This window comes from Tauraco erythrolophus, chromosome 3 (genome assembly GCF_009769465.1).
Source record: "Tauraco erythrolophus isolate bTauEry1 chromosome 3, bTauEry1.pri, whole genome shotgun sequence".
Taxonomy (NCBI): domain Eukaryota; kingdom Metazoa; phylum Chordata; class Aves; order Musophagiformes; family Musophagidae; genus Tauraco; species Tauraco erythrolophus.
Window position 1 is genome coordinate 63,733,956 of NC_141467.1, and position 72,089 is coordinate 63,806,044.

General features: G+C 41.7%; 1 protein-coding gene across 1 annotated transcript; it reads right to left on the reverse strand.

Annotated features, from left to right (window-relative positions):
* Positions 1 to 6,168: 6,168 nt before the first annotated feature.
* CA8 (carbonic anhydrase 8 (inactive)) lies at positions 6,169 to 52,600 on the reverse strand. The gene is made up of 8 exons (XM_086609347.1): positions 52,522 to 52,600; positions 51,931 to 52,122; positions 47,917 to 48,041; positions 20,010 to 20,105; positions 17,530 to 17,592; positions 16,104 to 16,152; positions 13,479 to 13,591; positions 6,169 to 6,303 (listed from the first exon to the last, which is right to left on the reverse strand). The coding sequence occupies exons 1-8, from the start codon at positions 52,598 to 52,600 to the stop codon at positions 6,169 to 6,171; spliced, it is 852 nt and encodes a 283-aa protein (XP_086465473.1).
* Positions 52,601 to 72,089: the final 19,489 nt, after the last annotated feature.

The window sequence follows — 72,089 nt, forward strand, 5'->3', positions numbered from 1 at the left end:
CTAAACGTACCAGATACAGTCACCACATTGCTCTCTCTTCTTACTGTGAAACTAATGCTGTGTCAATTTCTGCTTGTCTGCTCAGACCTCTCAATATAATGGAGTCTCTGCAGTATCAGGCATGCAGTCTCTGTTCCTCCCACCCTAAATTACTCTTTCCTGTTCCTCAGGCCTAGCACAATCTTGGTATTTTAATGATGTAATTTATTTTTTTTCCTCTAATCTTCAATGTACAACTAGGAAAATGGTAATTATATTAAGAATGGGTTTTAATCCAAATTAATTTCTGCTATCATAATTTATAGGACATTGGATAAACTTGCAGCTACTTACAATCAGAGGTCTACCAAAGATATGTGTGTACGTATGAATGTGTACATGCAATTGTGTATGTAAAAATTGATGCTTTTTCAGGAGTTTCTGAATCAGGAACCAAAAAAAGATTCTGGACAACTGGAGCAATGTAAATAGATAGATGGAGTAGATATAAGCCATTATCACACTTAGAGGACAATTCTTTATTTACAGATACAAAATAAATTGTGTCTGAGGTGTGTGCTTTTGAGACAACACAATGGACATCAAATTCTTTAGTTTATTAATTATACCCAGTGGAACGTAAATTAAAGTTTATCACTTTCAAATGAAAATATTCTTTCAATATTATCTTAGCAAGCTATTTTTAGAACTAGGTCTTACTGCCTTCTATGATAAGAATCTCATTGATTTCAATGACTTCTGTACCAGGCACTTATTTGACCTCCTCTTCATAAATGGGAGCAATGCCATTTAACTATCCTATGCATGAAATCATGCTTATACACCCTGACTTATAAAGGGACGAAGACAAGCAGGCATGCCGTACTGAATTCAGTATCATTGTCAATTCAAATTGATATTCAAATGTCTGAAATCAGACATGTTGCTCATTCACAGATAAAGCTGTTCTACTGATGTAGTAGAGGAGAAAGGCATGTCTATCAAATCAGCTACACGTAAAGCAACAAGAATTACAGAGAGGGTAATAAATCCATTGGAAACCACAAATGATGCTGTCTTCAGTGAAGAATACACTACAGAAAAAGTACTTATCCATTAGGTAAGGTGGCAAACCCCAAAATAAAATATCCTGCTGGAATACTCGCAATTCACATGTTTAAAAATAGCGAGTCAGGGCTCAAATTGCCAAAAAATTTAGCTTTTAATAAAGTGGAAGATTTAAGGTTTTCTTATTCGATTTCTTGGAGCTGTAGCGTTTGTCGTCCCCACTGTTAAGCTTTGCTATACAAGCATAAAAATTACAAATCTTTTTCCAAGATCACCTGACATTGTCAAGAAACAACCTGACGCCCATAGCAAGGGCTCTGATCAAGTATGAAGTATCAAAAAAACAACACTGAGAAAGTCACAACGTTATCCTGTCTCTCTTTTTTTTTCAGAAAAGGATCTGGGAGTGCTGGTAAACAACAAGTTGAACACGAGCCAGTGATGCACCCACACAACAAAGGCGACCAACAGCCTCCTGGTCTGCACTAGGAAGAGCATTGCCAGCAGGTGGAGGGAGATGATCCTTCACTGCTACTCAGTACTCATGAAACATCTAGAGTACTGGGTCCAGTTCTGGGTTCCGCAATTCAAAAGAAACATGGACATACTGGAGTGAGACCAGCCATGGGCCACAAAGATGATTAAGGGATTGGAGCACCTGTCATAGAAGGATAGGCTGAGAGAGCTGGGACTGTTTAGCTTCAAGAAGAGACATTTCAAGAGGGATTTTATCAATGTGTGAAAATACTTTATGAGAACAAGTATAGCAGATGGCAACAGACTCTTCAGTGGTATCCAGTGAAAGGAGGAGAGGCAACGGGTACAAATTGAAATGTAAGAGATTTCATTTAAAATTAAGAAAAATCTTTTTCCCTGCAAGGGTGGTCAAACACAGGTACAAGGTTGCTCAAGAGACTCAAGGAGTCTTCATCCTTATGACATTAAAAACCTAGCCAGACACGGTCCTGAGTAACCTGCTGCAGTTAACGCTGCTTTGAGCAGAGGATTGGACTAGTAGATCTCCAGAGGCACTTACCAATCGCCACTATTCTGTGATTCTATTGTTCTTTACTGTCTAAAACTGAACTCAAATTTTTCACCTTCCATGTCTGAAAGTAAATCTCTACTTAGCTTTCCCTTCAAATTCCTTAACACGTGACTGGTTCTATCACTACCAGATATGATTCAAAGAGGTTAGAAACAAAAAAAAAAAAAGGCTTTTTCGAAAGAAGCGTATGTGAAAACTTTGTCAACTGCAGGAGAGAAAGGGTGTAAAGGCTTTTATATGAGGGATGTATTTCAAAAACACCCAGACAACAGAGTCCAAAGACTCACGAAGCCCAATCTATAGGAGAGAGTTGCATTTTTAGCAGAAAAGCAGAGCCAAAAGAGGCCAACCAGACAGCAACAAATTTATTCTAAATCACATTGGGTTAAAAAGAGCAGTGAAGCTACAAAGTTCTATCTGTTTGTCCTCCTGAAGGCTCCCTTTAGAGTCTCGCCAAACTTTGTTCTAGAGCTGGAGGGAGATATTTTGAGATCTGGACTTTCCCATGATAAAGTAACATTTAATAAAAAAAAAATATAATCAGTTCTTTATCTGACACACACCATGATATATCATGTTCACATCAATTCTGCCTTCAATTAGACAAACTAGCACAAATTGCACCTAAGTTCAACATATGTCATTTGATCATAAGCCACAAAGGGTTCAGCTCTGTCAACGTTTAAATCAAGGCTGAAGAGCAGATGTTCTGAAGATCTGTGAGCATGGCACGCATAAAGCCTGCATTCTGATTCAGTCAAAACTAATTTGACCTTTCAAGCAACCTCTTTCTACTCCTGTGTATACAGCACTTTTGGAAACATCTGTCTCCTTCTTTTCCTGATCGAGTGATGAGGTCATGGAAAACTGATGTTCCTCAAGTTCTTCAATCGGCTGTACCACACTGTCTTAGAATAAAAGAAATATTGAAAATTTTACTGACAGGAGTTCCAGGAGCCTTGGCAGAGAGGCAAGGTGTCAGAAAAGAAATCTATGGCTATTGCAACTGTGGCTATTGCCCAGATTGCCCAGCTGGATTGAATTGCCTAATTAAGGTTTAGACCCTGCCTACAAAAGGCGGGCCATTTCCTCCTGGCTGTGGGAGATGCAACTACATCCTTGGAGCTGCAGCCTGGGCTGGTGAGCAACAGAAGTCCACCACTGTGTTTGTAATTGTAAAATTCAAGATGTACCAGAACTTTAAAATCAAAGGTAGTCTCCTCTCTCCCTCTTGGATGACTAAGTAGATGCCATCCTCCCCATCTGCTACTGAGTCTTCATAGCAATATTCAGCCAATGTCAGCAGTACCAGCTTAAAGACCATTATCCATTCCTATGCACAAGACAGGTGTCTTTTCTGAGGATGTCTGAGGTCTGTGTGAGGAGCTACAATTCCTCAACACCTTCCTCCTGGAGAGAACTATGCGAGGAAATCACTACAAACTAGGTAGGATTGCTTTCTTCCCTTTCTCCCTCTTTGCATAGAAGAAAGGTGATCAAAGCCATATGATTTCTTTTTACACTTCGTATATCTAGTTTCCACCTCCCAAAGACAAACTCAATAGCAAGGATATATTGTTAACCCTTGGTTGGTTCGGTGCTATTTGGTTTGATGCATCCAAAACTAAAAAGAGGACCTGGCCAAATGAATTTCTGATAAATAATTCAATCAGGTGTAGAGAGTTAAGTGCCATTTCTTCTGTGGCCTACACAATGCCAGGAGTCACAGTTCTTTCTCAGTGCTTGAGAGTCCATAATTAGCATAGCCCTACAGTGAGGACTAGCATTTTACATTAAAAATTTCATCATTTGGGAATTAAAACTGCAGATTATTTTGTGAAGCATGGCCAAGATACATCTTATTATTTAAAACAAATCTTTATAAGTATTGACAAATGTAATAAAATTTCAAACATGAAAGCAAAAGGGAAATTTTTACATTTCAATTCCAGTATTGTAAAGGAAACTCTTCCATGCTTAAAATTCAAACTCAGCATGTCAAGTAATTTCACTGTTACAGACTTGAATTACCTGAACCGGCCTGAGGGCATTATTCACTCTCTGAGAAAAATTGTACTTTAATATTGCTATGATTTTCCCAAGTAACTTTTATGCAGAAGCTGGGATGAATTTGAAACATCCATTTCAAGATTAAAGTGATGACATTTGGTGACTGCACAGAACCATGTAATTGAGAATTGGGCTTAGGGATGTGCCCAAAATTAAATATGGGAAAGAGACAACAATGTTAATAAAAGGACCAATGTTTTGCTTTCTTTGCTTAACTTCTGGGATGCAGATATTAAATAGGGTTATAAAATACAAATAAACCTTTACTTCAAAAATGTTCAGATGCATATTGAATGCTTATGCTATATGGAAAGACCATGAAATTGCTGGCCACTGTCCCAGCCCATTTAATAATTTCTGTCACTTGCAGGAGGAAAGATAATCTTCCCACTCGGTCTTAATGGATCCATTTTTGGAAGCACTGAATTATTAATCTCTTTTAGGGGTTATCTGCTGCCTTATCATTTGTTAACTTTATACAAAGTTGGGGGCTGGACCAGGGCATACTCTGAAGAGCCTTAACTCCACAACAGAGCCTGACATGAACTAAGGAGTTCCATCATTGACCTAGATAAGGCAAGAATTTAATGTACAAATAAATGTCCTTACTCAAAAGTGTATATCAGAAACCTTTCAGCATCATGCTTCCAGGTGAAACTCTGGATGAATTGGTTCTCTTGTGAGCATATGGTTTTGAAGAAATACGTAGATAGAAAACTTGACACTTTTATATAATGGATTCTACCAGTAAAATAGGGTAACTGGGAATAGCTTATGTTTTTATTATTTAAATAAAGTTTCTTGTAGGATAGTAGATGATATGTCAAAAAGTAGTGGGACTTATTAAAGAAAGCAAGTGAACAGATTCATTCCTTTCTTGGAGACTTCCCAGATCAGCTGTCTTACTCTTGTATCAAGGTGCGGCCACTTCATTACAAAATCAACCACAAATGTTTGTATCTTGAGTCATTACTTTCAAGGTAACTAGTTGTCTTGATAGCAAATTTTCTTTAACTCTCTAAGAATCTCATAGTCAGGTTTTTCATGATAGTAAAACATTGATTAACTGATTATAAGGAGGTTAAGGAGAAACTGTTGAGCATTGAAGGAATTTATCTTGTAACTGATGGAAGCTAGGGGAACATGACATGGGAGTTTTAATAACTGAAGCGGGGATAATGCAGATTCACATGTGTATTAGTCCTTACGCAGCGAATCCAATGCAATCCTTAAATTCTTGCTCTGTGAGCCAATGAAGGCTGAAAACATCACTGAGGACAAGAAGGAGCAACTACTTTGAATTAAATTTGAAAAAATAGCCATGAAAGAAGTTAACTAGTTTCCTTTTTTATCTGCATTGGTTCTTTCCAAGATTCAGTCTGGTTAGGAAAGAATAGCACTGTAGAGCAGGGAGAGGGATTAAAAAAAAAAAAAAAAAAAAAGACCTCTTTAGACAATTAAAGGCCTCCTTCCAGAATTACTACCCTGGTTTTTAACAGACAACACTAGAAAGATTCACCAATGACTGGGGTCTTCTAAAAACATGGTAGGAAATCAACCAGTGAACTTCAGTAAATGGGGAAATCTGTCACATAACCTAGGCATGCTGTGCTGTTGCTCACTGCAGTAAGAGAAATTTAAAGTTACAAGAAGTAACTGTGATCAATCTGTGCGTGATCCACTGCCTACTGAAGTCAGTATAAATATTTTAATTCACTAAATCATGTATTAGATTCCAGACACTGAAGAACCTAACAGTAACCAGCCTATTCCAGCCACTAAAGAACCAACAGTAACCCAACTATTATACCACAGGATAAAACAAAACAGTACACTGTCAAAATTTACAATTGCGACAATATATCATAAGCTGAAACTTACTCAGCGCATTTCCTCCTTTAGCTGTACCTCTCCTATGAAAATTATTTCAATGTTTTGATTTTTCTGCTAAGCTTTTCTACTTACCTGAACAAAGATATATTTCTGTTGTTCTTCCTCTTCTGCTACTGAAATGCAGCCCTGATGACTCTGTCGCTAAGTGGCTGAGTTGGTCTGAAGTTATCTCCTAGGATTCCATCACAGCCCTCTAAAAGTTCTGCACCTTTCACATGTGTCCTCAGCCTACGAAATTCCTCTATCTGAAAGGCAGAAAAACAGACACAAAGAAGCTGAGATACACTCTTCACCATGGGACTAATGATCAAAACCAGCCTTGCCCAGCCACTTCCGCAGCTTTGAAATTTCGAATGTTCACATACCATATACTAAGGTCAATATACATCATTAACAACATTTTCAAATAATTGTCAGCACTGTCAAAACATTTAATATATAGGGAAAAATAAGAACTTTTATGCACATGGTTTGACAAATGTATCCATTGCTTTTTCATAACTTCTTTTGAGATCTATAACTTTCTTAGCCATTGTAGATGGCTCAACCTCACAGTTGTGACATGCGAGTAATCATTCTGGTCTTCTTCAAAGAAGTACATTTCAGGAATAACTTGATTGAATATAAACTGTTTTGAATTTCCTCCAGTGATTTGTTTATTGCTTGAAATTCACAATTGCTTGCTTCACTTAAATAAAAATTATTATCTAAACCAGGAGAATTCTGAACAGATTCTCAGCTTTAGAGGAAGTATGATGACATTTTATACGGAAAAATAAGGTTTTTCCAATCAAAACAAAATATAATTTCAAAATTTCTATAGATATAGGTTCTAAGGGTACTTCGAAAATCAAATACAGTCAAAAATAAATATAACACATTTCAATTGGTCCAAAAGAAGTATGTTTCTGGTTTATAGGCTCTTTTTAGATTTTTCTAAAACTAAACTGGTGTAGGGAAGAATGTGAGCAGCTTCCATCTCCATTCCTGGTTTCAGCATCAAGCTCTGTGTGATAAAAAACTAAGAAAATCAAGGCATACCTCAGCAACATTAGACCTTATTGTTCAACAGTGCTGTTTTTAAGACTCTGGTATTTTAAATAAGTAGTCACTGCTCCTAAAAAAATCGTGTTTGTTTTTGCTTTGGCATATTGACAAGCTATCTTAGCTGGATACAGCAAACCTACTTGAAGGCCGACTCCCCCAGTCTGAGCCTTTATACTTGTATTGACCCTGTGATGCCTCATTATCAGCTCAGCTGTAACTTGAAACTGAAGCTACACAAAAAGCAAAATGGAGCCTGAAGTATTTAATCATTTTATCATCGAAGAAATTACAGTGAGTTAATTTCTCCATGAAAAACACCCTATGAAGGATTACAGGGAGAATCGAAGTAGGATTGCAGAATTAAAATAAATGAGGTACTAAACAGCCGGTAATGGCATTTTTATTCTTATATTGCCTGCAGAGGATACTTTCTTACTTCAACCTGGAAGACAACTGCCTTCATTGTTGTTTTCCCCTCTAGAGCAGAATTGATACAGACTTATTTACTTGACTTCGAGGCTAGCTATGCTCTGCTGTATTTTCCTCAAAAACCAATGTGCTTAGAAATCAACACTCAGCTTCCTGCAGCTGAGATATAAAGCAGCAGCTTAGACTCAAAAGATGAAAAGCAGAACAAACTGTAAAGCTCCTTGAAGGTGCTTTTAGAGGTAGATCTCTATTTTGGAAGATTTTTTTTTTAACGTTTATTTAAAACCAACTGAAAACAAACCCACTCAGACTTGGAGCTGAAAAAGTCTTCAGGAGTCAAGCACTGGTAAATCGCTGAATGGGTTTTGTAAAGGTACCCTATTTCAGCATCTGAATCAACTCTGGAAAGTCTGAAATAATTGTAGTTTAGGAAGGAGCATTTTACAGGAACGTGGCTTTTGTTTGATCTTTTGAGAATGAGAGACTTCAAACACACATACACACACCGATGAAGGAGAGGGAAAACCAGACTCTGCAAAGCTGGCATTTTTGAGCTGTCTCCTGCTATACTATAAATGCTCTGCCTCAATCCCCACAGTGAAATCCTTTTCCCAGAGGTACTCCTCACAAAGCAGCTTCCAGTTTCTTCAGTCAGGAAAGTAGGATTGACCTGATTCCTGTGCCTGCTCTTTAGTCTTCAGGGAAGTCAAGAATTGCAGCCCTACTCTGAGAATTGCTTCTGAGATCATCAGCCTCTTTGTTTAGTCCTTCATATCACGGTTCAGACCCCCATGACCGGGACTCCCTATACACTTGGTGGTCTGCCTCACTCTTGAGAAGTGGTTCTGTCAGAAAAGGACACTGACTGTACTGACACTACTTTTCCCATTAAATTTCCATGTGATAAGGCGATATGTGTGTCCCACTCATCCTTCATCTTATATGGAACCACTTACTATCTCCTCCCAACCACACACAAGTCAATGCTGTGAAGTAAACCCTGTAGAATTGCTGAGGAAATAGGTATTTAAGAGGCACACGGCTAAGCACCCTTGGATACTCACACACTTTCAACAGGAACAGCCATTTATAAAAGTTCTTCTCATGCCCAGAAGACACTAAGCATGACCTAGGCCTGTTCACATTGAAATTCAAGATCAAATTCTAACCAGTGAAGGGATAAGTCCACAATATTAACAGTCACATTTCTACTGAGTAAAAGCATTTAGTTTATATTTTGTAGAATTTTGCAAGAATGTTTTTACCACTTCCCTCTTCAGATCCTGAACACTGATTTTTCTGTTTCACTTAAATATTTGATGAAGAACAGAACACACAAAACAAAGAATTTGCATTGTTCCTCTACAAACATTTATCCTATACGAGGAATAGAAGCATTATTCTTCTGCTTGAAAATTTCACATGCCTCCATGACACCTTCTAAGAACACAGACCTGCTTCCCAGTGAACAGAATACCATGAACCTCTCAGAGTGCTTTATTTCACAGACTACATAAATTTTGCACAACTGCCACTCCAGCTCCATATGCTAGTTACTATTTCTGTCCTTTAGGAGGTCTTGATTTTGAATGAGGTAGACAAAAGGACTAGAGACCTCACCATTCAATACAAAACCAGTTAACTCTGACAATGAGCACAGCAGAATGACAGGTCCTTGCTGCATCATTGTTTAAAATCCCTACTCTGAGTGGCTTAGACAATGTACTTGTTCTGGGCTTCAGTGAACCACAAAGCACATTATTCACAACTGTCCAATTTAAAAAAAATATAGTGGAGAGAAGCACGAGCAAGTCTTTTTCACTTATTTCCTGCTCTTTACTGGCCTAATAGGAGGGAGTTTTCTATTTTGTCCCTTTGCATTTCAGCGGTGTATGTGCATGGGTGAGGTGTCTCACAAAAGCAGTCAACACAGCTCTTTCTGGGCTGTATACTACAACATTAAAGCAAGTGAGGATGATAAAAACCACAAAAGGAGGGCAGTGTTGTAGTAGTCATTTTCTAGCTCAAACGGAATCCATTGTTTAGCATTAGTAGCAAGACTTGCTGAAGCCTTAGGCTGCAAGCTGTGAACTTTCACCGAGACGTGCTTTCAGCTGGGATAGAGTTAATTTTTTTCCTAGTAGCTGGTAAAGTGCTGTGGTATGAGAATAATGTTGATAAGACAATGATGTTTTAGGTGCTGCTAAGTCGTGTTTATCCTAAGTCTAGGACTTTTCAGTTTCCCATGCTCTGCCAGCAAGCAGGTGCACAAGAAGCACAAACCAGAAGATAAGGAGGCTGCAACCGTCAGCAGAGGCTGTAACTCAGCAAGGTGAGAACGGTTAACGGCCTGCCTGGAGACAGAGAAAGGACCCAGCACGGTGTCAGAAGACTAGAAGACTAGAAATTGCCATTGGACCAAAAAGGCACGTGAAGAGTGCATGAGGAGTGGGTGCACAGATTGTAAGTGTATAATTGTCCAGGGATTTCATTGTCCGCAGTCCTTCTCTGGAGGCACCCAACTCAAGCTGTTTGGGTTTTTTTCTAGCTGTACCATCTGAATATTTTTTTTTTAAATTTGATGTCTTAAGACTCTGCTACAGGAAACCTCGGGTTGAGCCCAAAGGAAGAGGAAGAGCCCGAGAGCGAGTGCGTGTGTCAAACGGGGCACCCGTTGCACTGGAGTCGCCCGCTGCGAAGGGACTCCAATCCCAGCAGTTAAAGTCTCAGGTGGTGTGTGCGTGACTCCTGGAATGGTGTGTGAATGCTCAGGCAGCCTGAGCGGCCTCTCCTTTAACAGCAGGCATATGCAAAAAGAGCATGGCAGGGTGCAGCTTTCCAGACAAGCTCCATTCCACCAAGGTCAGTAATAAAACTCCAAGAACCAGATTTGCAAAGCCCTTATTTTCCAGGGGAGAAGTGTCGCCTGCATACTTTATCCAGACCTCACAGAAAGATGCGTGAAAAAAACAGCTCTCTGACGAAAGTGAAGCCTCATGTCAAAGAAAATGACCTCCAGCGAGGAAACAGCATTGGATTCCAGGAAAGCACATCTGACACCCCAGTTTTGGCTTGCTCTTTTGGTACTCATATAACCAACTCACTCAGATCCCAGCTGCTGAAGTGAGGTGCATATGGAGATGAATCTCCTTTCACTCAACATTGACTTAGATCAGTAGCAAATCAACTCATCAGTTGAACTTTACGAGAAACAGAAAAAGGTTCTCTGCTTCACAGTGGTTGGCCTATCATGCTATGCCAAAATAGTTACTTCTCCCTTGTTTCAAAATAAGCAAATGTGAAAATATATAGATGTGACCATGAACTAGAATTGCAATTTTATTAATTTTTTCCCCTTATGACTCACAGTTGTTAAGTTAATCAATATTGCTATGTTAATTACAGAAAATGGGAATGCGAACGAGTATCTTGTCTCCAATATATTAATTAGCTTCATCAGAGGAAGGCAATAAAACCTATTCCATTTCAGACTGTGTCGTTCTTTATTGTTACTTATTATTGACACTCAGAAGTTGATTAGTTTATGGCCTGAAAAATGAAAATAGAAAGTCTTGCATTTGTCTCTTATTGGCTGTACCCACAGATGCTACTAGTATTTATACAAATCACTTGAAGATTCATAAGCTGTGTTCATCAGCATCCCACAGAAGAAAGTTCTACAAGTTAATGACAAATGTAAAAATAATGTATTTAAATCCATTAGAAATGCATTTGCACTGAAATCTATGCTTTAATACTACAAGCAGGCTTAACAAAATTAAATGCCTTTACCGGCCTTCCATGGATGATTCAGAATGGTATACACTACGCAACATTCTCTTATTTTCCATAGACAAAAGCCCTTGCATTCCTAATCTCTCCTTAAATGGAATCTCTCATAGGCATTCATGTCCACATGCACGAAAGAGGCCAGATACTTAATTGCAGTCAAAATGTACTAACTACAAGTTAAAATCTTAGATGTCTAGGGTAAAGCAAAATATTCTGGCACCCTCAAAATCTTATTTTGAGCATCCTGGAGAACTCTCAGTCCTTTTTGACTTCAGAATCCTAGAATCACCATCTCTCACTTACTTGTCCCCATATTTATTTTCAGTTGACAGCTGAAAGCGATATCTGATGCAAATAAAATTTTTATCCCACCTTGGCAAAAGTCCTTCACGTTCTTAGTAAGTTTTTTCTGCACAACCTTGACTTTAATGCTCCTGTATTCGTAACTAGTAGTGAGGATTTTTTATCTAATTGATGCTGATCTACAACAAAGTATTGTGGATCATATTGGCATAGGTCTGCTTCAACCTCTCACTCTACTCCAATGCCATGTCTCACCTGCATACTGTGTCAGTGGCAGGGAAAAGCCCCTCCATGACTTGTGCACCCTTCATCACTGCAATGTTCTTGTTGGCTTCAGTTTATGCCAATTAAAGTAATGCAGCAATGCAAACCAGCTACCCCTCACCTAAAAGGAGGCCATGGTTATGAATCACACTCTTCTCCACAGGCACAATATTCTCTTCTGGAGACTTATTGGCTTCACACCACGTTACAACATCTTGTTTTCTCGTGGTAAATGAGTACATAATAGTTTTAACTAAAGTTGCATCTCTCTGCTTAATTCCTCTTTCATTCACCCTCTCGCCAACTCCCACCACTTACAGATGGCTTGAACTGTGCTCTCTGCATGTTTACTGGATTAAAAGGGAATAGAGACTACAAAATCTGCAACTAGGAAGAAATATGATACAATGTCTTAGTGTAAAGCTATGGTCTTTATACTTCTGATTAAGTTCTCTTATTTACCCATATCACATCTGGACAATTAGCTGCCAAGTTACAAACTGCACTCTGTCTTTAAAAGTTATTCTGAATCTCATAATGCCAACAAGAATTCTGTTTCCATTTATTCAGTAGTAAGCAGCCATAAGACTTATCCTTTCATAAGCAAATAAATACCAGATCCATGATGGGATGCATTTAAGTTGCAGCTATAATATAAATAATCTTCCTGGGAGCTGTTGCTTTTATCCTATAATTGGATCTAGAATTCAGTTTTCATATGAAAAGAAACACTGTCAATTTCAAATTGTTAAAATTTTTAAAATATTGTGCTGAGATTACTAGCAAAATTTTAAATTATTAAAGCCGAAATAATTTAAATCTGAATTTATGACCTTTCATATTTTTTTCCCTTCTGTTTGCACTTGCTTCAGAGCAGGCAATGAAAATTAACACATTCAGCTTCAGGGATTCTAGATAGTTTCACTTAAATCAAACTCCCATTCCTCCAGGTGGGATTCACAGACTGTAGGAGAATATTCAAGAGTTTTCATTGGTTTTACTGGGATTATTTGTAGATGGATTTGAAATATTTTCTATAGAAAGGTTCACATGACTCTCAGATATAATTAAAAAAATAAACACTTTAAAATACATACGTGTGAAATCAAATTTAAACAGGTAGTTTCCATTTGACATTTATTATAAAACAGAATTAAAAAAGAGAAAGATAAGTTAAAAATAGTTCAATGCAATATAGCTAGCCTGTACTATGTTAACATTTTTCATTCTCCAGGACAGTGTCTCCCTGTGCTTTTTTGTTCCTTTAACATCAAAAAGCAGTGATATTTGAAAGCTTACAATTACAAAGAATTGAATTTCTTTTGCCCATTGACTCCTTTCTTTTCCTTTCACTTAAATAAAGAATTATTTTAAATGAAGATGATAAATGATAACAAGGTTTTTCATCTCTGACCTTTGCATTGCTTTCAGTGACTCAAAAGGCTTAACCTTTACTAGAAAAGTCATGTACTGATCTAATGGGATCTTCAAGGAGAACAGATATAATGTCCTGATATATAGATTTGCACGCTATAACCTTTCGCTCATAACCATATTCCAAGGTCACTTTAAGCACAGCTGTTACCTGCACTTGGGACACAGTCAAAGGATAGCGAAATAATATCCAGGTGACACCTTCACTGCAGGGTGGAATGGTTAGAGAGCCCTCATACACCCAGTAGTCACGCAGAAGAGGATCTGAAATTAAAAGAAATGTGGAATTTTAATGGCATTAAGGAAGATTATTGTGTCTTTCGATTATGACAGCTTGTGATAGCCACGGGCTTGCTCATACGATGAAGTTAGTACGCGCAGTAAGCTACGGTGTGAATTTATAACCCGCTAAGTGCTGTCCACTACTTTCTCATGTGAATGTACATGAGCTTGTGGTCAGTAACCAGTCCCTGCAGACGAGTATTTTAAAGATGAAAACGACACTTTCTAGATGTGAAAACTTACATGTGCACAACTTCAACTAACACAGCAAATAAAAAATATGGTGGGAAAGACCTCCTGTCAGGGTCAAAAGCTACAAGAGACATCTCATTCTGAAGGCAGAGAGGCTGTGGCGATCAAATTTTAACTTACTTCTCCATTTAGGATATCTCAAGGATAAATTTATTTCATTTTTTAGAAAAAAACAGTGAAAACAGCTCAAGCCAAACTTTTTAGTTTGCAATTCAGGTGATCTATTTTTCGAGATGCACTGGTGCCTCCTTGCTGTGGAAGAGTGAGTGGAATTTCACGGGGGAAAAAATCAAGGTTTATTTAAGAATAAACTTACTGTAATAAGTTTATAAATAGCTGTTTGAATAAATAGTTATCTGTCAAGAAAACGTACAATGGTTTGTCCAAGCACAGTTTTAACCCTACACGCAACTCATTTGATTTTAATTATTTTAGTTTTAATTCCTCAAAGATTCCAGTCACACCACACTTTGTAAGCGTACACAGGGTTCTCCTTTGCTGCTGAGGGCCATACTCACAACTGAATCCCTGACACAGCTTAAGAAGTACAGAGAGGAAACTGCCTGACTGTAAAAGAAGGAACAAGAAACAAACCTAGAGAGGAACTGGAGACAAAGAGTGGTTAATCACAGCTAGCTCAGAGGAATATCAGTAGAATTAAATCTTGCTAATGAAGCCTGTGATGGTCAGTGAATGGATTTTGTTTTGTTGGTGCAATTTTCTTTCTCAGTTAGGGACTTACATAGCAAATCCAGTGAAAGCAAGTTCATTATCAAACACTCAAAAGTTAAGAACTGCAAGAATTAATTCAGCCCATCCTGTGCATGCATTGTGACATCGTCTCGTTACATGATCACGTATGTCTTTTCTAGAGAACGCTTCATCATTTACTTGCAAAGATGGATGATTTTCATTTGAAAAGCATCTAATAACATTTGGATTTCTCAGTACAATATGTGGTCCTTGGTCTTCTTTTTCCTATGCTATTCAAATCCTGCTTGTTAGAAGGACCACATTTTCTAATTTTTCATATTTCCAATGCACTCACTCCTTCAGTGTCTGAGTGCTTCACAAATACGAATTAATTTATCCTTCCAGCACCCCAGTGTGATGAGAAAAGACAGATTACCCCCATACTTTAAAACTGGGGAACTGAGGCACGGAGAAGTTAAGGTCAAACGCATCTATTCATTCGAGGTGTTCAATATGAGATGCTTAGAACCTGATTTCTCAGAGTAGTTAACTTTCTATAGCACTTAATGCAGTCAGAGCACTGCTCCCATTGACTTCAGTTGGAGGTGTAAGCACTCAGCACTTCTGCAAATCAGACCCCATGATCTCAAGTCGGGCACCTAGAAAATGAGGAACACATAGTTAGAGATGACTTATGAAAATTTTGATTTATGTGACTTGATCAGCATCAAACAGAAACTGTAAGGCAGGGGTCCTGTAAAAAATAACTTATAGTCACGTAATTAAAAGGTGTTTTATAATGCATATGCATGAAGCAGCACAGGCAGCCTTAATTCCTGCAATTCCTAATTGCTGAGCCCTTGACTTTGCAACCTAAGCAATGCTCTTTTGATATAATTAATACAGCTTAATGTAGACCTGGATTACTTTGGAATATTAAAGATCTTGCCACTATGACACAGAATTTAGATCTGAAGGATTCCTTGCAGAAACATTTGTCTTGTAGAAATGCAATTTTTTAAAAAGTCACATTTTTTTTCAAGGCAAGGTAGAGGAAGTGGTTGTTTCCTACTGTTACTCTTTAACTTTTAGCTATGTGAATTTGAATTTGCTTCACATTGTCACTGCTCCTTGTATGCTACACAACTGTCACTGCATTATGGCATTGTCTTTTGGTGCTGCCAAAAAGCTACCGTGGCAAGTGGGAAACCTTACACTTCCTATTTTATGCCAAAGTAGAGAAAGGAATACATGCAGCTCCCTCTCTAGGTGGGATGATAAATCCTCAAGAAAGGTAGCCACAGCATTGCCAGCAATGCACGGACTATCCAGTATCACATCCCACTCGCACGACAAAGGTGCGGATTGATCATAAATTCTAAAGGGACTTCATCCCTATTCTTCTTAGCACCACTAGGTGTAAAATGCATTACCACCTTATGGGACACATAGTCAGATTTGCAATTAGGCTTGGCTTTAGATCAAGATTGTCTCAGCCTCTGCGATTAGCTAGTCATCCACCCACACAAAAGTAAGCAAAGGCACCTACCTGGCAATAAAGAGTTGGGATTAAAACAGGGTATTGTTTTGGACTTTCCCTGAAAAAAATGAATACAAATCAACCTCATCTGTAGTTTCTTATTAAAATGATGACGAATGGAGAGGTAAAACACACTGCGTGTTCTTATAACATCAATAAGCCTTGAATTCCTGTGCAAAGCAACTTCATTAATAGCCCCCATTTAATCATCATTGCTTTTGTCCTTGCAGCTACACAAACACATTTTTTTATCCTATTTTATATTTTACTTCTAAGGTTATCTCAGCAATTTGTTAACTTTCTGTCTTTAGTACCTGGGCTTCTTCCAGGTCCCAGCCTTGAAATTCTCTACATGAAATTCAGTGGTTCCATACAAAATGAGTTTAAAAAACAAGGGCCAAAATGAGCTTTTCCTTGACTGACATGGATAACAATAAAATGAAGCTGGTCCTGCATATTTCATGCAAGAAAATTTTATGTATACCAAAACTATGTTTGATGCTGACCCTCTGAACGTCACCAGTACGACACGCTCACAATGACAAGGCCTTTCATGACCTTCCTCTACTTGGCTGTCCTTTCAGGAATGAAACTACAGAGTTCCATACACTATTGTTTCATCTGACACGTTAATAAACAATGAGTTTGTAATATTAAACATTGTGACTGAAGTTTACCATATATTATTTGAGTAAAAGAAGATTTTCAATTTCCTTCTAATAACAGCTTCTAATTTTTCTACATTTCAGCACACACTGAAATGAATGGCTAATCTCTCTAGACCAATACAAACCATCTCAGTAATACATCTCAAAATCCTTTAAAATCAAAGGTAGGTATGATTATTTCTATGTTACAGACAGAGACCATGAAGTAGTGAGATAGAAGCAACTTGCTCAAGGTCATTTAAGATAGCATCAACATTCTGGAGAGCACTCATATCTCCTCAGTCCTGCTAGGCTTATTATCTGTCTTTCATCTCCACACATAATCCACCTGACAAGATGGCATTGTGGTTTTGCTGATTTCCCACTGCAAGTCAATATGGGCGCTCAGTTCATCTATTCTTTTTCTCTACAAATTAAAACCAGATAAGTTTGGAGATACTACTGCTGATGTTAACTAAGCATGTTGCGGTGCTTACACTCACACTGACTCCACGATAATAACTGAAAAGGTAGTATTTGCAATCAGTTACTGGTATAGGAGATCGAACTTTCTGGCCACCAGAAAAGGAAGCAACTATAAAGACTGTGTATTATCTGAGTACCGTAAAATGCTGAGGTGCTGATGCAGGCTACCAAATGATGGCTTTCACCCATGGTTTTACTACAGACATATCTGAAACCTTTCTCTTGGCTTCATATAGACCCTTCGCTCACTTACTGTCTCTCTCTGGTCAGTGGAGGAAGCATTTCTTCAGACAATGCCTTACCTTGTACTGGATGTCCTGGAGAATTTCAGTTACAGCCTTTAGGCCTACATGCTCTTTTCCTATCTGAAATACAGCAAGCAAATACGAGTTTCAGTATTTTACTATTTCAGAAACTGCCAGGCAAGACAAAGGTCAACCAGAACAGTAAGTTCTGTGGTTGTTTTTAGTTAAGCTGCACAACCTTGTGTTAACCAAAAACACTGATACATGGCAACTCCAAACAATTAAATCACTATAAAGCCACCACTCCAAAGTAATCGAGGTATAAATAACTTTAAAGCAGTGACAGAAACTCACGGAACAAGAGAAAGAGTCACAGTTAAGTCTTGTAAGTTTTGATTCACCCTGTTTTGCAGCAAAAACTGCACGTGGAGTCAAAATCATGCAGCATTATGGCACATAAACGCCAAGGATACAGTTTGTCCTTACCAGTTTTAGTCAGAAAAGCACACAGAAAGGAAGAGAGTGAACAAGCATGACAGACGCTTTTTGAATTTGTTCCCACTGTGTTGCAAATCTGGCCCCAGGTATCTCTGAAGCTCAGGGGAGTTTTTTCCTGCCTGCAGAGCGCAGAATGGCAGATCCCCTCCCTCATGGCATCTCTGGTATCCTGCTGGTGAAAGCCACGCTCCCTGCATCCTGCAGCACTGCCTTTACTGAGTGCCTTTAAAGCACAGAAGATGGGGCCTTCAAGAAATAAGAGATTTTTGTTTTCCATTAATTGCTGTTCACTCTGCACACTGATTTCAGCTGCTTCTGGTCTAACTCACACATCCTAGGACCTCAGCTTTTACCTTCAGAACATAGTCAAAATCGGAAGACTCAGAATGGTCTTCCACTTGATTTCTTTGCCAACATGTACATACGCAAGGTGAGAAATGAGGCAGGTATGAGTGAGAACAGGAGGGCTGGACCTTGAAAATTTGTTTGCTTTTTATTTTTCTTGGAATACAATGGCACAGTAGTCACTGGGAGGAAACAATTGAATGTCAACAAAAAGTACTTTGTTATTTCTAGGAATTCACGAGTATTTCCTTTTGTTTCAGAATGGGATTTCAATTTAAAACCTTTGAAATCACTTCAAAGACACTGTTTCTAAATTAATAATCACCAAGGGCTGTCACTTAAATCAGTGAAAATATTTTCACTGACCTTAAAATGATGCATTTGAGAACTGTGGTGCAAAACTATTATACTTCCATGCATTTAACAGGAAAAAATGGTCATTGAATTTCCTCTCCCTTTAATAAACGGCATAAATACTATTTTTCCTTGGTCAATTGTAATTATATTATACCTTTCTTGGCTAATGAAAAAATCCTTTAGAATGCTTAAGAACTCTGATGAAGGTGAGAGACCAGAAATGGAAAATGTATCATTGAAGTTTCAGATTTATTTAAGAACTTATATATAACTTTCTAACTAACTCGAAGGTTACCTCTTCTGGAATTAGAAGGTGACTTACATAAGCAATTATCACACAGCCCTCTAGGATACAAAACTGAAGACTTTCTAACTTCCATTTTTAGCAGTTCTATCTGAGAGCTGGAGCTGTAACCAATGTACCTTTAAATTCAAACAGAGGTAAAGCTCAAAGGCACTCACAAACTTGTTATGAAATACGACATTAATAATATCACTGTGAAAGAAAATCCATTTGATCTACGCATGAACTCTAAACCTCTTCCTCCAAACCCATTTAAATAAAACAGTTTGTCATTTCTCAAGGGGAGAATGAGAATCTGGTGTTTGAGGACTAAAGCTGAAAATCTTTATAGAGTGCAGCCCTGGAAAAACCTCCAACAGCAATTAGATTATGGGGCTAACTTCCCAGGTTTCATTAAACCTTCTCCCTAGGAAGCATTAAGCCCCCTTGTCACAGGCTTTTCCAAGAGTCTGTGGCAAGACTCGTTACACTCTCAGTCTGGCATCTCTGAAGAAGTAATATAATCCCACCTCACTTTTGTCCTGTGTGAAGAAACACACTTGTCCCTGCGTTCAGAAAAGCACAATCCTACTACCAGTTTTGGGCTGTGCCAATGGGTTAGTAGGCACTTTTTTTCCTCTTTCTTCCTCTCCACTGTGTATTTCTTCAATCCCCAAACAGTAGGCCTGGTCGGGAATGCAGAAAAGCACATTACAGAGGTAGTGAAGTACCTGTACCTCCTGACAGCCATCATTCTGCCCTCAGACGAAAGAAAAGTGGATGTCCGCTTATAGCCAGCATCAGAGAGAAAGATGGCCTACTATGTATTATTCCTTTTTTAACTAACACGCTTTCAATATTCTGTCTAAATAAGAATTAATTATTTAGCGCATACACAGAAGACATGACTGAGAAGTATCTTCTGAATAGAATACCAGCAGTCATACATTGTTTTATTTTATGAAATCATTAAAAATGGAATAAAATGGAAAGGAACTCATTTTCCTCAGACAAATGATAGTGCCTGATAACAAGTGCAACACAAGAGACTTACCTGCACAAACAAAGCAATAATAGCTATGCCGTGCTTCTTCCCTACTGCCTCATCAATGCTGCTGTACAGCGTGGAGTTCCAGTGCATTAGATGAAGCTAAAACAAAGCAGTGCAAACAGACCAATAGAGAAACATGTTTTATAATTAAAAAACATCAGCAGTTAACGTCAATTAACAAAGCCTCAACATGTGTGTGTGCATGCACGAATATACGTATGTGCATACCTATGGCTGTGCATGTATATATAAGTGGATTCCTATCATAAGCATGAGAAATCCCAAGAAAGAAGAGGCAAGCTGCAGAGAAAAGGATGTATAGTCAGTTACCAAATATCCACAACAAAGGTGTGAATAACTATGCTAATGATGCCATTGAGTATTTACCAACCCCCTCGTTTTAAATACTGAAATAACGTCAGCTAATGAAACCCACCAGTGTTGCCTCTCAGCCAGCCAGCTCTCTTCTAATGCAGGAGAATGATTTTGGACACAGGCTGTCCAAACACACGTTTGACTGGTTGACTGTACTATCTTAATGTCACTTGTTTCACACATCACCTCCCAAGATGAGTCACTCAAATGTCAGCAGTAAGAGTAGGAGAAGTGATTTCAGGAAAAATGCAGTGAAAGTCAAGCAGAGAAAGATGTCTGGGGGACCACTTTAGGGACAGCAGTGAAAGGGATGCTGAAGAGTAACACACACTGCCGCCTTCTGCAAGGTGAGAGGGCCTGAAGGCGCTAATGCATGAACACGTGTCAGGCAGCAGGCACCGACCCCATGGTAGACTCAAAGTCTGTTCTGGTGAGGTGTCACAGCATGACTTGGGAAGTGATGTTTAAGAAAAGTGCTGGAAGACAGACTAGCAGGTAGATGGAAACAGAGGAAGGAAGGGAGGGGAGGGGGGGGAGATGGGGGGAAGAGGAGAAAGAGAAAAAAGTGCTAGAAAATAGACTGACAGTTGAGGGGAGGAGAGAGAAAGGGAGAGAAGAGGGAAGGAAGGGCAGAAAGGCAGGAGGGAGAGAGGGCGGAAGGAAGGAAGGAAGGAAGGAAGGAAGGAAGGAAGGAAGGAAGGAAGGAAGGAAGGAAGGAAGGAAGGAAGGAAGGAAGGAAGGAAGGAAGGAAGGAAGGAAGGAAGGAAGGAAGGAAGGAAGGGCAGCACTATCTACTGAGAGGTAATATGCATTTCAAACACGAGTGTTTCCAACACTAACACTAAAATGTAATCTCTGTGGCTGGGTCTGATAACATTGCAGAGCTTCAACATCCTAAGCACAGCTGCTTTGAAGTTTATCTGCCAACAACTTTTGCACATTCCACATAGATAAAACAGCTAAAAAAATAGAAATTTTTAGATTTAATTCCTGTTGATCAATGTTTTGCTCAGTCATGTGTCTAAGAAGTTAAAATGTCACCTTGTTATCTAACATCATTTCTACCTTCAGCAAAATTAGTTTTTAAAACAGTGTGTCTTCCTATTTTGTGTTTCATTTCTGGACAGTAACGGCCTCTATGAAATGCTATTGTGCCTCACACAGCAGGAGTTCACTCAGGCATCTCAGGATTTCAGAAGACAAGTTTCTCAAGCAATCACTCTCCCCTTATTTAATCTCTGACTAGAATTTTGGGCACTCCTCCTGATGACCATCATTTCAAAAGTCAATACAAAAATTTAAATGTAGGTATTGTAAAATTAAATTACAAATTATCATACAAATAATTCTATTGATCAAAGGCACCTGCTGTGGTAAAAGCACGAAACCTTTTTCTTAAAAATATAATAATTCATCCACTAGAGGGGGTGACAGAGCCCCACGATCCTCACTAAAATCCTCACGTTAAGATGGAAAGAGGAAAGAGCAAAGAGCAAGCAAGGTTGGAGTGACTGCAGCCGGGACAGCAACGTCCTTGGTGCAGCGAGAACGGCACTGCACGGCACCGCCACCCAGTTGGTTGGAAATGTCAAAGCAAACTTGTCCTTTGGTGACTGGAACAACAGCACCGAGGGCAATCACCAAATGTAAAGAGACCATGACTTTGTGTCAACAGGCGGGTCTTGGCTGAAGCTGCCATGGCATTCAGCAGCACGTTACACTCCTTTGGAGGTGAAGTCAGTAATCTGGTATTTGTCTGCATTCTGAAAACAGTGGATTTTTTCTGAAGATTTGCAAGGAAAACGCTGAACCTCAGAAAGAGGAAAACAAGCAAGAGATTTAGATTGTACCAGCAATTACCCCAGTTATCCAGAAACAGGATGCTATCCTGTCTTAGGCAGCAGCCTCACCAGGGCAGTGACTTTCCTATGATAAGGCTATATATCAACTATAAAAATGACACCAAAACCTCTTTGTAATACTCTAAATACTAAGAGGTCTAGAATTAGTCTTTGCAGCAGCCCAAACAGCCTGACAGGAGGATGTGCTGCAAAACACAGCCATCTGCTGCATGAAAAGGGGGACCACAGTGCAAAATGCCCTGCAGCTGGAATTGCTTTCCAAGGAACATAACTACTGGCCAGCACCTCTTCCCACATCTCCAGGGGACATGGAGAGATTAAGTTAAGTATTAGCTACACATTTTAAGAGTATCTTTGGGTCTCTGCATCTCCTCCAGGCCTCCTTCCTTTGCATCAGCTCAACAGATGTCAGGACAGTCTCCTAAAAACAAGACATCACACAAACACAAAAAAGGGACATTCTTAATGTAGGCTAATGTAGGCACCCCTAGACTAGGTTCAGGTTTAAAAATCAACATTAATAAAGGTACTGGAATAGGCGCTCAGCACCTTTTGGTTCAAAGGTCTCTGTAACTTTGAGGTTCTGCTTAAGGATGCTTAAAATACATAATAGGCTCCGTAGAACAAGAATCACCATTTTGTACTGGGTTGCCAAAGCTAAAGGTAGAATAGACTTCTGATCTGTGTTTAAGATGCTACTATGTTACTTCCTTAGAGATGGTGATAATTACAGTGGATTAGTAATCTATTCTTCAAGCAGCAGGTTTTAAATTTGCTGTTGTAAACACTGTGGTGCCAAACAGTATCAGCGGGTTCCTAAATGGATTAGACAAATTATGGACAAGTCCAAAAACACACTAAAGAGAACAGTAGAGATGCCACCTTTAGCACTCCTAGTCGTATGATGGTAGTTGATGGGGAGTACAACAAAAAGTGGTCAGGCTTATGTGCTCTCCCTGTACAGCATTCCTTACTGACACTGCTAAAGACAGCATACTGGACGGACCGTTGGCCTCACCCAGCAGCATATTTACTATGTTCCCATGTTCTGAATCAAGGTGATACTCAGAACAGCTATTCACAGAAAACGTTCTGTCATTAGGGATTTACAAATGGAAATTAGACGTGCAACTTAATGGCAAATAATAATAAGTACCATAACACATCCTTATAAAAGGCCAACAGGTCTCACATCTTTTGCTCTAACTCTGATAAGACAATGCATGCACATTTAAATAAATAAATGGATGTCAACACACACTTAAATAAATGGAACTCAAATCAAATTAATTCTGCTAAAGAGCAGGAAAAAGGTATCTCAGATGGGAGCTGATTAAGTAAATGGAAAAGTGATTCAGAAAGGGAAATATCAGCAGGGAAGTGGTAAGGCCTGAGTATTTGTAGCAAAGTGTTGCTTTCAAACTGTGGTTTATCTCGTGTGTTCATGTGGTTCTCTGGAGCTGTTCTGCCTTGTGTTTGCTCTTTTGTAATTTGTAATACGACATCAGATGAAAACATCAGATAACAGTTAATAAAAACAGACGGCAAAAAGTCTACAAATATTACAAAATTTGAACTCTAGGGAGTAGAGTCCACAAACAACATGGCCTGTCACTCCTGTTAATATTTATGGGAATCAGATGTGCACTGAGGAAAGACTCCTGTGCTTTTACAAATCTTGAAACTGCCCATATAATATAATGCCCGTGTACATTGACAACTTCCTACCTAGGCATCTGTACCTTACGAGTAGCAATAGCCAGAGAGGCTCATTAGATTAATGCTCTGTATTTTGGTAACCTTCAGTTTTACATTGATTTGAGACACCTACATTAAAAGTGCATACTCACACGGGGTGCCAGTCTCTGATATGAACGCAACTATGTGGGTTTTTTTAAACATGAGGAAGAACTTCTTCCCAGTAAGGGTAACAGAACACTGGAACAGGCTGCCCAGAGAGGCTGTGGAGTCTCCTTCTCTGGAAATGTTTAAAACCCGCCTGGATGCGTTCTTGTGTGATCTGATCTAGGTGGTCCTGCTCCAGCAGGGGTATTGGACCAGATGATCCTTTGGGGTCCCTTCCAATCCTTATCATTCTGTGATTCTGTGAAATAATCAGCTGCAGTGTATTGGCAGCTTACCATTGTGTGGTTTTCATTCGGAGTACAAACAAGCTGCACATGTCAGTATGACAGGAGAGGCTCTGCTCAACTTGTTAGCTAATGTTTTGATACTCAGTAGTTATGATGTTTCTATACAATCAAAATGAGTCAGTTAATGCTGTTACTGATTATCAGTGGCTGGCTCAGAGTGCCAGACAGTCCATTTTTAAAAAATAATCAGAAAGTTGTGAGAAACTCCTGAACAAAAAAAATACATTTTTCTCTTGGATATAAAAAGAATTTGGAGTCTTTTAACATTCCAGATGTAAATCAAAGAAATGTAGCAGTGACTTCTTTAAAAAATAGTTGAACTGAAAACTCATAAAGGCAAATGATAATAAAGTGCTGATAAAGTTGATTTGTTTTGTGAACAGCTGGAGAGACTCTCTTTCACAGGAAAGATTAAGAAATTATTCCAGTTAGCATAGCAAACCCTGCAGAAAGATTATTCTGTATGGAACAAATTCTGAGGATCTTCTCAATTTTCAACCAGTCCCCACGCAATCAAAAGATTATTGATCCCAGTCCTGATGTCCTTGCTTAGGAAAACCTGATATTGACACTAACAAGGGGCCTGTCTCAAATGAGTTTTTCAAAACTGAGTAAGGAACTGAGATTCTGGCTCCATTCCTTTCTCTACTGCAGAAATATTCTTTATGTCACTACAAAAAGAAAAGGCCTGGGATGGTAGGTTTTCACACAGAACCAGAGTCCCTGGAATGACAGGCTCTGGCAAGAATCAGAGTCACTCTGTATGACCTAGCACATTTATCAGTTCTGGAAGCCAGTTTCTTTCAATTAAAAACAGTTACAGAAACAGGTACATTTCTCCCCTGTCTAGGGCACTGGTTGCTCTGTAGAAATCTGTAGGGTCCTAAGCTCACTGAGAACAAAAATGATCTTTTAAGCTCTGCTGCTGACCTTACTTTATTCCCAGCTCACACATAAAAACATATAATGACAGGATAATTTACGATGGAAGTCACCTCCGAAGTTCAACTGCCTCCTTCCCCCATTCACAGCAGCACCAACTTCAAAGTTAGCTACTAGTCCAGAGGAGGGCCACAAAGATGATCCGAGGGCTGGAGCACCTCTCCTGTGAAGGCAAGCTGAGAGAGTTGTTGAGCCTGGAGAAGAGAAGGCTCTGGGGAGATCTTATAGCAGCCTTCCAGTATCTAAACAGGGACTACAGGAAAGCTGGAGAGGGACTCTTTATCAGGGTGTGTAGTCATAAGACAAGGGGTAATGGCTTTAAACTGAAAGAGGGTAGATTTTCATTAGATCTAAGAAAGAAATGCTTCTCTCTGAGGGTGGTGAGGCACTGGAACAGGTTGCTTAGAGCAGTGTGTCTGCCCCATCCCTGAAAGTGTTCAAAGCCAGGTTGGATGAGGCTTTGAGCAACCTGGTGTAGAGGAAGACATCCCTGCCTATGGCAGGGGGGTTGGAACTAGATCATCTTTAAGGTCCCTTCCAACCCAAACTGTTCTATGATTGTATGATTGTACTAATTCAAAGTCAGATCAGGTCGCTGAGGGCCTTGTCTGACTAAATTTTGTGTATCTCCAAGGACAGAGATCCCATAAGCTCTCTGAGTAGCCTGTTTTGTGTTTGATCTCCCCCTTAGCGAGTGAGTTTTTCTCCTTGTATCTAATCAGAATCTGTCTTGTTGCAACCTGTATCCCTCGCCTCTTGCCCTTTCGTGCTCCCAGAAGAGTCTCTGTTCAGCAGCCTAAGCACGAATTGCACATGACCACCAGAATGATGCCTCTTGATTGACTCCTGAATGACGCCTCTTTCTCAGACCATTCATGACCAAGTTTTACCTAAGTTTACTTTCACTTAAGTTTACTCAACCCTTACAATGTCAGGAAAGTCACTTCTAGCTCTGTCTCATACTGCGATATGTTAGTGTGCATCTGTCACCCAAGTGGCAGACCAAACACGAGACAGGCTCATGCTTTATAGGAAAATACACTCCGAAATAAATCACAGCTCATCTTTCGTTATGACATATCTGATTAAGAGTAAGAGAAGAAGGACTGCATGTTCATATGGTTTTGCACTCCTATACGATCTTTATGTTACAAATTTGCTATAAACCAGCACAATCTGGAATGCCTTGCTACCATAAAAAGGAGTCTATACACTATAACTGTTTTCTGTATAAATACTTATCGCTAAACTACTTCAACCCTCATGTGTTTTTGGGATCCCTATAAAACACTGTTCAATGTGCAGTGTTTCCACCGGCTGAGCCAGGCAGTTTGGAACAAAGTATCAAGCCCTCATCTCACTGGAGTTCTGGGAAAATGTGTCACCAACAAAACTCCTCCTGGCCTCCCTGGCACCAGAACCAGGCCCTACAGGTGACTTATGCCTGATAAAACCACTGGCAACTGCGGCTGCAGGAGGCAACATGAAACACCTGCCCGGGCTGGGTACAGGTCCTGCCTCAACCTAGCTGGCAGCAATGGCCCATTTTGCCAGAGGCTGTGACATGGGAGGTCCTTCTGTTCAACAGACTCCTGTTTGTGCTCTACACACAATAGCAGACTGTCATTTTTAAATAATTCCTCTTCAGATCTGCATGTTACACTATTAGAACATCAGACTGTGACACTATCATCACTACGCTTGCTTGAATCCATGCTGGTGTTGCAATCGCCTATTGTACTTTTTTCACTCTCTACATTCTTACTCTTTATTAAGGAGCTAATTATTAAAAAAGCCTTTCTCCAATGCACTCTGCATCATGTGTATATTAATCTTCTGGAAAGCTTTGTTCCTCAGTCAGAACTAGGTTACACAACTATTTCTTGTTAGTTGTGCAAATAGCAATTACAAGCTTCAGAAAAGTCTCCTTAGTCTACTGAACAGGACAAGAACACATCTAAAGATGAGAGATATGTTATTGCTCTCATATCTTCCCAACTTTATTTCAACTCATACAGGCGGAACCTCACAAGACAAATAGTTAAGTGAACATTGCATCACCATGTCTTACCCTACACCGCTATCCATTATACTTCAGAAGTCGTGTCAGTCTGGTGAAGTTCCCAATGACTGGAAAAGGGAAAATATAGTCCCCATCTTTAAAAAGGGAAAAAAAGATGACCCAGGGAACTATAGGCCAGTCAGTCTCACCTCTGTGCCCAGCAAGATCATAGAGCAGAACCTCCTGGAAAGTATGCTAAGGCACATGGAAAATAAGGAGGTGATTGGTGACAGCCAACATGGCTTCACCAAAAGCAAATCCTGCCTGACTAATTTGGTGGCCTTCTATGATGAGGCTACAGCATTGATGGATAGGGGAAGAGCAACTGACATCGTCTACCTGGACTTGTCCAAAGCATTTGATACTGTCCCACACGACATCCTTGTCTCTAAACTGGAGAAACATGGATTTGACAGATGGACCACTCAGTAGATAAGGAATTGGCTGGATGGTTGCACTCAAAGAGTTGCAGTCAACGGTTCAATGTCCGAGTGGAGACCAGTGACAAGTGGTGTTCCTCAGGGGTCAGTACTGGGGCCAGTGCTATTTAACATCTTTGCTGGCAACATGGACAGTGGGATCGAGTGCACCCTCAGCAAGTCTGCAGATGACACCAAGTTGTGTGGTGTTGTGGACACGCTGGAGGGAAGGAATGCCATCCAGAGGGACCTTGACAGGCTCGAGAGGTGGGCCTGTACGAACCGCATGAAGTTCAACAAGGCCAAGTGCAAGGTCCTGCACGTGGGTCGGGGCAATCCCAAGAACAAGTACAGGCTGGATGGAGAATGGATTGAGAGCACCCCTGAGGAGAAGGACTTGAGAGTGCTGGTGGATGAGAAGCTCAACATGAGCCAGCAATGTGCACTGGCAGCCCAGAAAGCCAACCATATCCAGGGCTGCATCAAAAGAAGCGTGGCCAGCAGGTCGAGGGAGGTGATTCTGCCCCTCTACTCTGCTCTCGTAAGACCCCACCTGGAATACTGCGTTCAGCTCTGGAGTCTCCAACACAAGAAGGACATGGAGCTGCTGGAGCAGGTTTTATGATTCTATGATCCAGAGTTACATCTAAAACATGTTAGTCTGCAAATTATGAGCATATTGCCTTTTGTCACATTTCTGTCACTGCTGAGAAAAAGAGCTGAAACTCTTTATGTTGATTCTACATAAACGCCATTTCAGGGATGAATCTATAACCTTAATGTAAATTAACGCAGCTTCAGAGCTGCTCTGCTAATGACTGTAGAGCTAAGAACTGTTCTCCTGGACTCACCCAGGTTTGAGACCAGTATATTCCAGTTTCATTCACAACATGTCATAAAAGCTGAAGAGGGAACAGCACAAATGGGAAACTCTGGCTACCTAACTAGGGGCCATCGTAAAGTTTTTTTCCTGGTTTGAGAGGGATGAAATGAAGCTGAGGATTTCAGCTAGTAATAATGGAAGACAACATAGCTTAGTCGGACAATAATGAAGTCCAACAACGTGAATATTGCATAAACGACATACAATGAGAACAAAATGTGGAAAAATTGTGTCTTGCTATTATACATGTGCACAAGAATTTATGAGTTGATACTTGACTTGGCACTGAATTGTTTCAGGAAGCAATTGACTAAGCTGCTGGCAGTGACCATAACATACAGTAATTAAGTTCCAAATCCTCACACGGGGACTGAACCAAGGATATGACCAGGGCACACAGCTTCAAGAAAAGCGATTAAAAAAATAGAAAGTTAGTTATTAACAGCCTGAAGGAGAGGTTTAGGAAATTAAAGTTAATGGAATTGATACAGAGACTGTTTGAAAATATCTTAGGAGAAACAGGAGTATGTGTACATACTCCATGACACAAAAAAAGAAACAAAACCCCATAAAGTAACAAAGCCTGCATGGTTAAACATTACAGTGCAGGGAAGGTAAATACGGTGCTGTTATGGTTTGAAGTGGGGGGGGAGGTCCGGGTGGCAGAAGCTGCCCATCACACCGGACTCCCGTCCCCCTCGGGCCTTGAGCCAATCGGCGCCTCTGCGAATTGCCCTATTTACGTCCCACAAAGGAACCGGAAAGGTGTGCCGGTGCCCAGGAGCGAGGAGACGGGAGGGGGGCATGGCCCCCACTCCCGGCTGGGCCGGCGGCCTGGGCCGGGCCAGGCCGGGCCCACTCCATCGAGGATGGCGGCGGCGGAGCCGCTTGGGGAACTCGGGGAGAGCCCCGCTGCCGGGGCGCCCACCGGGCCGAGTTCACCCAGACAGGACTGAAATCTAAGAGAAACGGCCACACAGATAAGAGGTCAGTGAAGATGGAACGGAACAACGTGTGCCGCGGCTGAGTCCCCCTTGCGAGCGGCCCCTTGTAACAAGTCCTCGGTGGAGCAAGCAGAGACCCACTTGCAACCAGTGGATGACCCACGTCGGGAAGAGATGCCTGAGCCTGAGACTATTGTGAATCATGGGCACAGGTAGAGACACATTTACGCATTTCACATTTACACATTTATGCATTTAAAGTCTGTACGGAGACGCATTTCAGGTCGGTATGACGACCCACGCCGGAGCGCATTTAAAGTTTGTTGCTGACCCACGCCAGAGCGAGTGGCTACAGCTCCTTAAAAGCCCAGGACTGGTAAAGCCCGCACTTGGGGCAAATCCGATGGGGTAAGGATTTGCCCCCCAGCGGGTAGGATTCACGCCTTCGCCGTGAGTAGGGGATCCACTGGAGCAAGGGACAATGGTGTAAGGACTCCTTTTCCTTTAAGAGAAGCGGCAGTAACAACTTGGAATGAACTGACCTGCACTCCCCCATTCCCTGCGCCGCTGGGGGGAGGAGGTAGTGCCGGAAAGAAGAAGCAAAGGAGGGGGGAGTGGTGTTGTTTTTAAGACCTGGCCTTGTTTTCTTGTTATTCTCTCAAGTAACCGTTTTTGTGTGCTTTTCTCTTTTTGTAGGTAGCTGTTAATAAATAGTTTTGCATTAAGAAAAAGCCTCTTTTGCCCGGGACCGTGGTTGGTGGGTGCTCCTCTGTTCCTGTCTCGATCCTCAGCTCTTTTATTACATTTTTCTCTCCTCTCCATTTTACTGGACTGGGAGAGCTGCGTGGGTTTGGTTGCCGGACTCAGCCTAACCCACGACAGCTTCCTTTAAAAATGCAAATGCAAATAAAAGCAAATTACTAGATCATGAAATCTGGGAAAAATCAAGAAGAAGAGGACAAGGAAGCAGCCAAGGGAGTTAGGTTATTCATCAGTGTACGTGGTTTACCCTTTTAGACTTGAACTTTTCAAGGATTCTGTTGTGGATAGCTGCCAAAATGCCACTGAATTTCAGCAGAAATTAAATCATCTTTAAAATTCCACATATACATCATTGTCATTAAAAATGGCATAAAGGGAACTCTGTGCCTAAGGTTGAAAGCAACACTAAGGTCAGTGCTAAGAGAGATAGTCTGAAAGCAGCACAAAGAATTACAGATGACAACATTATTAGAGTTAAAAACCTCCTGATTAATATAATGTGGGAGAAAGGAACACACAGCTTCTGCTGAACTTCTGCTCGTTCACTGTTACTGAAAGTGTTAAAGATCTAGCAGGTCTAGTCTGTGGGTTAACCGTCAGGCTCCAAGTATGTACAGAACAAGATGACATTCCCTGAACAAAGAAGTCTGTAATCTAAAATCAGAGAAATTAGGTGCAAACAAATCAAGCTGGAGAAGAGTACTAGTATCCTAGAGATACTGTTTAAACAACTTCACAGCCACAGTGTGAGACACTGTATGTCTCAGCTCAAAAGCTAAATTCACAGCTAAAACATGCAGAACAAATGCTGGACTGGGACATCAGAGTAGTCCAGAATCGTTGCTGACTGGTGCTCTCCTCTCCGTGAACATAGAATCATAGAATGGTTTGTGTTGGAAGGGACCTTAAAGATCATCTAGTTCCAAACCCCCTGCCATGGGCAGGGAAACCCTCCACTAGATCAAGTTGCTCAAAGCCTCATCCAATCTGGCTTTGAACACTTTCGGGGATGGGGCAGCCACAACTTCTCTGGGCAACCTGTTCCAGTGCCTCACCACCCTCAGAGGGAAGAATTTCTTCCTTATATCTAATCTAAATCTCCCCTCTTTCAGTTTAAAGCCATTGCCCCTTGTCTCATCACTACATGCCCTTGTGAAAAGTCCCTCTCCAGCTTTCTTGTGGGCCCCCTTCAAGTACTGGAAGGCTGCTAGAAGGTCTCCCTGGAGCCTTCTCTTCTCCAGGCTGAACAGCCCCAACTCTCTCAGCCTGTCTCCATAGCAAAGGTGCTCCAGCGCTCATATGATCTTCATGGCCCTCCTCTGGACCCACTCCAACAGCTCTATGTCCTTCTTACGATGGGGACCCTAGAGCAGAATGCAGTACACCGGGTAGGAGAGCAGAGTAGAGGGTCACCTCCCTCAACCTGCTGGTCGCACTTCTTTGGATGCAGCCCTGGATGCGGTTGGCTTTCTGGGCTGCCATCGCACATTGCCGGCTTATGTTGAGCTTCTCCTCAACCAACACCTGCAAGTCCTTTTCCTCAGGGCTGCTCTCAATCCATTCTCCTCCCAGCCTGTACTTATGCTTGGGATTGCCCTGACTCATGTGCAGGACCCTGTACTTGGCCTTGTTGAACTTCATGCGGTTCGTACAGGCCCACCTCTCGAGCCTGTCAAGGTCCCTCTGGATGGCATTCCTTCCCTTCAGTGTGTCAACCACACCACACAGCTTGGTGAACACCTTTGAAAGAGGGTGAACTGTACAATGGCTGTAAATAAAATATTTTAGTTCGATCACAAAAGAAAGGGCTGTAAAGACACCTTTGTAGGCAGGTGCCTTCGGCCTGCTGCCTCAGTGATAGTAGGGGGTGATATGTGTAGTCAGGAGCAACACACAAGTTGCCTAGAGGTTAAAGAGAATCCCAAAAATAACAGCTCAGGTAATAAAACTTCCCCCCCTAGGGGTGCAGTGGGGTCGAAAGCCCAACTTACGTGCTTCTATACGAACGCACGCAGTATGGGCAATAAACAAGAGGAACTGGAAGCTCTTGCTATCCGGGGAAACTATGACATAGTTGCCATCACTGAAACATGGTGGGATGACTCGTATAACTGGAGTGCTACCATGGATGGCTACAAGCTCTTCAGGCGGGATAGAAGAGGTAGAAGGGGTGGTGGGGTTGCCCTGTATGTAAGGGAAGATCTAAACTGTTTAGAGTTAAATGTTGGGGATGACCTAGTAGAATGTCTGTGGGTGAAAATCAAAGAGGGGCCTATGAAGGCAGATATTGTAGTGGGTATCTGCTACAGGCCACCCTATCAGGACAGTGAGACTGATGAGCTATTCTTTAAACAACTGGGGCAAGTCTCGCGCTCACTAGCCCTTGTCCTTATGGGTGACTTTAACCTGCCTGATGTCTGTTGGAAGTATAACATGGCAGTCAGGAAACAGTCTAGGCGGTTCCTGCAGAGTGTGGAGGACAACTTCCTATCACAACTGGTTAGTGAACCGACTAGAGAAGGAGCTCCCCTAGACCTGCTGTTTGTGAACAGAGAAGGTCTTGTGGGAGATGTGAAGGTTGGAGGACGCCTGGGGCATAGTGACCACGAGATAATAGAATTCTCAATTCTAGGGGAAGTTAGGAGGGGGAACACTAAAACGGCCAAGCTGGACTTTGGGAGAGCTGACTTTGGGCTGTTTAGAAGTCTGGTTAACAAAGTCCAATGGGAGACAGCTCTCAAGGGTAAAGGGGCGCAGGAGGGATGGTTACTACTCAAAAAGGAAATTCTGGAGGCACAGGAGCAAGCTGTCCCTGTGTGCCGGAAATCGAGCCGCCGGGGTAGAAAACCAGGTTGGATGACAAAGGAGATTTGGGAATATCTCAAAAGAAAAAGGGATGTCTACAAGTCTTGGAAGAATGGGCAGGCATCCAGGAATCAATACAGGGAGGAAGTTAGGACATGTAGGGAGATAATCAGGGAGGCAAAAGCCCAATTGGAACTTAGACTAGCCAGCTCCGTAAGGGACAACAAAAAGTCTTTCTATAAATATATTAATAACAAAAGGAGGGCTAAAGATCACCTCCAGCCCCTACTGGACTCAGGGGGTACGTTAGTCAGTAGGGATGAGGACAAGGCTGAGGTCCTTAATGCCTTCTTTGCCTCAGTCTTTAATAATAAGGTCAGCAGTTCCCAGGTGAGCTGGCCTTCGGTGTCTGAGTGCAGGGAGGGAGAGCAAATCGAAGCTCCTGTGATCCAAGAGGAACGGGTCAAGGATCTGCTCCTTCGGCTGGATGCCCACAAGTCTATGGGGCCTGATGGTATCCACCCGAGAGTCCTGAGAGAGCTGGCGGATGTCATTGCCAAACCCCTGTCCATTATCTTTGGGCAGTCTTGGCTCACTGGGGAAGTTCCGCTGGACTGGAGGCTGGCGGATGTTACCCCCATTTACAAAAAAGGGCGGAAGGAGGATCCGGGGAACTACAGGCCTGTCAGTCTGACCTCGGTGACGGGCAAAGTCATGGAACAGGTTATCTTGAGTGCTATTAATGAGCACATACAGGTTAACCGGGTGATCAGGCCCAGTCAACATGGGTTTATGAAAGGCAGGTCTTGCCAATCAAACCTGATCACCTTCTATGACAGGGTGACCCGCCTGATTGACGAGGGAAGGGCTGTGGATGTAGTTTTCCTAGACCTCAGTAAAGCCTTTGATACAGTTTCTCATAGTGTTCTGGTTGAGAAACTGGTAACTGCTGGCCTGGATAGGCACACCCTCCTTTGGGTTAAAAACTGGCTGGACGGCCGGGCCCAAAGAGTGGTGGTAAATGGGGCTAAATCCGGCTGGAGGCCGGTCACCAGTGGGGTTCCCCAGGGCTCAGTGCTGGGTCCAGTTCTGTTTAACATCTTTATCAATGACCTGGATGAGGGGATTGAATGTACCCTCAGTAAATTTGCGGACGACACCAAGCTGGGAGGCTGTGTCGATCTGCTCGAGGGTAGGGAGGCCCTTCAGAGGGATTTGAACAGACTGGATCGTTGGGCTGAGGCCAATGGCATGAGCTTTAATAAGGCCAAGTGCAGAGTCCTTCACTTGGGGTATAAAAACCCCAAGCATCGCTATAGTCTCGGGGAAGAGTGGCTGGAGAGCTGCCTGGCGGAGAAGGACCTGGGGGTGTTGGTTGACTACCGGCTTGATATGAGCCAGCAGTGTGCCCAGGTGGCCAAAAAGGCCAATGGGATACTGGCGTATATCAAGAATAGTGTGACCAGCAGGAGCAGGGAAGTGATCCTGCCCCTGTACTCGGCACTGGTGAGGCCGCACCTGGAATATTGTGTCCAGTTTTGGGCCCCTCGCTTTAAGAGAGATATTGAGCTCCTGGAGCGAGTCCAAAGAAGGGCGACCAAACTGGTCAAGGGGCTGGAAAATAAAACTTATGAGGAGCGGCTGAGGGAGTTGGGGCTGTTTAGCCTGGAGAAGAGGAGGCTGAGGGGAGACCTGATTACGGCCTATAAATACTTGAGAAAAGATGGTGGGGAGGTAGGGGAAGGGCTCTTTACATTAGTGACGGGTGATAGAACAAGAGGAAATGGGCATAAGCTTAGTCAGGGGAGATTCAGGTTGGATGTTAGGAAGTATTTCTTCTCTGAAAGGGTTGTCAGCCACTGGAATAGGCTGCCCAGGGAGGTGGTTGAGTCCCCATCCCTGGATGTGTTTAAGAATAGGGTGGATGATCTACTTGAGGATATGGTTTAATGGGGATTAGGGATGGTTGGACTCGATGATCTCTAAGGTCTTTTCCAACCTAGAAATCTATGAATCTATGAATCTATGAAAATCTATTCTCTTTCCAAAAACCCAACCAAGCAACAGCAAAAGTAGTCTAGGCCATTGTGTGGCATACCTTCAGGCGTGCCACTTAAAAGGTAAGGAACAGTGAGACTATTGAATTATTTGCAGCATCTCAGGAAACACTCTTGCTGTGGCAAATCGCTTGTGCTAAAGAAGTATCTACATTGGTAGGCCATACAGAAAAAGAGTAATAAAAACATTGCAACCTCTAGTATTAACCAGGAATCTGTGTTCTCATTGAACAGTCTAATCATCACATTCAGCAGCCTCATTTCATATAAGATAAAGAACAGTCGGTCCATTGAAGAAACGAAATTAACAGCAGGAAATACATTTTTATACAGAGAGATTCAAAAGACTACAGCTACGAACTAAAAATAAAAGTAATGGGAACCATAAAATATCCAACTGAGTGTTCTTCTTTCTGTTCTGGCAAAAGAAGCTAAGAGGCTAAAACAATAAAATTAATTTAAACTTAAGAAAAATGAAAAAATAAGTCTTTTGCCCCTCTTCTAACCAGAGATGGACTAACTCTTCAGAGAGAGGCTTCATTTCCACTGTATACAAGGTTAGGAGACAGGAAGGGGATGTAAGGAGGCTGGCACAAAGCCAAACACCACGACAGTTCTCTCAGCACTTCCAGGGAGGCAAGACATGAGCATAAACTATCTTCATGGTTAATACAACCACAAAGCCCATGTATTTACCTATATTAGTTTTTGTGAAGGGCACCAATCTGCAGAAAGCTTTGCAAACACCACTTAGATCCCTTTTGTCCAGGACTTGAACAGAAGATCAAAGTAACTCATTTCCTCACAGAGACTGCTGGAAAACCATGGGCAAAACATTGAAGGGTACAGGGGAAACTAAGGATGCTTTAATTTGTAATTTGTGTGTATTTACTTTTTCTTTCCGTTTGAAAGCAAAAGCACTGCTTATTTCTACTGGCACACACAGAAGATGAAAAGAAAACAGGAATTAATCAGAACTGAACATTTTTCCAACTGTAATAAAATTATATAGGCTAGAAAATGAATGAAAAAGACAAAACATCCTTGATTCCAGATTGCTGACTTTCAGTATTAACCCAATCAGTAAGAAAATGAAAAGCTACACAGTTATTACCATCAAATTAGTAGGTCAGGCTCTTCACTGTGCCAAGCTTCTGCTGTGTGTGAAGCAAGGAGCACCACAGAGCAGGTTACGTTCTCTGATACCACATCTGGTCCCAGAAAACATGTAGGCTGAGGTGCCCTGGGTCTGCCCTTACCTGTGCTAACATGAATGAATATACATTCGAGCCTTTCTTCTTCCTTCCCACAAACCATGAAGGGCAGGAAGGAAAACAAGGGATTTTAGTGCAAGACCCTCCACCCTGTTTTACTCTGGATTCTCGCCAACCTGAGTGGGTGGATGTTTATGTGTCTGCATGTGCTTTTAGAGCTCCAGAGTTAGAAAGAGTGAAGCTTGGAGAAAGGACTGGCCCTTGATGAATAGTTGATATTACAGGCTAGCAATGCCATCGGGAAGACAGAAAACACAAAGTGCTATAGGTTAAGTATTTAATTCTGGAAGTGTTATTTATATGACTAAGCATTGAATATAAGCATGTCCAATTCCACAAAGTGTTGGCTGCAATCTGTTGTCCTGGATTTAAAACCAGACTGTTTGTATGCAAAAGGATTTAAATCATCAATTTAAGTTTCAATAATAGATTCTCAAATGAAGGCAGAATAAAAAACACTCCTTTCCTGCTAATTTACTAAGTTTTATTAATAACTGACTTGAATCCCAGAGTTGTGTTTCAAAGCTAAGGGTCTCTCTAAAGAGATGAGAATCTGCAGCTGCATATTATCATCTTAAGCCATAATCTTGACTGTTCTCCAGTGAGCAGTTGCTCTTCCATTCTACACTCCTGTAGGAAATGTGGGTTTTTTTCTGTAACGTTGGCTAAGCTTCCAGTGAAATAATAAACTTCATTATGCATCTCCAGCAGTTTTCTCTTGAATTGCAAGTTTGTAGATTGCTCAATGATATCATACTTTTCTCCTCTCCCATAGTTCCATGAACTCCCCAGATTTTGTGAAACTTCAACTGTTCCCCATTCCAGTTCATTACGTGGCTCAATGCTGACACAGTGAGAAGACAAGAAAGACCAGTGAGACTACCTCATCAGCAACAGTGTGGTCTATGGACTACAGCATTAGATAGTCCTGTGGTTAAATTCCTGAACTGGGATTTACAACATGAGTTAGGTATTTTGGTACCATAGCGTCTGAAAGTCTTACTAGAATTCAAGCACCTAGGAATCTCGAGTCAGTTCTGGGTCACTTCTGAAAAAGTGTGTCACCATGGCCAAACAATTTAGCCCCTTTGATCTTGTATTCTACCAGCTCATTGGCATAGCAGAACTTTTCTCCCTCATGCTGATGTCTTAAGGATTACATTGTTTCTGCTTGTGAAGGGCTCAGGCAAGACTGCAAATACTGGTGGAAGCCTTCAAAGGTTTTCAGCTCTTAGATGATCTGTATGTTTTACCCATTACCTCTTAAGAGCCATGTGTGCACCATTAACACAAAGAACACAAAATTCGGGGTTTAGCATCAGAAAGCTACTATCTCCCTCTTAAGAGTATTCACTTATGCACTGAGGTCAACCTAGGAACTGGTCCTGAAACAAGCATATGGCATGGAAAGGAACGAAATAAGGAATATCCTTTCCCAGCTTATTCCAAAAGTGACAGGTCTTAGAAAAACAGTTAGGCCTAGTGGTTACGGCAAAGTGCCAAGGAAAACCAAACAGGAAAAAAACAAGGCACCAGGCAACTGAGGCAAGATGCAAGCAGCGTCAGCAATGATCATGGCAGAAATTAGAAACTTATGTACAACTGAAGCAAATCACATCAAGGGCACACAGACAAGAAAAACAGCAAGGAAGAGACTTGAGCAGCCATCTTGTTGCACTCAAATCTGGGTTTAAATGCTCTTCAGAAGTCCCATCTTCTAAACAGCTACAGAAGCGCTTCTCCCACAGACCAGCGAAAACCTACTGAGCCATCTCATTAGAGCTGGGAACAGGGTTTGTGTCATGGTTCAGGGGATAGGGAGGAGAAAATGTAACAAAAGGCTCAAGGGTGGAGACAGGGACAGGGAGGGGTCACTCAAAGTTTGGATGAGAAATACAGTCAAATCTTAGAAACACCTTCCCCCCAACCCCTCCCTTACTCCAGGGTTCAACTTCACTCCCAATTTTTCCACCTCCACCCCTGAGCAGCACAGGGGGACGGGGAATAGGGATGCAGTCAGTGCGTCACATGTTCTGCCGCTCCTTCCTCCTCAGGGGGATGAACTCTTCCCCTGCTCCAGTGTGGGGTCTCTTCTCACAGGAGACAGTTCTCCATAAACTTCTCCAGCATGAGTCCTTCCCACGGGCTGCAGTTCTTCACAGACTGCTCCAGCGTGGGTCCCTCCTGTGGGGTGCAGTCCTTCAGGAACAGACTGCTCCAGTGTGAGCCTTGGAGCCAGGGAAGGTTCTAGCAGCCTCTCACAGGAGCCACTCAAAACACACCAAAACCCACCAGACAAACCTAATACAGTTTGCAACAAGGGATGTCACGACAGCAGCCTCTCTATATCCATGAGTACAAGCGCTGCCATCAAGTCACTTCTGTGAGAAAGCAGAGTAAGGAGAAGGCAAATCTGTAATTCTGCTCAAGAAGTAGAAAAGATTCACATCTTTTAAAGAAGAATCAGAAGCTATGTTGTCTCCACCACAGACAGGGACTGCTAAGAGTTATTTTGCGTTCAAGATTACGCACCTGCCTCTGCGAGGACGCAGTGCCACCAAACCTGTTACTACAACTGAACATTGCATCTTAGCCCAGCATGAGTGCAGGAAAATTTGGTGCAAAATATGTATTACGGGCAAAGTGCAAAGACTGTCCTCAACTCCTGGAAGAACTAAAACAATAAGCTGAGGTACAATGGAATAGGAAGCCCAAAGAAGGGCTTCCCTCTTGAGTAACTCCTCATTTTGTTCTCATTCTCGTTTCCTTCACACTTCTCTCCACATGCAGCATTTCTCCATAGAAGACTTTTTCCTATTCTGCTCCGTCATTTACTGTTTGGATCATTTATTTCACAAAAGAATACTGAAATTCTCCATTCTAGTAGAAATTACAAATCACAGACTAACGCAACTGCCACTTCAAAAGGGTCTTAGGCGTGTATGAGCTACAAAGCTTCTGCACACATGACTGCCTGTAAATAAGATAACTCTTAAAAGACAGACAAAAGGATAAAAAAGCTTCAGTATAGACTGTTAATGCCACTCTTCTTTGACCTGGTGTCTGGAAGCTTGTACGTCTTCCACTATTCAATAAATAAAGTGCAGATTTTGCACAGACGGGAAGTCACATTTGCTACCTCTGATGATGCGTACGGTTCTTCTGCAGAGCTTAACTGAGCATTTTTCAAAAGCACGTTTGTGCTAGCACATCAGCCTATTTTTGCACCCGCTTTTTTTCACAAATCCACAGTGCAAAGCACACAGATATATTCCTGAAAAATTCAAACTATATGTGACTGAGCAAAATAACGGCCAATCGAAGCTCATACTGACAAATTACCTAGAAACCAAGTACACTTCAGTGACTCCATGTGCCTACTTAGGTCAAATTAACCCTCAACCACAATAAAAATATAATATTGAAAGAGCTTAGCAACTAGCAATCTCCAGAGTCATGAGCTGCTCGTGTGCTTTGACAATTATGGTAGTTTTATTTTATCTTATTGTCGGTTTTCTGTTTCCCAGTATACTGGGAAGGGATGGAGACCTCCTAGCTTTGTACCACTACAAAAAAAAAAAAACAAACAGAAGTCACATCAATTAGGGGACCACAGAGTGTATGGTATACAGGAAAATTAAGGAAAATACTTAAACGTTTGCACATACGAGGCTAGGATCCCAGGTAATACAATTCACTGACAGTCCTAGAATTGGTGCTAGGACCAATTTTGCCCATGGAGTGCTGTGTAAAGCTAAGTATTATTGTTATGTTCATAAATGGCATCTACATAATGTGTAAAAGATTCTGTTTCTGTATAAATCACTTTGTTTTTCCACAATTCTGTCCTCAAAAATCAGATAATGTCCAATGGGTATATCTACTTTAAACTATTATTAATCTGTTATTCATAACCTGTCAAGGATATCACTATTACACGAATGTCAACATTTTCTTACAAAGACACACTGTTTTAATCACGGCTTACAGTATTCATCTGCAACGATTCCAAAATTCAGAAAACCGGTCGAGCCTGTGAGCAAAAGTTAATTCTCCACCAGAAAACTTGGACAATTTCTGAGCAGAGCGCCAGATCTCAGCATGACGCTACGTAAACCCTTCTGGAATCTGTTCTTTTTGCCTCCTGTTAAATTCATGACTGCCTAAGCAAGATATTCTTCATTCATAGCTCTTGTGCCGGCAAAGCAAGCGCAACGAATTAAATTTTTTTCACAAGCAGGTAATCAATGCAATTAGCTAAGGCAACAGGATTTACTCCTTGGTTTAAAACCTTTTCTTTTAGGGTTTATGACTGAGATCATAGTCTCATTAAAGCTACTGGCAAAAATCCACAGATATCAGAACCGAGCTCACACATTAGAAACTACTGTCATTATGGATTAAATCTTGCTTGCCATTCACACCTACGCAGTTCCACTGCAGTTTGTAAGTCTCTGCATAACGAGTGAGAGACATACTTGCATGCACACTATCTCCAAGGCCTTCTATTACAATTACAAATATTCTGGTTTATTTTTTTAACCCATATAATTTGCTAACAAGCTAATAAGAAAATGATTAAAACAGACAGCAAGATTAAATAACGCCACCAAGCAATATTAAAAGTTGGAAAAGAATAAATCTCCAGGTGGAAAGCATGACACCTCCTCTCAAGAAATGCTGGAAAGGAGATGCACGGTGTGAAGCTTTCTAATTTCAGAGCTGGGCACAGAGAAATCCTCACACCAGAGACTGTAAAGACTTGAGTAGATAAGCGTAATGTTAACAGCCTAACCTGAAACCCTAAAGCTGTATGTCTGTTTGATGAGATCCTGAGGCAGACACCATTTCATAGGAACAAAGGAAAACTTAATGGTTTAAATCAGATTGAGGGTAGGATACATTTTTTGTGTTATATTTAAATTCATTGCACAGGTATTTCAGTAACTCTGAGTCTACAGAATGAATTAGTCTGCTCTTCACTACACAACAGAAAGGAATATCTTTTTTCCAGTAGAGAACTGATTCTAGTCCTTCAGGCAACTGGATTTTCTTCTGCTCTAGTCAAAAACTGTAGGACAGAAAATACTACAGTTTTTAATCTTCCTGCACATCTTGGAAACATTTTTTAAATTATTTTCTGCCAATCCTCTTCTACTGAGAGCTTTCACATGGTTCACAGCAAGACCAATCCTACATTGTAAAAAGGATGGATTACAAAGAATTATCCTCCTGATCATAGTACAAGTGGTGAAAGGAACCCTCTTATTTTCTCAGATACAGTTTTATTTCAGAGCAACAGCCTGGAAACAACTGTTCCCTTATGGTCAGATTGTGCCTTTGGTCACACCGCGACTTGAGTAGCTAAAAGGAAGAGACACTTTTAAAGCATAATTTTTCCTGTTTCCCTTCACTTCAGAAGCATTGAAAACTTTTTTTCCATAAAACAGCATTGATGCCATCATTAGGTTCCATTTCTCATGCTGCCTCTCCTGTCTTTTTTGACTGTAAGTTCATTCCGCGTGGCACTATAATATGCCGTGTTTAAACAGAGATTGGGTACAATGGGCCTCCATTTTAGCTGCCTCTATTTTAAATTTCTTAATAACAGAAATAAAATAGCAGTAATTTGCTATTCTTGTCTCTCTGTATCTCCCTCTTATACATCAAAGATAAGGAAGAGAGTCAGAGCTTCATTAGTTTTTCATTTGTTCTTTCCCCTTCTACAATCCATACCCTTGGCATGGACAGGAATAAAGATTTCAAATACTTCCTCTCTTTCTTACACCTAAATCAGGTTCAGGTAACTCATATGTAGGTGTAAGCGTGGATTTTACTGATCTGGGAAAACGTGTGCTGTAAAGCACAATTTAATCTCTGGTACCTTGTTCCATTTGCTGGCAAGAAACAGTCTCTCAATGTTAAGACGGTTACTAAATACTTCACAGAATCACAGATTCATAGAACGGTTAGGGTAGGAAGGGACCTCAAAGATCATCTAGTTCCAACCCCCCTGCAATGGGCAGGGAAACCCTCCACTACACCAAGTTGCCCAAAGCCTCATCCCATCTGGCCTTGAACACTTCCAGGGATGGGGAAGACACAACTTCTCTGGGCAACCTGTTCCAGTGCCTCACTACCCTCGGAGTTAAAAATTTCTTCCTTATATCTAATCTAAATCTGCCCTCTTTCAGTTTAAAGCCATTACTCCTTGTCCTTTCCTGTAGGCCCCCTTTAAGTACTGGAAGGCTGCAGTAAGATCAACCCCAGAGCCTTCTCTTCTCCAGGCTGAACAACCCCAACTCTCTCAGCCTGTCTTCATAGCAGAGGTGCTCCAGCCCTCGGATCATCTTCGTGGCCCTCCTCTGGACTTGCTCCAGCAGCTCCATGTACTTCTTGTGTTGGGGACTCCAGAGCTGAACGCAGTATTCCAGGTGGGGTCTCACGAGAGCAGAGTAGAGGGGCAGAATCACCTCCCTCGACCTGCTGGCCACACTTCTTTGGATGCAGACCAGGATGCGGTTGGCTTTCTGGGCTGCCAGTGCACATTGCTGGCTCATGTTGAGCTTCTCATCCACCAGCATTCCCAAGTTCTTTTTCCTCAGGGCTACTCTCAATCCATTCTCCATCCAGCCTGTACTTGTTCTTGGGATTGCCCCGACCCATGTGCACGACCTTGCACTTGGCCTTGTTGAACTTCATGAGGTTCTCACAGGCCCACCTCTCCAGCCTGTCAAGGTCCCTCTGGGTGGCATCCCCTCCCTCCAGCGTGTCCACAACACCACACAACTTGGTGTCATCTGCAAACTTGCTGAGAGTGCACCCGATCCTACTGTCCATGTCACCGACAAAGATGTTAAATAGCACTGGCCCCAGTACTGACCCCTGAGGAACACCACTCGTCACTGGTCTCCACTTGGACATTGAACCATTGACCACAACTCTTTTGAGTGCGACCATCCAGTCAATTCCTTATCCACAAAGTGGTCCATCCGTCAAATCCATGTCTCTCCAGCTTAGAGACAAGGATGTCGTGTGGGACAGTATCAAATGCTTTGGACAAGTCCAGGTAGATGATGTCAGTTGCTCTTCCCCTATCCATCAATGCTGTAACCTCATCATAGAAGGCCACCATATTAGTCAAGCAAGATTTGCCCTTAGTGAAGCCATGGTGGCTGTCACCAATCACCTCCTTATTTTCTTTGTGCCTTAGCACAGTCACCAGGAGGATCTGCTCCATGATCTTGCCAGGCACAGAGGTGAGACTGACTGGCCTGTAGTTCCCTGGATCTTCTTTTTTTCCCTTTTTAAAGATGGGGACTATATTTCCCCTTTTCTAGTCATTGGGAACTTCACCAGACTGCCACGATTTCTGAAATATGACGGATAGTGGCTTAGCAACTTCATCTGCCAGTTCCCTCAGGACCCGCGGATGCACCTCATCAGGTACGATGAACTTGTCCACCTTCATGTTCTTTAGATGATCTCAAATCTGATCTTCTCCTACAGTGGGCGGTTCTTCATTCTCCTAGTCTCTGCCTTTGCCTTCTGTGACTCGGGCTATGCAGCTGGCGCTCTTGCCAGACCGAGGCAAAGAAGTCATTGAGTACCTAAGTAAGAAAGCCTTCTGGAGAAGTTTGCACAAATGTCTCCTTCCAATTTCTTGTCAAAAGGCAAGAATGGCCTTCATGCTCTTGTTTTTGTGGAACAGAGATAGAAGCACTGTACCGATACATACAGCTCTCTCTGCTTTTCCTTTGTTTAAAAAGAGGTGTTAGTTACAGTATTTACCTTTGACAACCATTTGTTGTTTTGTCCTGCTTTCCTCATTGATTGCAAACACAGATGTTTCAGTGAAAATGATAACACTGACGTATTACTGTCAACATTCTGGTTTCTTCAGCCAGGGAAGGTGGAAAACATATCTTTGCTGAACTTCATATAATAATAAAAATAACAATGAACTCAGCCTCCAAGCCACATGAACGTTTTTCAACAGTGTGAATTATTTCAAGAAGCTGTTCCAGAGGTTACATAAGCCGAGTAGTCTAACTTATTTCACCATGAATCTATATATCTTAAGCACACACAAAGGCCCAGCTGTCTAGGAAGAAATAACAGATTTTTGCACTAAAAGACACAGGATATTACCCAACTAATACAGGGTATTGCCTCATTTCTATAAAAGCAGTTATGGTACCAAAGGCGAAGAGACTAAGGAAGTAACTGAAGAGTGCTCTTCTAAACTTTGAAAAATAACACTCTTTTTTAAAAAAAGTTATCCTTTACGAAGATCATTATACTGATAATCTGAAGTTGTTCCACAACTATTTGGTCCAATGTAATAAAATAAAGCCTTACAGTTTTCAATCCTGAAAAAACAGACTACTGCTCCAGTCAATAAATAGTCTTAGACGGTCATCTCAGATAGATCTCTTCAAACTCAAAGTTGTGTTTTGTAGAACTGCTCGGGTTTTATAGTAGTGTAATGGAGTACATAATCCGGGTTTAGTCTGTTGTGTTGTTAATGTACCCACTTAAACCAAGCACTTACATTGCCATACTACTGCTTATCCCTTTGTCTTGTCTTCCTCCCACAAAGAGAGGAGAATTTAAAATCCTTATCATTTGCTTTGTAAATAATTTCTAGCTTCTTGGGAAAACATCCTATTGGATTTGCTCCACTGGCAGAAGATCTAAACTTGTGACTTGGTGCTCAATGTATTTCTAGGCATGCATTTGTGCACAAACAACTGCCAGCTTATTTTCCGTTTAGTACAGGACAAAAGCACAAATCACACCAGGCTGCTTGTATATAGCCAAAATAGGCACCCATTGCTGTTTGTGTTCAGCAACTAACAAACCCAATGAAAATCAAGCCAAATATGTGTTCAGAATATGGTGATTTCCAACAACTGTATAAACTAATGCTAATATTAAAAACTAAGAAAATAAGATTTCCTGGTCCCTTGATCAAAATTATTCTTCCTCCCCCAAAATATTAGCTGGGTCAATTGCCGGAATGGAAAAAAAAAATCTTCCATTCTGGGGTCTCAGGTGTACTACTTCATAAACATTTATACTGCTCACAAGCACCTGTTTTATTATTGCTCAAGTATAATATTTGACTTGGACAATTTGCGATGGATTTAATATAGCAGCTCTTTGTGCATACAGCAGAAGGAAATGCAGCTCATCTGTCAAACAAACTGCCCTGCACTTTCTTGCAACATGGGGCAGAAGATGAACTGGCTCAGCCAATACACCTGTGTGCAACTGACCTTGGATACAACAAGCTATGCTGTCATTTCCTGCTGGAGGAATTAATCTACATAAGGGTCTGCTTGAAAAATTAAACATTCACACTGTATTTGAAGTGTATTATGAGTCAATTTTTTTCTGCTACAGAATTTTTGCATCAGTAATTATTTCCTGGAGATCAGAGTCTAGCTGAAAGCTGCTTAGATGCAAGAGACAGGATAACATTGTCTTGCTCACCTCCCAGTGATGTTCTTCAACTGTGCCAGAATTCTGTTTATGCAGCTGCTGTGCTGCTTTTGAAGTAGGTGAAGAATGAAATCCCTTCATGACTGTTTGTTGTTTTGCATCTCTGGGTCAAGTGTATTTTTCTCTGGACTGACTTGGAGCAGAGAATTCTGAGGTTTCTACAGATTATCCATAGACTGTTCCCACATACCACCAAGACTGTTTGCAAAGTGATCCTTAATAAACAAGGAGACAGGAGACCCTAATAGACTCCCAAGTACAGCTCTCAAGGTAGTTCATGTCAATATTTCTTCATCAGCACATGCTGAATCAGCCTTGAGGAAAAGTACTAAACAGAATTGTTTCACAATAAACAAGCTACTTCCTGCCTCAGGGAAACACCTCAGTATCCTGAAGGTCTTACTGCCCATATAAATCATGTTACATATATTATGCCAGGAAAACAGGATGCAGAGGTGATTCCTCTGCTTTCCCTTTGGTTGATGAGCCTTGCCCATTCAAGTAAGTCTTCTGCATTGCCAGGATCTGCCTGAAATCAACCTCCAAAGAGGATCTGCGTGTAGATGTGGCCCTTAGGGACACGGTTTAGTGGTGGACTTGGTAGTGTTAGGTTTACAGTTGGACTTGTAAAGTATCTTTTCCAACCTAAACGATTTTATGATTCTATGATCTGCCTCAACTCAACCTGCAAAGTCTCTAGGAGTGACTTTACATACCGATTTTTTTTTGATGGACCAGTGCAAAATAGCAGATAGCAAAGACCAAAATTTGACCCACAACTCTCAAAGATAGTACCCAAATAATCCTAAGAATTAGATTGACGGTGTAAATCCACAAGCTTTTTACACTTAGCTCCGCAGTAGTTACTCTAATACTTTTTATATATTTTTCCATAAAGCAGTTCTATTCCAGTAGTCTGGCACTCACAAGTATAACACTACAGTAACAAATTTCCTAGCGCTGAACAACACAGAGAAAAAGGAAACAGTTTCAGACTCATGAGGGATTATGATAGATAAATAAGGCAAAAATAACTCATAGAACTCTGAAAAAATCTTGAGTTTCTTTAAAATAAATAGTGCACAACAAATGAAATCAAAAATGCAAAACTGAAGTCATCAAATATCAGGGTTGGTATCTCTTAAAACCAGTCTTGCACCCCAAGGTCTAAGGACACTCCAAGCCACTCCTTGTCAAGTGTAAGCAATGGGACAGTGCAAAGTGAAGTAACATGATGAATGGCTGCTGGAGGGCAGGAGAAATAGGCCCCAGAATTTTGGGTTGCCCAGGAGACCAAACTGACACCGCGTAAACAGCTGAATTTTTTCAGACTGCATTATCACTTTGCTTGTGTTTCAAAACTTTGTAATTCATTGAGATCTTACAGATCATACTCAAGAATATCACATAATCCTCAATTTTCAGATATGTAAAGCTATTTCATGAACAAACTGCTCTAAACTTACTCCAAATTTACCTAAGTTGTTATTATTCACCACAGAAATATTTCCAGTGGCGAGTTCTCCCCCTCTATAGCTATTAGTCAAGGTGACATAGGAAGTGTTGAAATGGCAGATCTTGTTAGAACGCTAATATTATTTAAGGCAGAAGTTAATAACTCTGCAGGTTAACTTTATGACCAATTAATCATACAATGTGATGAGTGCTGGAGGCATTCTATTCCAGATGCACATCCTAATTTACCTGCACTAAATCACACCTCAGCAAGATAGCATTGTGGTTGATACATAAAACAATGAATCGCTCAGCTAAAAGAAACTCTCTTTTGAACTACTAGGAATTCAGCCTATGAAATAAAATCTTTTGCATTTAGTGAGTGTTATGCAATGCAGTATCACTCTTACCTCCATGGGAAAGGCCTTAAAATTAACTGTGTGTTCAGAACCACGCTGGTTTTCTCTCCCCCAGTGAAATCGAACATCGTGTAGTTCAAACTCATGTCCTCGAGGTAATGGCCCCCCTATTAACACTGGGAAAGAAGACAAACGGTAAGGCTTCCCAAGCAGACAAGCCACTAAAATACTCTCCAAATACAATGCAGAGACTGTTGCAAACTTCTTTATTATCTAGAGAGAAGAGTAAAGTTGACAGACTTGATATCTTTACTTTTGAAGCACCACGCAAGTACAGAACGCGAATTCAGGCAGTTAAGAAGAACAGTGAAATTGCTGTCATGCTGCACTCTTTGTTTTATAAGGCAGAACAGCTGGCCATAACACAAAATAAAAACATTATACCTTTAACAGTCAGAAGAGTGAATACGTTTATTGCTCTTATCAGGACACATAGCTGTGTGCTCTAAACAGATGGTGAGGGTTATTATTTGAACTGGTAACTACCTCTAACTTGTCCAAATGCTCAACCTCCACCACCTATATTTGCTATGAGTCACAAAAACTGATAGAAAACTTTTGACTGCCGTATTTTGCTAGGTAAAGGTGTTCAGTCATATACCGCCTGTCAGGTTTCTGAGATACAGAATGCCTCCATACCCAAATATAATCAAACCTACACACAGGAGCAATGACATAACCTCATTTACTTAAAACTAGCTTTCAGGTAGCCATGGCTTTTTTTTACTTCAGTTTTTTAAACATCTGGAATTTCTTAAAAGCATCTATCCACAATTGCAACACACACCAAAATAAATTATATAATAGCTTGATACTTTTGCATTAATAGAGACTTCCACCACAAGTAGTAAAAGCAAGCAATTGTACCTTGTGAGGCCCAATCTACTTTGGAATTAATCAATTAAAACATTTTGCCCAGGGATTTGTGAATCTACTTCAGCTTCAATATTGCTCCACGAGCTGTAGGTAACTTCCCACTGAAATCATGGAATATTGTCTTCTAGGCAGTGCTGGATTTTACTATAGGACATTCACAGTCTTCCCTAGAATCCATTAAATTCTAGCTTATGTTTCATAGACTTTGAATGAATCCCTAATAAGGATTATTTAATTGCATAACCTGCAGGTTTAGGGAATTAAAGTTCCATAATATAAAGTTATTTGGACACACAAACTAAACGGTCTTAGTTTGGAGCACAAGATACAGTGTAATACTAAAATTCATTTAGCAATTAAATCATATTGCATTGTATGAACACAAAACCAAAAGTACAGAAATGTAATAAACCTGAAAGAAAACCGACCAGATATAGTTTCCTAAGAAATTACATTGCTGAAAAAAGGGTAAAATATTCCAATTAATCCTCCTTCAACAGTTCTTCATAACTAATCAAATAGCCATTAGGGTTTCTAAAATGAAATATCCTAAATGTAGTTACAGAGTTATAGATTTGCTTCTTAATGTGCTTTATCTCTATTCTGTCTATACCTACATACTATAGGGAAAATCTACAGATGAACATGGGGGGAAACAAACCATTTAAGTATTTAGGGAAATCTGGACAAATAAACAGAAGTATGCTACTCAGTTAGTGTTATTCCTTAAGAAAATTGAGCATTTTCTTTGTTTTAAAATATTGTTCCTAGAGAAAGTGTAACTAGAACAAATGTTCTCTATATGATGTAGTTCTGGATTTGCAGGAGCTTCAAAGAGTTTATTTCTGAGGCTTAAGTTATAACTTTAATCCCATGATAAAAGTATTTCAATGCATGAAACATGTTTATCTTTCGTTTGCCTTTCATCAAATCTTGATCCTTGTCAAGCATAAAACATGTTTAACTTTGCTTTGCCTTTCAGCAATATTTGATCCTCATTAGAAAATGATTCTGAAACCATCATCTACTGTGCAACCTACTGCTGGCTTAAGAGAAGTCCCTCTGTTAGTAGGATATCCTCTAAAGCATTTTTCAATATACAATTCCATTACACAGTTGGTCATGCTTCTTCCACCTAATGCATAACACATGTACGATGATCAAACTGAAAGCAGCCTGTGAAAATGTTTGCAATTAAATAATAAGAAAGATTTAGGAATGCCAGATGGACTGCATGTCCTGAATTAAAGGATAAAATCAATCACCAGTAATGACAAATTGATTTTTAATATGTGTCTTAATCCGTTTACTTTTTTCCACAAGGAGGTTTTTCTTCGACTGTTAACATTACAGTAGATGAGAATCTCTTGCACATTAATTGGCCAGTTTCAAAAGCATTTAGTGCTCAATATTTCCCATTAAAATAATCTGGCTAAATGGATTTGTCATCAGAGATCCCCTGTGAGGAAAAGAAGCTGCAGGAGTTTCCGCAATCCCTGAAAATTGGCCAGAATACTAGGTCAAACACAGCTTATTAACTCTTTTCTCCTCTTGGTAGGGCTAAGAAATGTTGTCTCTCTCCTCCGAGAAATGGAAAAACTATCCCGTTTCCAAACAGAGAATGCGAAATTACGTAACACAAAATCTAAAGAAAAGCTGAAACTAAAGCAAGATTTCCTAAATCATACTTCCATATCTCAGTCATAAACTCTTACGCTATTTCACACTTTCTCATATTTCAAGACTTATCATTCTCACATCACACTGCATTCAAGTTTAAAAGAAGTCTTTCCCTCTCCTAAGTCTCCAATGGTTTTGCACACACATTTAGGTGTGCTGCTCCCATCTTATTAATTATTGCTACTACGTTAAAAACCGCCCTCTGGAAATGTAGGGTTGAACAAGTTGCATGTTGGCATGCAAGTGATGACGTCGTTTGCAGTCACTCTCACCTCCTCCACAGGAGAATTTAAGAACCTTCCTGAGGCTGCAGTGAGAACCTTAGTCCTTGGGAAAAGAGCTCTGCTTCTGAAGAAGGCAGTAAAACCGACCAGAAGCACCAAATTTCTATTCTATTGGAAATCTGCAAAATTCTGTGGAAAGAAATGTTCTGTGTCCCAGTAAAACATGGAATTTACCATGGAAAGGAAACTATAAAGGAAAGCACCGTTATTAAAATAGCAAACTCTTCTTTTTTAAAAAACTCAGTGTAAAACTGAACTGACTTCCTCACTCCCAGCACAGCTGTAGCTCCCGGCACAGCTGTAGCTCCCAAGACTACTGAGATCTCAGAATGAAACAAAACTGGGGAAGTCTCAAGGTTTGACAATGTTCAGCTGTTTAAATGCCCCCAAAGGCTGCTAATAGTTAGGACTGGTTAGAATTACTTGGATGCTTTTCCAAATACATGGTAAGAACAACCACAGTGCTGGAAAGCACAAGGACTTTTTTCTCCCTACTTTCTTGACAGTTGTCTCCTTCATACAGAGCAGTTTATCCAGATGAAAGGTCTGCATGAGATACTGCAATTTCACTTAAGTTGGGATTGTTTCTCTTACTATTTGTTTCTAATTCTTATTTGATGAATGACACCAAAAAAAACATTAAGAAATGAGGACTGCTTTGCTACCTGCTCTTCATCAATACTGTAAGGATGTGTAACTGGAGCATCTATCTTAAGCTGCCCAATTCTGCAGTTAGCATTCACAGCCCACTCAATGGAAAAGCTCTTTTAACTAACATAGTCTTTGGAACAAGGACAAATTTTGCCAGCTGTACAAAACAGTTTGGCATCACACTGCCTCAGTGACAGTCTGGACTGCTTCTGAACGCAGACCACTGTTAACGTCAGTGAATTAGACACCACCACAAGAGGAAATTCTGGCCATGCTCTGAAGTAAAGTGACCATCCCGTTTGGCGCTGAAACTTGCAGCTCTCGCTGCAAAGCTTGCTCCTTTTCCCACTGGAGTGAACAGCAACACTCTTACGGCCGCAGTCCACGCCGAAGGAGCACAACAGCTCGCTGCCGGGAGCCGCAGCTGTTCCTGTGCTCCGGGATACACGTACAGCAAGTCTTAAGGAAACACGAGCTTTAGCGGGGAAAGCAAAGGCAGCGTGTTCCAGCGTACCTGATTTTGACTTCAGGGCAATCTGAATCGAATGCCCGTCGTTGATCACTTCACAGTCACGACACACCACGTAGTTTGGCGACAAACGCACTTCCAGGAGCGAGGGATCATATTTAGCTTCTCTCGAGTTCAAGTTGATAGGCGACTGGTACTCCCCGTTAGCATCGGGAAAAATCAGCCCCCACTCCACTCCTGCGACACAAGTGAAGCTGTTACGGGGAGACCCAGTACGCTGCGCTGCTCGGGCCGGCCAGACCCTCCCCGCTCCCATCGACCGCCTGGCCGCTGCCCGGCGGCGCGGGAAGCGGGGGCTCCTCCGCGGCACCCCGGCCCGCCGGCCCCGGCGATCGCTGCCGGGCGGCTCCGCGGCTCCGCCGCCGCGCCGCGCTGCGCTGCTCTCCCGCCGGCGGTGACGGACCTGCAGCCCGCTGCAGGCCGGCGCCTCTCCGCTCCCCGCGGCTCGGGGCGGCCGGGGGGCGATCACCCCTCCGCACCGCCACTGAAATCCTCCCACCGCCACCTCCTTCCTCCTCCTCCTCTCCCGGCCGCGGCGAAAGTTTTTCCCCACCGCAGCCGCTGCCCGCTCCTCACCTTCCTCGTAGCCCCACTCCGGAGCCTCCTCCCCGTGCGGGAAGGGCTCGGCGCCCTCGATCAGGCTCCGGTCAGCCATGGGCGGGCGTCCTGCGAGCGACCCCGGCTCCCGTCGGCCGGGCGGCGTGTGCGGGTACGTGTGTGCGAGCCCGTGCGTGTGCGTACGAGCATGTGTGTGTGTGTGTGTGCGCGCGTGTGAGGGTGTGCGAGGGGGCGAGGCGGGCAGGCGCCGCTCCGCACCGCGCCTCGGCCCTCCCTCCGCCCTCCCGCCCCGCCGGCGGGTGCCGTCATGCGGCGGGGCAGGGGCAGGGGGCGCGGCGCGGGCGCCGGGGCCGGTCGCTGTCCCTGGGGCGCGGCGCGGCGGGGAGGGCGAGGGGTGTGGTAACAGTCGGCGGAGGGAGAAGAGAGGACTGGGAGGCCGCGGGAGCTGCAACCCAGGGTGGCATCTCCCGTGGGCTGCTGCTCCCCTTGCTTCCCCTTACCTTCCTCGACATCCCGCTGCCCCGCTGCCTCCCTTCCCGTGGGTGGGTGGGTGGGTGTCCCTGCAGCTCCCGCTGCCCTCCTGGGCTGGGCACAGGCGGTCTGTGTGCCCGAGGGCACCCAAGGAGAGCAACTTCAACAAGGGGAAGGGCAAGGGCAAAGTCCTGCCTCTGGAGAGGAACAACCCCAGCACCGGTACGGACTGGGGGACATCTGGCCAGGAAGCAGCTTGGTAGAAAAGGGCCCATGGGTCATGAGCCAGAAGTTTGCCCTTGCTGCAAAGAAGGTGAATGATATCTTGGGCTGCGTTAGTCAAAGTATTGCCAGCAGGTCACAGGAGGTGATCCTTCTCCTCTACTCAGCACCGGTGAGGTCACACCTGGGCTGCTGGGTCCAGTTCTGGCCCTCCCCAGTACAAGAGAGATGTAGAGCTACAGGAAGGAGTCCAGCGTAGGGCTGTGAAGATGGTTAAGGGACTGGAGCATCTCTCACAAGAGAAAAGGCTGAGAGAGCTGGGACTGTGCAGCTGGGAGAAGAGCAGGCTCAGGGGCGTCTTGTCAGTGTGGACAAATACCTGAAGGGAGGGTGCAAAGAGGATGGAGCCAGGCTCTTTTCAGTGGTGCCCAGTGACAGGGCCAGAGGCAATGGGCACAAGCTGAAACACAGGAGGTTTCCTCTGAACATCAGGAAACACTTTTTCACTCTGACAGTGGTGAAGCACTGACACAGGTTGCCCAGAGAGGTTGTGGAGTCTCCACCCTTGGAGATATTCAAAAGCTGTCTGGATACTGTCCTGGGGAACCTGCTCTGGATGGCCCTGCTTGACAAGGGGCTTGGACAAGATGACCTCCGCAGGTCCCTTCCAGCCTGTCATTCTGTAATTCTGTGGAGGGGTGGAGGCCCTCAGTGAGGATAAAGGAGCCATAGAAAAAAACAAGACAGCCCTGCTCTGTCCCTTTTGTTCTCAAGGGGGGTTGATGCCTCCACACTCTTTACAGTTGCCCCTTCCTTTAGGTCACATCCAGGAGTGTGGCTTTAAAGCCTCCTGCAGAATATATAGGATATTGGTTTTGAGGAAAATCCCTCCCAAACAAGAGGAGGCCTTAATTCGAGGATATGAAAAGACTCTTCTTTCTCCTTTGTCAACAGCCATGTATGGACCAAGATAACATTCATTCTGTCAAGGGAAAAAAGCACAGAAGGGACCTCTGTAATAGGGATCTCCCCTAGGCAGTGACCCAAACACTTGCATCAGTGACAGCAAGGGGAATGGGAACCCAGCACTGACAGCCTGTAATCCCTGACAGCAGCCTGAAAGGCAGCAGAGGCAGTCACATAGAGTTGCTACAATGGTAAGCGGAAGAGTCCTTTGCTTACCATTCTTGGCCACTCAAAGGCAGTGACCAGATCTCCCTGCATTCTGGTATCCCAAGAGGATAATATCCTGATCCTGTGCTGTTGATCCACAAGATTTTGTCTAAGTGTGGACCTCATTGTGCTTCAGCATTCCTGTGCAGGTCTGACATGGGAGCAGAAATTATCAGCAGTATGAAACTGAGATGAAAGGAGAAGGACTAAGCTGGAAATGCACTAATGAAGCAAGAGAGTGCTGGTTCAGGAGCTGTGTGCAAGGTGAAAAGAAAATAGGACAAAAGAAGTAGAATGTATTGGGTTGGGGTTTTTTTCAAGATCAGAACAGAAACACAAGTTTCCTTCTGCAGGATCATTAGTTACTATCTTCACTATTAATGGTTGAAAGGAAGATATACTACCCAAACAAATTACAAGCATGGAGGAGCTTATCAAGGCAAGAAAAGCAAATGGACATTTTTTCTCATATAGTGAGCACTTTTAACATGGATTTTAGTCACATGAGATATCATGTTGTATATGCAGCATACCCGTCTCCCATACCAAACTGGCTTTATTGGTTGTTAAGTTTTATCCTCTAATCACTTCTTAAACACACACTAGTTGTTTCTACTAGTATCAGTCCCTTTGAATCATTGCTCAACCACACGGGATAAAAACAGACATTCCCCTAAATCATCACTGATTCTGATCCATTTGACTGGAAATTCATTTTCCTCTTCAAGCAGAGTCTTACATTTTGGAAAAAAAAACAACCAGTCCTAGGAGGCTGGGTTCATTCCCTTGCTCGTTGAAGCACAGTACTTCATTCATGCCCTCTATTAAGTTCTTTCCTGCAGTAGCTTTCCTGTGGGATGTCTGTTCTAGAATTTCGCACTTATAAGGGACAACATAATCAGATCTGCAAGTTCCTGTTTTGTAATAAATACTTTTCATGGTTTTCCATACTTTTCATGGCTTAAATTCATAGCTGAACTTAAGAACTAAGCTACTTACATGTTGCCCTTCCTTTTAACCTTTCCATTCTTTCCATATCTCTCAGCAAAATTACGCATAGCAGGTAAAGCCTTATTGAATAGTTGCCATTTTTTTTATTCCTATGTGTCTGCTCAGTTGTTTTCTGTGCAAATGTCCTATTTCTTTCATAGTTGCTGTCAGGCATAGCATGATCTAATCAGCAGTTCAGATTCCCCTGAAGATTCCTACAACTCCTTTGATGGTAAAGTGTGTAAGTAACAAAGGAGTTCAAGGGTATGTGTCCACAATGGAATGGAGCATGGGACAGAGCCCTCACATTTCACTCCAAGCACAAATGCAGAAATTGACCTGACGAATCTCTGCACAAACCAACTCATTCATTCGTGGACCCAGCTTCAACTAAAAGGATTGAGACAATCGGATGGAGATAGTGGCATGATCTAAGCCTTTTTCAAGATCAGTGGGATTTTGCCTCCTTTAATGATGTAGGTGCTCTTGAAAGTATTGTGCTCTGTCAGTCCATTTTTGTTCCTTTGTGAAGTGTACTGACAGCGTCCTATGTGCTGCCCTTTGCCACGTGTTGATGTACTGTGCAATCATCTAGAAACACTCACTGTTGTAGCATTATGTTACCTGATATAGTTGTCCCAAGGTATCCACTTCCACTTAACAGTTCTTTGCTCTTTAATTAAGTGTGCTCTTTGTGAGGATCACATGGTTATGTCGACTGCCTGTGTTCCATCTCTCTCTTAAACTGACCTTACATCGATCTTCAGAAACTTTATTATTACTATACATCTGTTGTGGTTTAGACCCAGTCAGCAATGAAGCACCTGGTGGCCACTTGCTCACTCCTTCACCCCCGGTGGCATGGGGAGGAAAAAATATAACAAAAGGCTTGAGGGTTGAGACGAGGACAGGGAGGGATCATTCACCAATTACAGTCATGGGCAAAACAGATCTGGGGAAAAAAAAAAATAACTTGTTACCAATCAAATCAGAGTAGGAGAATAAGAAATAAACCAAAATCTTAAAAACACCATCCCCCTCACCCCTCCCTTCTATGTGGGCTCAACTTTGCTCCCGAATTCTCTACTTCCTCCCTCTGAGCAGTGCAGGGGGACAGGGAATGGAGGTTGCAGTCTGTTCGTCACACATTGTTTCTGCCACTCCTTCCTCCTCGGGAGGAGGACTCCTCACACTCTTCCCGTGCTCCAGCATGGGGTCCCTCCCATGGCAGACGGTTCTCCATGAACTTCTCTGACATGAGTCCTTCCCACAGGCTGCAGTTCTTCACAGACTGCTCCAGCGTGGGTCCCTCCGGTGGGTTGCAGTCCTTCACCAACAGACTGGTCCAGTGCGGTCTTCCCAAAGAGTCATGGCCTTCTTTGGGCACAGCCACCTGCTCTGGCATAGGTTCCTTCATGGGCTGCAGGTGGATCTCTGCTCCACCATTGATCTCCATGGTCTGCAGAGGGGCCACCTGGCGCCTCACCATGGACTGCAGGGAAATCTAAGCTTCGGCACACCTCCTCCTTCTGCTCCTCCTTCTTCACTGATCTTGGTGCCTGCAGAGCTGTTTCTCTTACGTCTCACTCCTCTCTCCTCAGTATCAATCCAGGCCTGACCAGCCTGTTGGACTCTGGCAGCCCCACTGCAGACAGCCACCCGTGTGGGAGGCCAGCACTGAGGTCTGTGCCTTCTCCTTCTCTCTGCTGCAGGCTCCTCAGCAGTTTTTTTTTTCTTTTCTATGTTATCACAGAAGTGCTACCACCATCGCTGGTGGGCTCGACGTTGGCTGGAGACGGATCCCACTTGGAGCCAGGGAAGCTTCTAGCAGCCTCTCACAGCAGCCACTCCTGTAGCCCCTCTCCCAAAAGCCCACCACACAAACCCAATACGACATCTGAAGTTTAAGTTTGTGCAGAAGCTTCCAATGGTTGGCTTTACTATGAAAAGATGTTAAGTATGTAACTCTAATACACATAAATACTCTATTCTGTAAAAATGTGTTTCTTGTGGTGTTTGCTACAGTGGCTCAGCACATTGAAAAATTTGTAGGGAGGCATAGTTATGGCCCTTGATATAGTATCATATTGATGGGTGAAAAGTAGGAGAAGCCCCGTCAACATGACCTTTGTAGGTGACATGGCACCTCACCAGCAGAAACAGGAGCAGGGCACCTCTGTCCTGAATCTCGGTTCAGCCTTTGATTCTGTGGAACATGCTGACTTCTTGTTTAACTGGGATTAATGATCACACCCTTTGATGATACCAGGGAAAAAAAGCTCAGGCACAGATCCAGGACTTAACAGTTCCTCTTTGAACTCAGAAGACAGTAGTTCAGAAGCAGCAGAGTCTCTGACATTCCCTTTTGCCAAATGAGAAATGGCATTTTGAAATATATTCAGTATAGTACCTAATCCTGGTGAGACTGAAAACAACTATTCCTGTACTTCCTAAATCTAGTTATGGTTATTATTATTAGTTATACAATTCCTGTTTTTTTTCAAATACAATATACCTTTTTTAAACACCTTAAAATATATATATATTGGGAATACCAAGCCTGAAACAAAATTTGGCATCCAAACACTTTGAAATTTGTATGCGTAAATTGTCATTAATGACTATTAACATTTTTTTAAGAGGTTAAATGTCAACAATTGTACTTAGAGCTTTCAGCACTCTGAAGAGGAGAGTCCAATGAAGAAAACTGTGCAGATTACTAAGAAATCTGTAGGAAAAATAAAAAAGCAGAATTACATACAAGTTATTTTAAAATATACTGTCCTACCTGCAGGACTCTGTGCAGGCCACAGAACTGGTGGTTATTTGTCTCATTCAAGGGATGACAAATTTAGATTGTGAGAGGATCATATTCGCTTTATTATTCACTTTTTTCTTTATTACCTTGCTGCAAGCAAAGAGCAGTTGAGGGCACGCAGAGCTTAATATTATGCTAAGGAAAGAAATGTTCTGTGGGATATTAGAGTATTTAATTTGGGGCAATTTAGAGTCCATTTATTCTTCTCCAAGCCAGATTTCAGTTCTTGCCAAGGTTTCCTGGAAGAAAAAGTAATGTCCATACAGGAACATAAGCAACTGAAGGGATCGGGAGCATCTAGCTTTTTCAGTGAATAGGGCTTCCTATTTTACGTCCTGTGTTGGACTTTGAGGTTGGCCAGCAATCATCTCTCATATGATCTTTTTTCTATCTTTATTTCTTGCCAGGTTACTCTCTCAAATAAGTTTAATTCTTTTCCAAACTTAGAAGTGTAAGCAGAAAGTTTCTGCATTTGACCGTTAAAGTACAACCTTATGTACAACACAATTGAAAATCTCTCTGCACATTTTAAATGGAAATAGTTCATTGCAAAGAATAATATTTCAGTATTCCTGGAATAATTTTATTTGCCTATCGTTTTTTCTGCAGCTGAAGTAATGTGTTACAAAAAGGAAAAGGATGGCTGGGTAGTCTAAATAGTTCAAGATGAAAAGGTAAAGAGAGACCATTTTCAGTAAAGGGACCATTTATAGCAGAGAGAAACCATTTACAGTGAACGACTCCGTATGTTTGCAAGTCAGGTTTACCTTGGCAAATGCTGTCCTGCAAACATTGCAAAATATGTTAGCTGGATCCTGATTTCCCCCTACATCAGACCAAACGGTGGTTTCAGTGGCCTTGTGTGTTTCATGGTCTGTAAGTGTACATTTGTGCTTCTTGGCTTTACCAGGCTGGTCTTGCCCACACTTCACACTTTTGACTTTATAATATACATGTTTTTGGGGGAAATTAAAAGATCGACACATTGACCTGAAAGTGTGTCCACAAGTTTTTCTACAGGAGAGGTATAAAACTCCTACATTCAAAATCACATCTGTGAGAGATGAAGGGAGAATGGGACAGGCTAATATTTCTAAACCGATGGACATTATTGGCATACATTCTCCCAGTGTTCAAATATGTAAAACGGAACTATTAGGGCTGCCCATGAGAATTCACACATACATCTAGAGGACACTAAAACTACGACAGGACAGTTTCAAATTCTTCAAAGAAAACCCAAGGAGTAGGAAGCCATTTCTAAGGACTAAAAATACCACAGTCAAAAGGAAAGCGAAGAAGTAATAAAAAATACAATGTAATTAAGGGCATTTTAAAAACATTAGAGAATAATCTAGTGTAGTTTCCTGGAGCTTTTCTTTTCTCTAATAGGATCTAGCCCTGGAAAAAAGAATCTGTAAACAATTATAAAAAGTGACAAAGACAGAAGGAATTGCTGATGAAGTAAAATAAGTACAAAAGTTAAGTGAAATCCTGCAGACAATAGAACAGTAGAAGGGAAGTGAGTGGTGGTTTTTTTTTGTCCCCTGGTAGGCTAAAAGGAAAAGACAGATAAAAGATGAAATAGGATCTCTCTGAAATACAGAATGCAAATGACATGGCAAAACTCCTATGTAAATAATTCTTTATTTCTTTAGGAAGGAAGCAGAACTAAAGATACACCCAGAACCAAACTCAAGGAAGAAGTTAGGATGATCAGAGGAAAAATCTGCAATAAGGAGATGGTAAATATTTATTTACCTAGCTGTAATAATTTCAGATCTTTAACATTCAATGAGATTCCTGAAGTATTATGAGTTTCATCAAATATCTATTGAAATGGAGTAGCTTTTTGTCAGTGAAACTGACAGATGTTAGATCTGCTACCTGCGAATTAAGTGCTTAAAAAAGAAGCACTGAATCAGGAAAAGACATAGTATCTTCTACTGTTTAAAATAAAAGGAGAGAATTAGCTAAATAATGAACCTGAGCAATTTTTCACTAAAAGAGCACAAGCAGGTGTTGGCTTTTCATTTGGGAAGCTCATGAGAAAGGGAAAGCACTGATCAAGATCAAGTGGCAGGAGGATAATAACACATCGGAGTATGTAAAACGATGGCAAGAGTTGATTCTTCATTCATTCTACTAAGTTTTGCTTATCAATGTGTAAACATCTATAGATGATAAAGTGTTCACGTGCCTAGTTCCAGTAAAGCTAGGAAATCATACATTCAGAGTGCAATTTGGCTTCCTGTATCACCAGCTACTACATGTCACACAGTTACTCGTGTATTAAGTTAATTATTTGGCTATGAATAAATAAAAGTTGTGTTTTGCTAGAGCGTATTTTCCAGAAATGCATGACCTGAAGACATCAAGGAATTAAAAATTCATTACTTTGATAGTTTGTTCTGGTGGTTAATCCCCTTCAGTGTTAACTAATGGGTACCAACTTCTAATTTGAATTTATCTGGCTTTAACTTCCAGCCACTGTTCACGTTATGCTTGTTTGCCTTGACTGAAGAGCCTTTATTGCTTTGCGTTTTCTCTCTAATGTACTCACCCACTTTAGTCTGGTTACCTCTGTGTGGTCTAAACAAGAGGAGCTCATTAACACTTACTAGAGGGTTAAGACCAGGATATCTTGGCTTTAGCACTCTTTTTGCACATTTTCCCATTTTCCACATTAAAAATACAGACACCAGAATTCTCCTATGTAGCTCTTGTTTTCACCTGTATGTTCTCATTCATTTCTTTTTTTGGGGGAAAAAAATAGACCATTCACATTAGTCTTTTTTCTTTTTTTTTTTTTTTTTTTTTGCTGTTAAATCAGACATTGGAGCTCTTGTTCTGCTGCTGTTTAGTATAAACATTAAATCCTCTTTCTGAGTCAGGGTATCCAGGAGCCAGGCTACAGAATGCGGACACAGCCTGCATTTTCATTTTACATTTAGTTGACCTAAAATGCTATTCATTTGAATGAGCCCTAGTGTTCATGTTTAATCAGAATTTTGTACACTAGTAAATCATATGCCACATAAAAATCTGTAATCTCATCTCACAAAAATTGGTAATCTCATTATATATATGTAGATATGAAATACATACTTTCTGTAAACTATTGTGACTAGCATTAATTATATTCCTCTGCTTCAAGTTTTTATGACTATAATCCCATATCGATGTTTTCTGTATTTTTCCTGGAACTGTTGTCAGGCTAACCAGACAGTAATTACCTAGATTATCTCATTTCTCTCTTTTTTCTTTAATTTTTACATAATGTTAAAATTATTTAAGTCTTGTAACGTTTTCCTGGATTTGTTAAAAATTGACACAAATGAGTGATGATCTGTTCAGCCAATTCTTGTAAAACTCTAAGGTATGAGTACATAGATTTTAATCAGATTTAAACATTCTAAGTTTTATGATATTTTGTAATACAACTGAACTACTAATAAACTGCAAAATTATTTACCCACACATGATATAAGCAGATCTGATTCCTTGTCTCCAAATGTGGAACCCCCAAAATATTTATGAGTATGTTTAGTTTTTCTTTATCATCGTTAACAATTCCACAGTCTCAGCCAGTAATTAACTCAGGATTTCTTTTCTTACTCATGTAGTTAGAAAGTGGTTACATATTTGCATGAACCTGAGCTATGGATTTGTCGCTAAGGTGTTCATCAATATTCTTATAGTCCACATTTTCTACTTCATATCAATATGTTTACTCCTTTTTCCACTTACTACAGTTTTTATTTCTAATTATTTTTTTCTATTCACCACTGAATCAGTACCAGATTCGAAGTACGGCAGCTTTTTTTTTTTCAGTTGCAGAATTGTGACACTTTTTGTCACATTTTATAGCAACTAAAGAGCTCCCTATTTTCATTAAATTTGTCTTAACTTTTTCCTCTCAAGTCATGTCACTCGTAATCTCAGCAATAGAAAACAAACCTCAGGATTTCAAAGTATATACAGCAGGAAGTAAAAGATATGGAAAGCAGTTTGCAGTTTCAAAGTCCAGTGGTCAACTGCAGATAATAATTCTGAAAGAGCAAGTATTTAAAGGGAGAACAGGTAATAAATGATAGAGGACAGTGTGAGATAACACTGTAATGCTGCTAGGAAGACTATTAGCTCATCCTCAGTTTTGCAATTTGAAACAGTTCAAGTGGAATCTAGGAATAGGAGATATTTCCACTCAGATTTAGATTTTATCATTCATTAATCTTGTTTCAATGTAGATAACTAGGAAGAAGCAACTGATTTTCTTCTAATTTAAATGTTTGGGGTAGGAACACAGAATACAGATTTCTTGAATTAGTATTCTTCCGGGTGCTAATATCATCAAAAATTACGTAGTAATACCTGCCTTAGATTAGATGTGTTGTAAAAAGAATCAGTAAAGAGATTTATCTTTATATCCCGAACCTCAAAAAACTGAGATCTTATGCAAACACAGAAATGTTCATATTCAGAAGTGCAAAGGGACTGCTGACTTTCCAAGCCACTGAACAACTTCAAACAGTTGCCATTAAAAATAAAAATACTTTCACAAACTGAATATTAAATCTTTTCCCAAAATGCCCTAGATTTCCATCCAGTAAGTTATTCAGTGGCTCTAATGTTTTATCCATGTCCTGCAATACATGCATATACAGCAGTTTTATATAAAACAGGAGAAAAAAAAAGGGGGCATCAGAGAAAACTTCATCACTAAATAGAAGACTTTGATATAAGCCTTTCTTATTTTTTCCTATAAGATTTTGTGTTTCACAGTCTCCACCCTCCTGTTTAAGAATCTGAAAACAGGCGTTTTCTGGTTTACAGTGAAACACGGAGTCTTAAATATCTCTTCAGCTGCTTCCTAATGTTTGTTCCACAGGAAGGGAGTTAGTTCATAGCATAGTGTGCTTTGTTGTATCTGCATCAGCAAAGCGGATAAACTCAGCCTCTCTTCATCTGGAAAAGGGGCAGAGGAAGAACACCAGGAGACAGTACAGCACTTAAGGATTATTGTGAAGGTTGCAGGGACCAAGATGACTGTCCCTGCAGAAAAGGTCCCAAGCAGAAAAGGTCCTCTACTATCTATGTTCCTGTGGTGCTTCCGAAAGTGCTTGACCATATGTAAGCACTTTCTCTGAAATAGCTGATTTTTGGCTGCCAGCTGTGCATCAGTATTTCTTATAGCAAACTGAAATTCTCCTAAATTCTATTCTTATTCCTGCTTTGCACTTAAAATCTCATTTTAGCACTGTAAAGCTCTGTCATGGATATGCTAACGTACATTTGAGTGCCCAGTATTCCCTTTATGCAGAAGACAACCCATCTCCAGCAGTTCTACCTGACGCACTTGGGCTGGCATCATATTGACAGAGCCAGCAGGGCTTTTTGCTGAAAATCTGATGCTCCACGAGACTTGGCTACCTATATACTTCGATTAAACAACAGTTCATTCCAGAGAGACCTTATCATATGAAAGGGCAGTCTACTCGTGAGTCCCCACACGTTTTTCCCTTTGGCAGATCCCTCCGTGGAATTCAGGAAGGCAGAAGATACTTTTCAGGTTGAAAGGCATCATTTGTAGTTTCTCAGGACTTTTCCTGGGCTGTCTATATTAGCAATAAGTAGAAGGCCTGCAGCAATAAGACTGATGGCAATAAATCAAAGCGTCTACAAAGCTTCTAAAAGTACAATCCTTCTGTGAGCTTCCCGTGAGCACTTTCTCTCCTACCATCACAGTTCTTTTAGCATCTTTGTTCAGGGCTGAACTTTTGGCACAGTCATTGACACACAGCTTTGTCAAGTTGAAAATTACAAACTACAAGTGTGGAAATACAAAATTAAAAGCTTGTTTATCACAGAACTTCTTTGCTAGCATAGGGCATTGAAGCAAGTTGTTCTGTGACAGGAGGGCTAGTGCTTTTTCAGTGTCACAGGGAAAGTGAAATCCATGTCAGGCAATGCAGTGCATCAAGCCCAGGAAGTGGCAGGAGTTTACAAGAAAAACTTCTCCTTTCATAGTTAAAATCCCACAGGCTTGGCAAAATCCCTGCGACGTGATGTTTAAATGAGGTACTGCAAGAGTGCAAATAAAAGTGGGCATGCTCCGCTAATGAGGGGAAATTGTGCCAGCCCTTTACAAAGAATAGCGTGTTTCCACTCACATCAAACCAGGTCTGCTTGATAGATGTGGAAAGAGAGGGAACGGAGGCTATGGCACTGTTTATTCCTTTCTACTTACCTCGGTCTGGTATCTTGTAGGGACTATGGATCATATTAGGGCTCATCTTGCCCTTATTGGAGAATGACAATGTTTTATGTGAGAGTTGGATTGCCTAGGGGGAAAATGGCAGTATTCAAATTCTCACCACGCACCCAAACATAACATACTCTCGGATTACATTGCTGTTCACTTTAGCATCAATAATATGATTGGCAAAAATACAACGGTGGCCTTCATTAGTTCAGGAGTTAAGAAACTGTTTGTCGTGACGGATAATATTTTAGAATCAATTCTTAAGGATATTTATATGCAGATTCAGACAGTGCTGCAATGTATGGAAGGTATCCATTTGGGAGATTCCAGCTTATAAGAAATTTTGTAGGGCTAATAGCATTCAATTAAGGCAGACATTTTTTCTAGTGTTGGGCCTTTTTTTCATAACTACTTTCTCTGGTAATTTAATAAATCATTCCTAGTATTCTCATGTTTGAATTATATTCCCATACAAACCACATCTGTCAGAGCTGATGAGAGCACAACAGTGCATGCTGTAACTTCCAAAGAGCTGATGTCTCACACCCTCATTAGCAGAAACGTATCTAGAAGTTGTAAGCGCCTTTCTAAAGATACGTACAACACATCTCCTTGTGACTTACTCACTTCCCGTTTTCCTTCAAGAGCAGCTGAAAGAGGCAGTCTGCACCTGCTTTCTCCTTGTGCTGACATCTGTTTCTACATGAGAAAGGAGGCAATGAATGTTAAGCTGAAGGGACTTATTTTATTTATGATTGCAAAGATTCTTGGCTTGAAAAATCAGTTCAATTCCAGTGCCTCTCACCTTCCATGCTAAGCAGGGAGACAAAGAAAGCATTCATAGACACAACGCATGTGACGTGGGGCAGCCTAATGGCATTAGAACAGTTCAGTGAAGCATTAATGAATTTACAGTGATGACAGCACAACAGTGCTAGGATCTAGTCTGCTTTGTGGTAAGTGGTTTTCGTTAAGTAACCTCAAACACAAATGACCGGCCAGGACGCTAACTAAAATCTTTTGGTTTCTGGCAAAACGTAATCAACTATTTTTCTTTTGAAACCGGTAGCCATTCCCTTGCTTGCTGTGTCGCTGGTGTTTCTGAAGTCTGTGTCTGTCATGGTTTGACTCAAGTCAGCAGCTAAGCACCATGCAGCTGCTCGCTCACTCCTCACTCCCGCCAATGGGATGGGGAAGAGAACTGGAAAAAAGTAAAACTTGTGGGTTGAGATAAAGACGGTTTAACAGGACAGCAAAGGAAGAGAAAAATAGAATAAGAATAAGAATAAGAATAAAGATGTATGACATGAGTGATGCACAGTGTAATGCTCACCACCTGCTGACCAATCACCAGTCTGTCCCTAAGCAGAGATCCCTCCACCTATAGCCAATTCCTCCAGTCTATATACTAAGGATGACGTCATCTGGTATGGAATATCCCTTTGGCCAGCTTGGGTCAGCTGTCCTGGCTATGCTTTCTTCCAGCTTCTCATGCACCTCCTCGCTGGTAGAGTATGGGAAGCTGAAAAGTCCTTGACTTAGCATAAGCACTACTTAGCAACAACTAAAACATCAGCGTGTGATCAACATTATTCTCATACTAAATCCAAAACACAGCACTATACCAGCTACTAGGAAGAAAATTAACTCTATTCCAGTCGAAACCAGGACAGCGTCATATCTCAGACTGTTCTCATCAAGCTCATATGAGACTTCAGGTATTCTGAGCATGTGATATTTCAAATGCATTTTTGCCAATCATCTGCTGTGCTTCATGCCACTAACTTCAGCAGCTGCTTGGAACTGAAATCCAGAAAAAAGCCTTACACAGGAAAAGATGCAGCATCGTCTTGTCCATAATGCCATAATTTTATTCCAACTCTAGATTCACATTCTTTACTTCACCATCATAGAATCATAGAATTGTTTAGGTTGAAAGAGACTTTGAAGATCATCGAGTTGAACCATTAACCTAGCACTGCCAAGTCCACCACTAAACAATGTCCCTAAACATCATGTCTACATGTCTTTTAAATACCTCTAGGCATGGTGACTCAACTGCTTCCCTCAGCAGCCAGTTCCAATGCTGACAACCCTTTTGGTGAAGAAATTTTTCCTAATATACAAGCTAAACCTCCCCTGATGCAACTTCAGGCCATTTCCTCTTGTGCTATTACTTCTTATTTGGGAGAAGAGACTGACACCCACCTCACTACAACCTCCTTTCAGATATTTATAGAGAGCGATAAGGTCTCCTCTCAGCCTCCTTTTCTCCAGGATAAACAACCCCAGTTCCCTCAGCCCCTCCTCATAAGGCTTGTGCTCTAGACCCTTCACCAGCTTCACTGCCCTTCTTTGGACACGCTCCAGCACCTCAATGTTTTTCTTGTAGTGAGAGGCCCAACACTGAACACAGTATTTGAGGTGTGGCCTCACCAGTGCCGAGTACAGGGGAATGATCGCTGCCCTAGTTCTGCTGGCCATCATACCTCCTTGCTGTCACGTATCTGTGCCTGCTCATGTATCATCTGGGTGAGGTGGACATATAAGGTGGTAAATCAGATATCAGCAAGATTCTTGAGATGAGGAAAGATGTGAGTGCTTGCTGTTCATACAAGGTATTATCCTGCCTCACTGACATCAAAAATGTTATTGCCATTGACTTAAACGAGCATGGTGACAGAGACAGTAACCTCTGTTAGACTGCTCGTTTCCAGAATTTTGGAGAGGAAGATGTTGGGCTTGAGGAGATGAATATATGTGGGAGTTTCTCTTCACATTCTGCCAACAATGGTGGTCATACGTTAGTATCCACAAAATTATTCACAACATTAGCAATTTCATTGTAAACATTCTCTTGTAAGGAGAATGATGAGTTCTGTACCTGAAGTAAAGCAAAGCAAAGTAAAGTTAATTCAAGTATTTCTTAAATGTCTGTGTTCTTAAATATATCCTGTGACATTTCTCTGAAGAAATAGGTGTTCTTCCAAATGCTATAAAGATACATATTCTAAATCATATTCTCCCTTCCCAGGAAAATGGGTGATGAAACTACATTGGAAACAGGCAAGGAGAACAAAGAGGGGAAAAAGTGCCTGTCTCTGTAAGTTTTCCGGGATCTTCCAAATCTCACTGAAGATGGGTTTCAGTTACTTAGATGAAGGCAGGCTGGAGTGGAAAAAGATGACAGTAAGAAGTGGAGATATGCTACAGTCTGTGGTGCTCCTACAGCATGGATAAATATAATTAAGTTTGCCTTACTTTAGTTTACTCCAGCACTAATATCAGTGAAACCAAGCAGTGTGGGGTGCAGTGCAGACCAGCTAACTGCAGAAACTCCCAAAGGTCTGGGAAGATTGGTATAGCACAGAAAAAGCCTTTGTGATCAGTACCCATGTCAACAAGATCAAAGGTAACTTTCAGAGCAGCTGCAGTTTATTACGACACCAGTAAGACCTGTAACAGTGCTCCAGATGCACTGTAGAAGTTTTCTTACTCAAAGAAAATGTGGTTCTAAAGACATTGTCATGAGAGAGAAACTAAAGAAGTAAGGCAGAACAGAAGTGCATCCACAGAGTTTTATTTACTCCCCAGACTGCTTGTCAATTGATTTCAGTGGGACTTCTCATGTCAGCAGGGATTGCTGGGAGGAGAAGACAAATCTGAACTTTTTCCATCAGAAATGCTTTGAGAAGCAGATTTACAAAAAAAAAGATTATATAGGATTGATTGCCTTCATTAGCCTCATTTCAGTAATATTATTAGCTATAAATCACAGGACAGTTTCATATGGAATTACATTCTTATTACTATCACAACATCCTCATCCCCCCACCAGTTATCGTATTAATTCATCGTATGCTGAAAATCCCAATAAAATTCTCTAACGGGAGACTAATAACATAACTCTATCTTTCCCTCTTCCATACATTCTGTTAGCTTGGTTTTATCTTTCTTTTTAAATTTTTTTTCTTGTCAAATTGTATTGCAGAGCACAGAATGCTTTTCTGGTCCTTATGATGTCTCATGCATTAAAAATGCATTAGGGAAGATATCAACTACTTCCATTTGCTTTAAAATGTTGTCTTTCCCTCATAGCCACTGAAAATAAGACTCATAAATGCAATAATCCTAAATAGAGTAAGTGGTGCTTCCTCATTTATCAAAATGCAGACCAAAACTTACTATTAAAAGGATGATGTAAAAAAATTAAAAAGTATAGTTTGCTCCATATGCTTGATGTTGAAAATAATTTATTGATTATAATAATCATAACAAAAATAGGAAGCTGAAGAAAAAATAAAATGACCTTGTCTAATTCAAACCTGGGAAGAAAATCAGTTTTCCTGAACAACCGAAAAAACTGCTTTCAGAAGCGGTTTTGTCTCTGTGGAATTGGTGCACAAGTCATGCTGTTACATATTCCTTCTGTTCAGTTACCTAAGACAGTGGGGGAGAATTTTTTTCATACATATTCCCAGCCCTGCTCTATTCCCTTTGTGCTTTGTGGGATCAGCACAAAAGGTCGAGAAAGTAGGCTGGAAAAATCAGCTGCAGGTTCTCCTTGAGAGAAGGGCTCCCCAGCTGCTGCGGTGCCAGCACAGCCAGCTGTTCCCCACCAGCAGCTCACTCTTCCTCTCCTGTGCACTGGACAGATCAAGGGCGTGATGCTCACTGTGCTCTTCACCTGGGGATGGGACAGCCCAGCCCCTGAGGAACGCAGCTGGTGAGGAGCAGCAAAACATCCACCATCTTCCCCAGAATCAGGTGCCGAAGGGTCCCTGCTGTCTTTCTGTTTGGATGTCAGGATCCTGCATGCACCTACATCCCACAGATTTATATGGAAATTCTTTCTAATAGAATCTATTAAAACAGGAAAAGCATGATTGTATCCATGCTTATAACACGGAGCTTCCTACAGAGAAGAAGCTTTTAATTATGTAATTTTTTTAAATTATATAAGCAAGGATTTCACAGAATGGCCGAGGTTAGAAAGCATCTCTAGAGATCATCTAGCCCACATGCCCTGCTCAAAGCAAAGTCTTTAGCTGACCTTGCTCAAGATTGTCCAAGGCCATCATAAACATCTCATTGGGTTTTGAGTATTTCCAAGGACAGAAACTCTACCATCTCTCTGGGCAACCTATGCCAGTGTTTAACAACCTCCAGAGTAAAAAAGATCTTCTTCTAATGTTTAATTGGAATTTCCTTTATTTCAATTGCCCTGTTTCCTCTGATTCTGTCACAGGGCACCACTGAAAAGAGCCTGGCTCCATCCTCTCTACTCGCCTCCATCTGGTATTTATTCATGTTGATGAGATCCTCCTGAGCCTTTTTTTCTGGTTGAACAGTCTCAGCTATCAGCCTTTCCTCATAGGAGGGATGCTCTAGTCTCTTAATCATCTTCATATCCCTATGCTGGACTCCCTCCAGCATGTCTATATCTCTCTTGTACTGGGGAGCCCAGAACTAGACACAGTACTCCAAGTGTGACCTCACTAGTGCTAAGTAGAGGGACAGGATCACCTCCCTCAACCTGCTGGCAACGCTCCTAACACAGCCCAGGAGGCTGTTGGCCTTCTTCATTGCATAAGTACATTTCTGTCTCCACAGGACCCCCAGATCCTTTCTGTTAAAGATGCTCTCCAGCTGGTCGACCCCACCACCTGTTACCTGGGGTTGTATGTCTCCAGGAGTAGGACTTGGCATTTCCTGTTGTTGAACTGCATGAGGTTCCTGTCAGCCCATTTCCCTAGCCTGTTGAGGTCGCTCTGGATGGCAACACAAAAATCTGTTGAAGCAGCCACTGTCCCAGTTTTGTATCATCTGCATACCTACTGAGGGTGCACTCTGTCCCTCTGTCTAGGTTACTTAGGAAGATGTTAAACAGTGTTGGCCCCAGTAATGATCCCCAGCGTATGCCTCTGGTGTCTGGCCTCCAGATGGACTTTGGTGGCTGATCACAATCCTTTCAGCCCAGCAGTTCAGCCAATTTTCAGTACAGCCCACTATTCTCTTACTTAGTTGGTACTTTGTCAGTTTGCCAGTGAAGATGTTATGGCAGACAGTGTCAAAAACTGTCAGGGAAGTTTCCTGGCTGCTACATGGGAAGCACCTGTGCCTTGTCGACACAGGTGCTGCAAGTCACGGTGGTCAGCTGGAGACCACGTGACTCATGAGAGGCTTAAAGGTGGGGCACTCCCAAGAGGGAGTGGGGCAGTTCCCTCCTGGAGACTGGAGTGGTAGGAGCCCCTGAGAGAGTGTGAGTTGGAGCTCTGTTGGATTGAGATAGCAGTGAGTTTGGATCAGCCTTCTGATTGTGAGATATGTTGTGGTCCCAGCAGCCATTTGGTTGTGACCCACTATGAGAAGATACAGGCAGTCTGTGACATCTGGTGACTCCGATGTTATTTGGTGAAATGTGAACTGTCTGGACCGCAGGGTGAAGTGCGTTAGATACAAGATACAGAACCCAGCGAAGCTTGAGAGCGGCAGGAGCTGCGGATTGACCAGTTTTGACTTAGACACCTGGAACTAGGTGAGCTGCTGGGAATGGACATGGGTCAGAATTTTGTCAAGGAGAATCAGACCTTTGTGGTCCTTGAATCTGCGATAATGGCTGTGGGGGCCAATATAAGAAGTGAGGATCTATATAATTTACTTAACTGGGCGGTGGAGTGTGAAGACCTAGTGAGTCTCAATATGTCCTTTAGCCTTGAGCTATAGAAGAAGTTAGGGGATAAGTTGCTTTGTGAAGCAATATTTGAGAATGAGGACTTGACCAAAACCGACCTGTTGTGTACATGGGGGGCCCTGGATAATATAATTCAAGAAGGGATGGCAGTAGAAGAGAAAGACGAATCAACAGGTTATGTATCAATGGGCAAAGGTTTTGAAGAAGATGACGAACTGTCTGAGGGAGGATTGGCCTCAGACAGCATGGACAGTGAATCGGGTCTATCTTCACTGTTCAAGGAGATCAAAAAAGTTGCGGGGACTGTGCAGGGACTCTGCCCCACCCTGCAGGAGGTGTTAAAACATCCCCCACCCTTTGCCCCAACAGCCCCCCCTTCCCCCTTTATTATGCCTACGGCTCTGCCATTTGAGCAATTGGCCCCACCCCTGGCAAATTCATATCCCGCAGTATCTGGTTATCCGGCCCAGGTACGTTTGGAGCAGCCAATAATACTACAGCAAGTTATGACACTATTACAAGGAGTATCCCAGCAGTTAGCAGCTGTAGTGGAGATGTTGCAGCAGGCCATGACCCACCCTGCAGCAAGAGAGATTATAGGAAAGACCTCTGAAGCAAGTGATAGTTCTGCTGGGAAGTTGCCACCCGCACCTAGAACGAGGAGAAAGTCTCCAGAATCTGCCTGTTTATTAGAATCAGACCCCTTGGGAGCGACTACAGTAACAGTTCAACCTCGTGACCCAGTCCGTTTCTGGGATGAGGTAAAAATGAAAGCAATAGAGGCCGGGGACTGGGACCTGGCTGAAGCACTGGGGGCACCGGTCAATAAAGAATCGTCTATAACAGAAATGGGGGGAGGGCCTAGTGCGTTCCCCATAGTACTAGCCCCCCCGCCCCGGGTTCCTTACGTGTTAAGAAGCCGAAGTGTTATAGATGTGGAAACCGGGGACATA

What these genes read in the sequence shown, in the direction of transcription:
- CA8 (XM_086609347.1), bottom strand. Translation starts at nt 52,600, where the DNA reads ATGGCTGACCGGAGCCTGATCGAGGGCGCCGAGCCCTTCCCGCACGGG. An exon ending in GGAGTGGGGCTACGAGGAAG is followed by an intron (nt 52,123 to 52,521) that starts GTGAGGAGCGGG and finishes CTTGTGTCGCAG; the next exon opens with GAGTGGAGTGGGGGCTGATT. An exon ending in TGCCCTGAAGTCAAAATCAG is followed by an intron (nt 48,042 to 51,930) that starts GTACGCTGGAAC and finishes CTTCTTTCCCAG; the next exon opens with TGTTAATAGGGGGGCCATTA.